This window comes from Cynocephalus volans, chromosome X, assembly GCF_027409185.1.
Source record: "Cynocephalus volans isolate mCynVol1 chromosome X, mCynVol1.pri, whole genome shotgun sequence".
NCBI classification, from domain to species: domain Eukaryota; kingdom Metazoa; phylum Chordata; class Mammalia; order Dermoptera; family Cynocephalidae; genus Cynocephalus; species Cynocephalus volans.
Window position 1 is genome coordinate 126,130,956 of NC_084478.1, and position 60,958 is coordinate 126,191,913.

Genomic DNA, 60,958 nt, shown 5'->3' on the forward strand with positions numbered 1-60,958 from the left:
ATTAATTTTATATAAGAAAAGAAAGGCTGAGTACTAATGAGCTAAGCACCTCTTTTTTAGGCTAAATTCATGATAAATGCAAAGGAGGGAAATAATAAAGCAGAAAATAATGAAATAGGAACTACGTGATAAAGCAGATGAACAAACCAAAATTTGGTTCATTGAACACATTGCTATAACAACAAGGTCAAGGGTTTGGATTCCTGGACTGGCCAGCAGGCAAAAAAAAAAAAAAAAAAAAAAAAAAATTGATAAAATGGATAAATCTTAGCAAGACTGATCAAGAAAGAGGAGGAATAGCATGAAAAATATTAAAAGTAAAAAAGTAGAAATAAGATGCAGCAGAGATTAAAATGCGAATAAAAGGGCATTATTAAATATTTTATAACAAACTTGCAAATTTGGGTGAAGTTGATAAATTCCCAGAAATATACTGGAACAGACTCAGTAAGTAACAGGAAATGTAAATAGTTCCAGAACACAAAAAGAATTTGTATCTGCACAAAAAATCTTTCAACAAAAAAAAACTCGGTTCAGATGATTCTGCTATTGAGTTCTATCAAACATTCAAGAAAAATAATGATTCTTATCATTCACAGAATTTTTCGAAGTCTAGAAATAGAGGTGAATCTCCCCACCTGACTTTATCAGGCTATCATAACCATGTTAACAAAGCCAGACTAGGAAAGAATATATATAAAGGGAAAAAAAATTATAGGGAAATTGGACTTATGACATAATTGTAAAAATAATAAACAAAACTGGTAAACCTAATGCATCAGCATTTTTTATTAGATGATAAACTATGTCGTGACAAGAGTGGGACTGTCCCAAGAATGCAAAATTGGATCAACTTTAGAGAATTAATTAATGCCAGTCACATTAATAAAAAGAAAAATTATATAATTTCAATAGATGCACACTAAGTATTTGCTAAAATTTTAAATTCATCAATTAATGGTTTCGGGGAACAGCCCTTCTATGGCACCCTGGAGACCCTGCACAGCTCCACATAGTCCTTCTAGGAAAGGTGCGACCACATTCTGACCCAAAACTTGCCCAGAACATGGCAGAATAAAGAATCTCACAAGGAGTTGTCCCAAGGCCGTTTCTGTTCCCTTCCTTATCTTGTAAAAGGCTACCATGAGCAGTTTCTCATCCAATTTTCTGGTTCTGATGAGGCATGGGATTTTCCACCTTTACCTCCCTTAGGGTACAGTGGAAGTCTAGAAAACCATTTAGTTGTAGTCTAGAGTTGGTTCCTCAGCAACATAATGACCTACCATTCCTGTTGTCTGTTATCTGGCCTCTCCGGTTCAGTGTTTGCCTGTGAAACTAGTGTTGCATGAATCTGACACCATACTGATTTTATTTCCGCAGTTGATATAAGTATTTAAAAATCTGATTAGGGCTCATTGTTTCCTTACCAGCCAAATCCATGGAAGTGAGGTAAGCCTATCTAGCAGCTGCCATCAGCTGGTGCTTAGGAACGGATTTCTTTCTTTCGTTTTTTTTTTTACAGATGACCAGTAAGGGGATCTTAACCCTTGACTTGGTGTTGTCAGCACCACGCTCTCCCAAGTGAGCTAACCAGCCATCCCTATATAGGGATCCAAACCTGTGGCCTTGACGTTATCACACCACTGATTGATTTCTTGACACATGATAATGAGACACTGGTTATCTATATGGAAGGAAATGAAATTGGATCTCTACCTTACATCACACACAATAATTAATTCCATCTGCATTAAAGGTTTACATCTGAAAGGCAAAATTATAAAAACTGTTAGAAAATACAGGAGAATATTTTACTGACATTAGAGGTAGAGAAAGATTTCTTAAACAATACACAAATTTGAAAATGTGTATATTTGTTTATATTAAACTAGATATTCTGTTCTTCAAAATAAATTATAGAAATAGAGAAAGGTCAAGGCAAAACTGAAAAGATATATTTTCAAATAAATGACAAAGGATTAGTACCCAAAATATATAAAGAGCTCCTACAAATAAATAAGAAAAAGACAAACCGATAAAAAAAATGGGCAAAAAATTCAAACAAGCCCTTCATAACAGAAAGAGAAACATGCACGGCAAATAAACCCATGAGAAAACTGCTCAACTTAGGAATCAGAGAAATCAAAGCTGAATAACATTGGAAGAAAATTTAAGTCTGACAATTTCCTGTATTAGCTGGGATCCAGAGCAACTGGAACTCATACTCTGTTGATGAGAGTGCAAATTTGTACAACTACTATGGAAATAAATTGACATTATCTAGTAAACTTGAAAATTAGCATACTTTATGGCCTTCAGTTACACTTCTAGGCATATACCCTAGAGAAATCTTGTATACGTATACTGAGAAACATGCATTGTGCCAAAGGGTATATAGTAGGAAAATAACTGGCAACAATCCAAGTTTCCATCAGCAAGATGAAAAACTTGTGATTTACTTAAACATTCAAACACCATATAGCAATGAAAAATAAATAAGCTACAGCCATATTCATTAATATGGATTAATCTTAAGACTGTTAAACAAAGTCACAAAAGAATATACACAGTATGAGTCCCTCTAATATAAAGTTCAAAACCATGCAGAACTAAGAATCGTATATCATTTAGAAATATAGGCATGGTGAAACTACAATGAAAAGCTAGTGAATGGTAAACAAAATTTAGGAAAACACTTATCTGATAGGGGAGGGAGCTTCAAATACATGGGTAGTGTTCTATTTCCTAAGCAGGGTACATAGGTTTTTGTTTTATTGTTACCCATTAAAACATATACTTTTGTTGAAAATATTCTTGTATATGTAATAAATATTTCATAAAAATTGTATTTGATTCTTGTGGGGACCAGTACTTGAGCTCTGTGGTTGAGCTAAATTGCTGCTTTACTGCTGATTCCCTAGGGAAGGCTTTTTGTGCAGCTCTGGTTTCAATTGTTGACTTTACAGGTACTTCCGGCTCTCATGAGATCCAGTGCACCTGGGTTGTGTAGAAACTCTGGTCTGGGCCTGAGTCTTTTCAGGAAACTGCTCCCCCTACCCCCCACAGTTTTATATTCCTGACCCAGTCTCCTCTGAGTGGTCATCTACTGATTGGGGGGCAGATGAGCTGTCCTTGCTGTGCCTCAGTGTTCTCCCAGGGGAAACATGCCCACTGGGAGAAAACTGGGGCACAGCAAGGACAGCTGCAAACACTCCCCATGGGACAGGCCCTGCACTGGTCCCTTGTGATGACTCATCAGCCTCTTAGTGGCTCCTTTGGTTCAGTTGCTGTGGCTCCTTGCTCCTGTGTGGGTCCATGGGAACCCTATTAGTGATCTTGCTGGCCTAGGAGCCATCAAGGCCCTCTTCTCCCCTGCTGCCTCCAAGCAACTTCATCCGAAGGGCACAGCTGCAGCTTTTGCCAGCTCCTGCTCTGAGCACTCAGCAGCTCTGGCCTGGAAGTGGCCCGGGCTCGAAATGGTCAGAGCAGTTCTTTCTTTCTCCCATTGTGGTTTCTCCCTCCGTCGTGTACTCCATAGGTCTCTCCTCTTCTTCCCCTGAGCTCTAGTGGTCCCAGCTTGGCTGTTGTTGCTTTTGAATAGTTATAAATTGGTTGATTTGTGGGAGAGACTGACGCTGGGGACCATCTATTCTGCCATCTGTGTCTTCAGCCTCGTTCTCCCCCTCTTCATCATCTCCTGAGGATAGAACATCTGGTGAGGCAGGGCCTGGCTCTCTGAACTGGCTCCCACTCCAGCTGGCTACCGGCCCGTCCAGCACTCGCAGGGTCCCTCCGGTGGCTGGCCTGCCTGTGCACCCATGCGACGGTGGGCCTGAACCAGACTGCCTTCCCTAGCATTTGCAGTGAATGATGAGAGTTCCGTTTAGAACACAGCAAATGTCCTTATGGCTGTGGCCAACTGCTTGAGGAAGATTTTGGTTTCAGTGTGTGTGTACGTCTGTATGTGCATGTATACACATATATAGTACAAAGCAGATCAGGAAGAAGATAAACCAAAATATTGCTAGTGGTTACCCCAGGGAATGGGTCTAGAAATCATTATTCCAGAGGATGGGCCTAGAGATATTTTTTTCATAATATATTTTCTTAGTCTTTAAAATATATGTATCATATTAGTAATAAGACCAAAGCAATCATTGCTTATTTAATTGAAATTGACTCTGTCCTTTATCTACCCGTATATACTTTCCTGGGAACACTGCATGGGAAGGTATACAAAAAGGGCCAACAAGATAGAAATGACAACCACTTATGGGGCAACAAATAGTATTTGTAAAATTGTTTTTTACTTAACCATTAAACACTAGGGAAAGAGGCTTGCTGTGATTCATGAGGAATGTATCAGGTTTTGTTCATTTTGTGAAATGTCCCTAAATGAAAAACTTACTTCAGTCTTCTTTCTCTTTTGTCCCTTTTTATTCTTTCTGTGGATGGGGAAGTTTTCAAAGTCACATTTTCTGTTGGGTGTTCTGTTAAAACCTGTCTAATTAATAATAAATTAGTTAATCAATTAAATAATATGGAGCACCTCCTTTGTCCCAAGCTTTAGTCTAAGGCCCGAATAAGACGAATGAGATACATTCTTGTCCTTGAGCTGTACAATAATGTATCTGGGACACAAACACCATGAAGTGTTACAATGAAAGTTTGTATAAGGTAGGGGCACAAAGTCAGACAGGATGTGCACACGTGGTGGGTGGGAGGGGAGAAGGCAAGCAAGGGTCAGCAAGGTCCTCAATGTGAAAGTTATGCTTTAGCTGGTGATCAGTTCATTACAAGATTGGCCAGAAATAAGAGGGCCCAGAGAGGTTAAAAATAATTCCTACAGGCTTCAACTTGATATCTAGATTTAATCCTTACCTGCTGTCTGGTTTCAAAGTTCTATTTCAATACTGTGCTAAGCTCATTAGATTTCCTAGAAGGGCCTCCTTGTAAAGCTTGACAGCTTAGACTTCAAATATACGGAAGAGATGCTTAAAAAGCATTGACAATTTCCCCTACCACAGCCCAATACCAGTGATGAGAAAGAGAAAACTAATTCCTGACATATGGGAACTGGCCTGGCACTCACAGCTAGGCCTTGGTGTTCTCCTTTGAGCATAAACAATCTCACAGAGCATCAACATCCGACAAGGTCCCTCTGTGATGGTGATGAAGTCAGACAAAATATGAGACCACTACATAATCATGTCTGAACACAGACAAAACGTGAACGTTGTCCAAGCCACTGAAACAAACAAACATCCCCCTCTCCTGGCTAATGTGAGTGATTGCTGCTGGTTTTTGTTTGTTTGTTTGTTTCGTGAATTATAGCTTTAGTCTTAGTACAGTCTAGTATGGTTTTATAAGTTGATTGTAAATATCTATGTCTTTAAGTACTTATGACTTGTATCTTGTCTCCTCTAACAACCATTCTTGAATTTTCCTTTCCCAAATTCAGGATGTAAATTCAGAATTATAAAACTATTAAGATGTCTTTTATTCCTTAAACTTTCTTTGGATTTCCTAAAATTGCCATTAAGTAATAGCAATGAACTGAATGGATATGTCCCCTCGTGTCCCCTCGAAATTCATGGGTTGAATTTCTAACCCTCAATGTGATGGCATTTGGAGGCCGGACCTTTGGGAGGTAATTAGGTCATGAGGCTGGAGCCCTCATGATTGAAATTAGTGCCCTTATAAAAGGGACCCCCCAGAGAACTCGCTCACCCTCTTTCTGCCATGTGAGGACATAAGAAGTCAGCAGTCTGCAACCTGGAAGAAGGTCCTCACCAGAACCAATCACGCTGTCACTCTGATCTCCAGCTTGCAGCCTCCAGACTGTGAGAAATAAATTCCTGTTCTTTATAAGCCACCTAGCCTATGGTACTTTGTTATATCAGCCCTAACTGAATAAGACAGTTGTTGAGCTAGGGCAGGGTCTGGAGCTCACAGACCCCTCAAGCCCGTTCACAGACTGGGTCACAAACCCTTCATACTCCAGGCTGGGACCCCAGACCCCTCACATGCCAGGCTGGGAACCCAGACCCCTCACACACCAGGCTGGGTCACCAGACCCCTCACACGCAGTTCTATGAGCTGGGTAACAGGCAAACAGGTCCTTGGAAGCCACAGTGTTGCACTCTCTTTGTCCTCACACAGATTTGCCACCTCTCTCCCCTGAGTGACAGAGATGCAAAGGATTACTCAAAGCACATTTCCTCTGAGCAGTGAGACACCCTGAAGGGGTTAACTTCCTGGAACCCTCAAGAGAGAGGTACTCCTCCTTAGGGAAATTAACACTGAACTGGGGTTCTGTCTCAGTATTTATTCTCCAAATGAGAAAGTTACAGAAAAGCAACATAGGTAGAGTTATGGCTAAGTACAGTTTAACAATAGAGGCTGGTAACATCAGTGAGATAAAAAAGTGATATTCCATAATGCAATTTGAAAAAGGTAAAGTCAATCCAGCAACAAAAGCTTGTTCTTAGCAAACATTTTATTTCTCTACAAGGATGTCCTTAGTATGTTTACATAACAATCAAGTAAGATTAACCTGCACCAAGGACATCTACCCTTTGAGCCAGCAATTTTGCTGTGTTACAGTTCTTATCTTCAACAGAGACTTTGGCCTGGGGAAAAGTTTCCTGTCTTTTGCAAGGTGAACATTTCTATGCGTAATTCTAAAAAGTTAGGTTAAACCTGAAACTACAGGGCATTGGAAACTAGGCCCTGTGAAATACATTTGCTTTATAAATGTTAGTGTACTCCACACCATAGGTTGGAGCACATGGCTGCACAGGGTGGACGCCTGAAGCAGTCAACACCAGCCAAAACAGTGGTGCCCCACGTGCCACTAACTCCACCCACACACAACTTATTAACAAAGAATGTGCCGCACCACCTCCTACCGGGCCTAAGGTGAGGAGGCCTAATCAAACTGTTCTATTTTCCCAACAACAGTAATATAAAGATTTGCTTCTCAATCTTATAAAAGAAAGGACAGTAAGAGTAAATTTCTCCAACTTTTAATTAAGTCAAAACTATTATGACAGCTTTTGTCTGCCAAACTCATACTAATGGTATAATGATAAAAATAAACTTGAGAAATTTTAAAGGTTTAACTTCCTAAGTTAGTCTAACATAAAGAAATATAATTAAATATCTTTTGATGATTGAATACTTATCAAGTTAAAGCAAACATACATATGTTTAAGCAGAAAGGCTCAAGCAATGACTGTCTCAAAATTTTTCCAGGATTCCAGATTCACAAACTATTTTCTTTTTTTATTCAAAATGTTTCTGAATAGGCAGTATGAGTACTGACACAGTTATATAGGAATCACCAGGACTCTGCTGTTTATTTCAGTCTTTCACTACATCCAGTAGCCAAGACTTACCCACTTTGTCTGCCTGCTGTAACAGCAGCAGTGAAATACCTAAAAACTTCAGTGACCTTAGTTCTAAGATCTTCACTAAATGTTATACTTCTCCTTGGCATATAAACTCTTCTATTGAAAAATGCTCAGCACTTTTCGGCTAGTCACCTACCTGCCTAAGATTTTTTTCCTTTCTACTTCACACATGCTATCCATTGCTGCAGCACTCCAAACCCAGCCACTCTTCTTCCTTTAGCTGAGAAAGAAAAACCCCACGGTCATTTACTTCTTTTATGAGATTATCCATGCCCTGGACAGACTTTCTAGAGACTTCCTTGAATAACTCTGACTTAACTGTTCTTGTTAATGCTTGAAAACTAAAAATTGCTAAACAAGATATGCTAACACATACTTAATTTGCCCTTAAAATACAAGCTCTTCAAATAAACTAAATCAATTCAAGAGGTGTATTGTAAATATTTTTAAGTTTTCTTAAAATATGATGATGTTTTGACACCTTAAAGAACTTTTCCTGATGGGGACAGAATATCCCTCCTGGGGCTAGCCAAGTTTTAGAAATAACAAAGGCCCAGCAAGGAGCTCCTTTGATATATAAACTAACCAATCCAGAGCCATACCTCCTCTAAATGGCCCAGGCAGCCCAGGAGGCCCGAATCTGCCTTAATGACCCTAGGGCCAGATACCAGGCAACTAGAGACCACCCCTACAGCCCAAAGTCCACATACATTATTCAAACTATTGCCTGCCTCACCTTTTCCGTGGAAACCCCAATAAAGGCAGTGGCCTAAACCTTCTCACTGTCGCCTGCCACCTGACCACACTGGTTTCCTTCCCATGCGGCCCTACATGGCGTGCCGTGCCTCCTGTCTCTAGGACCTGGGAGTATAATAAACTGTGTTTCCCTGAGCCTCTCCGGCATCTCTTCTTGTGACTGCACCTGACTGACCATCACATGGAAGAACACAAAACAGATGGTTCAATTAAGGACTCTTGCTCAGACTCACCAACTGACAAAATAGAAAAGAGGATATTTTATATTCACTGTAAATATGTGGTTTTATTTTAGCCCATGACATCCAAATGGTTTAGAAACAAAGAAATTACCTGACCTCTTCAGGAACCCCTATAAGACAAATGGTGAATTAAAAACCCTGAAGATGCTTACACATTATCGAAGAAAATAATCATAACGAAAACAGATTTTAGCAAAAATACTTCATGATTTTACCCTCAATTGCAGGGATAGATAGATTGGCCACAATACCGAACCAGCAATGGTGGGGATTTTAAGAGATATTGCCAAGGATTTTCCTACCCACAATTGCACAATTCTGTAAGACTAAGTAAGACAATGGACAGGATATGGACGGGATCCAAAGCGTCAAGGTCGTTTTTAAACCTCTCCAAATGGGCTATGAATGTGTTCCGGTTATCACTGTGTGTTTTTAGTGTAGTTGAGGCCTCTCCTTGCTAAAGAGGTGAGTGTATTGTCTTTTTTTTATTTGTTTTTAAAGCTTTTGGCCCCAGGTAGAATTTTTATTTTTATATTTTTTACTTTTTAAATTTTTTTTGGCAGCTGGCCAGTAAGGGGACCCAACCAAGAGACCTTGGTGTTATACCACTGGGCTCTAAACAACTGAGCTATCTGGCCAGCCCAAGTATATAAAACTTTTGACTTGAAAGATATACGTCACTTCCTCCTACATTAAGGGACATCCATTTCATCAAAAAACCTTAAACTGAGGATTCCTAGGCATTTTCTAGAAGCCGCTGACTGCAGAAACGAACAGCTTCTGCACAAGATAAAACAAGCTGGGACTTCAGAAGTTTCACCCAAGATGATGGAACAAAATTGATTTTCTGATTCTTTAACACGTTTTTGTCCTTTGCCCGTTTACTAATACTACCTATTATTACACTACGACACCCTCTAGAACACTAATATGATCTCTCTTACCTTATCCTATTATTTTGAACCTCTATGGTCGTCTTCTGCTGATTAAGGGAAAATGAAGTTTTTCTTTACGTTTTTCACAGGCCATGGCTACTGATCTGAATTTAACTGATTGCTGGATCTAACATCTACCACCAGACCCTGCTGATCATAATTTCATGGCAATCCCTTTAAACACTTCAGAAGGCCAGTTCCCTTTTATAGTCCCCTTCTGGCACTTAAACTTCCCTCATATCATTAATGCCCATCTTCAGCCTTGCAAAAATGAACTTCAACCTTACATTATCAAATACTTATTATAATACTATCATCAAGACCTTAGCCAATCAGAAACAGGCAATAATATTGAAACCTTCCTGAACATAATAGTCAGTTTATTCTCTTCAGAAACATGTCATCCTGCTTTGTTGAACTATGTAATTTACTCAAAAATTCGTCTACCTGGAGGGACACAAAACTGGCCTACACCTATTCCGGTAAATGATACGTATACTCCCAATACAGTCTACCTCCTACTAGGGTACTAAATTTCATATGGATATTAGGCTTCCGCTGGTCTGCCACACACAAACTTATTTTGTGTATTCAGAATAATTGTAAGACACTTTCAGATATTTAAAAATACTATCCCTTCAGTGGATCGTGTTTCCCTGAAAAAAAATACTATTCAGAAACCTCCAAAATGCAGTACACACAAGGTTATTTAAAAACAAATGAACTCCCAGAAAGTATAACTGACTCCCTTTTCATGGATACTATGTAAGTTGCAATTCCCTCATTAGGGATAATACCAGTGGCAAACATGGTCCAAAACTTGCCTCAGACCCTAACGAAACACAACTTCAACTCCGAAAGACAAACTAGTCTACGCTCACTAGCCAAGATTGTTACGGACAACCACATAGTCTTTGATTACATCTTAACTAGCCGAGGGGGAATTTATGCTGTAGCAAACACTCCTTGCTGCACCTATTTATACCAGTCACTCTGTGTTCGTGGGGTGGGGGATTTGCTCCAGGACCCCCCTCAGATAACAAAATCTGAGGATGCTCAAATCCCTTATATAAAATGGCATAGTATTTGCATATAACCGGCACATGTCCTCCCATATACTTTAAATCACCTACAGATTACTTACAATACCAAATACAATGCAAACACATCATTTCATTCACGTGGGTTCAATGTGGTACTCAGTGCGCAGCAAATTCAAGTTTTGCTTTTTGGAACTCTGTGAAATTTTTTTTTTCCCCAAATATTTTCTATGCCAGATTCATTGAACCCACCGATACGGGACCCACGAATACAGACGGCTGATTGTACTACAAAATAAATAGGGATCTCTTTTATAGATGTAAGTTTCTTTTACAAAAGGGTAACTTTTATTCTTGTTTTTAGAGCTTCTCCTGTGTCTGCTGTTTCCCAAAATATCAACTCAAAATAATCCTTGGGCCAAGGAGGCATATTTTTGGGGTGGCATAATCTGGTCTCCTACAGTCATATTTTTGCGGTGGTATGCCCTGAACCCCATCAGTCTTAAATGCTATCCTGCCACCATCAGAGACTTCAACAATTCATCCTGCAATAAAAGGAGCAGGAGAGACTAACGAAACTCCAAATTTAGACTATATTCTCTGCAAGTAAAATCTTGGCTATTGTGAAAATCTGCATATAATGGATGAATGTTCTGCAGGCTGACTTCATCTGCCTTCCGCCAAATGGGGAGACTGAGAAAGAGCAAGGCATCCCCTGACATCCAGGAGCTGGCCTAGTACTGTCAGCTAGATCTTGTTGTTGCCAGGAGCAGGCCCTGCACTCACAGCCGTGCCATGGGGATCTCCTGTTGAACATGAACAATCTCAAAGAACAGCAATACCAGGCAAGGCCACTCTGTAACAATAATGATCAACCAAGGCAAAAAACAAGAACACACAGTAATCGTGTCTTATCAAAGACTAAGCATGGACATTGTCTAACATACAGAAATAACCAACATCCCCCTCTGCTGGCTAATATGTGTGACTACTGCTTTTGTTGTTTGTAACCAATTACAGCTTTGGTCTCTGTATTCTCGCCTCCTCCTAGACAGACTTATTAAGATTCTCAGTCATAGAATTAACCTCACTCCCTGGTAGCATCCGATACAGAGCAAAGCACTAATTCCTTAAATCCTCTCTAAAATCACCTAATACAAACCCAAATCCTAAGATAAATCCTTTCTTAATAGCCTTTTACGGAGGCATTCCATAGTTTCTTCAACAAGCAAAAAAACCCCACTTGTTTCACTACAAGGATGTTTTGACCCTGGAAACAACGGACTCCATCTCCAGATTGTTTGTACAGCCAGCAGTGAGAAAAAGCACTCAAGTTTTCACCCCTACTCACATGCCCAGAACTGGGCTCCTCTTCTCCACTTTTCTCAGGGCCTATTTGTTCGTCTCCTCTGACTTTATCATCTTGGAAAAGGAACACCATTTTGCAGTACCCCCACTTCACCCTTCGAAGGAGTTCAAAGTACTTAGCATGCAATTAATTATTGTAAAGGTCTAACTGTGAATAATTGCTCTAAATAAAATTTGGATCGGTTCTCTGTGTTTGATGACCTGTGTTCACGAAGCTTACTGAGGATTCCTAGAGACTTCTTTTTGTTAAAAGAAATTAAATTTAACAGAGTTTAATTGAGCAAAGAATGATTTGAGAATCAGGCAGTCGCCCAAACCGAAATAGGTTCAGAGCGACTCAGCAGCTGCCACGTGGTTGGCTAAGATTTATAGACAGAAAAGGGAAAGTGATGTATGGAAAACGAGAGTGAGGCACAGAAACAGCTGGATTGGTTACAGCTGGGTGTTTGTATTATCTGAACACAGTTTGAATAGTTGACTGCCTGTAATTGGCTGAGAATTGTCTACCTGTTAAAGCAGTAGGTTACAGTCTGTTTACACATCAAGTTGGGTTACAGTTCACTATGTCTAAAGGAACCTTTAGGCCAAACTTAATCTAACAATTTGAAAAACATTTTTCCACAAAAGTGGAGTCTCTGTATTTGCCCTGCATTTCCATAAAAAGTCTCAGGTTTTCCTTCCCGACTAAAGGAGGTTGTTTTTTGTTTGTTTGTTTGTTTTTACGAATTCTTAAGTGTGGAGAAAGAGTGTAATGAGGACAAACGTATCACTATGGAAACAATCTAGATGATCAAAATTGTATTTGCTAACGTCATTATCAAAATAAGGATAAACTTGAGAAGATTCAAAAAAAAAAGTTTGTGAAAAACAGAAGTGAAAGATAATACAAATCTTTCCACAAGCTTTTTGAAGTACCCTCATACAAGAAGAGCTCCTTTCGCCAAAACTTCCTAAATTTCTTTTGCTTTCTCTGGGGCTGGCCAGCAGGACCACTTGGGGGTTTTCCCTGCCAGCTTCAGGTTATACTCATGCTGAAGAGGTCCTGCCATCTAGTGGTCGAAATGAATAGTGCCACTAGCTTATTTTATTCTTTTTTATTTTATGTATTTATTCCGTGTGTGGCTGGCTGGTACAGGGATCAAACCCTGGACCTTGGTGTTACCACAACAATGCTCTCACCAACTGAGCTAATCGGTCAGCCTTTATTTAAAATTGAACCCAATGCTGAAGGAGTCCAGCCAGTCCACCACTCTCGGGCTTGGATGAAATACTAACAAAGCCTCATCTATTTCAAAACGCAAGAAACACTTTAAACACCTGGGAAACAGTCTGACTTTGGTGGGAAAACAAGTCTTTATCTGGGAAAGATCTTGATTTAACCTTGAGGCTGAGGTTCCCTTTGACCCTGACTATAAATGATGATGTGTGTGCGTATCTATCTTGGAATCATAATGGGACATACTCAGGCAGCAGAGTTCTGGAAGCACTACAACTGAGCATGGGGATTTCAGGAACAGTCTTTGCCAGTCTGGGCTTCCCCTACATCCTGCAAGGGTGCAGCCAAACCTGAAGGGACCAGGATTTGTGTGCCAGAGGGCCAGAGATAATTGCGACATTCCAGAGGATGCAGGGCCCAGAGAGTCAAGCTTGATGCGCTGAGTTTAGATCTTGGAAAATCAAAGTCTATCTAAAGGCCAGGAGGTGGGACCATGAGGGGAACTAATCCTCAAAGCCCTGAGCAGAGGCAAAGCTGGAAAACACAGGAGCAAGTCAGAAGCCAGGGTGAGATGGTCCTGGCCTCTAGCTTAGAAAGGAATTGCAGTTTCCTGAGCTTGCCTCTATTGGCCTTGAAACTAGACAGGCACAGAGAAGGGGAGCTGGAGCAGGAGCTAGGGCAGGGAGTGTAGAAAAATCAAGTGTTGGGAGCGTTACAGGCAGAGTTGGTTTCCGTCCTAAGATGAAATTTTAAAAATCTATTTATAGCATGAAGAAAGCAGAGGATTTGCAGCGCATGTGAGAACTCCACATGTGTGACTCCATCCTGTGCCACCTGGTTCAACTTGGCAAAGCCATTTAGCCTCTGGGGACTTCAATTTCCTGGAGGAATTAGAATCTCTTTTAACTTTCCACTCTGTAAAAGGTGGGAAAGTTGTGACAGAGCATTAACCCCTCCTCCAATCACCACCAGTTGAAGGCAGCAGGGATTTGGGAGATTTCCTGTGTATACCTGCAATGCAAATAGGCAGCTGCCTGGTCAAGACAGAGCACTTAAGGGGCCTCTTTGTCCTTCTCCTCCTGCCCTGGTAATTGCAGCTTTACCCAAACAGCAAGGGACTGGGTAAGAATAAAGGGCTGTGAGTCAGGGCCTGAGACCAAGGCTTGGAGTATCAGGCCAGCAGGTGGCCTTGGGGGCCTGGGATTGTGAGGATCCGCTGGGGGGAGTGGAATGGAGGCAGGAAGTTCTGAGGAAGTAGGGGCCCTCAAAGAACAGTAGTGCTGACCTCAGGTTGATGGAAAGATTTCTTTTAAACATGTTCTTAATACATAAATAAATGATTTTATAAACATAAAAAAATTAGTATGCAAGTACACAACAATCTTTTTCTTTCTATATTGAAACATATTGATTATGCATATTTGTGGGGTACAGAGTTGAATTTCAATTTCAATATATGTATGTAATGAAATACAAAACAATCTCTAAGGGTGATTACACTGAGCAGTGGATTTGGACAGGAGTGACTAATTCTTTCTTGAAACAATTCTGTATTTGTGAACTTTTTTTTTTTTTTGGAGAATAACTATAATCAAGCAAGAATTACATTTGTCAAAGAAAATAAAAAGGGCCCACAAAAATATCTTCATATTCGATCATTTTTACTAACTAAATAGCTAGCAGGTTACCCATGGGCCTATGGAGCTCACTAGAATATTGCTTTAAAAACATCTTTATTTGTTTCTCACTCTGTCCTTAGGGACAAGGTGTCAGGAAGATACAGGCCCCAATTTCCCACTCCTCATCCCGCATTTCTGAGCACCACACTCTCCCGAGTGAGCCACCGGCCGGCCCCTCATCCCGCATTTCTGAGTGGTGGCACCACTGGCTATCTTTTCCTCTCTACCTTATATATGTCTCCTTAGGTGAACATTATTTTGCAAGAACAGTGTGTTCCTTTTTTTCAAAAGGAGAGAAAATATAAATCAAGGTGAGATAGGAGGTGCTCAGTTTCCATGGGTTTGGGTTTTGAGACACACCTCTAGGTTTCCGTCCACTCCCCAAGGTCTCAGGCCCTTCCTCTAGGCCCTCCCCAAGAGAAGAGTTACTGTTGCAGGTTGGACTTATTTTTTGGTACCAACATGGGGAAATTGAGACCTCAGGGAGCTGATGTATGCACATCCAGTGGCTGGGCATGCTCAGAAGAGAGGGGTTATATAACCCTAGTAGAGGGGACTTTGTCCTTTGAATGACCTTCCACTAGAGGCACTGGAGAGCACTAAATATACTAGGTGTTTTCCAGTGGGTATGTTGGAATTTAACCAATGAATGAGCTCTAAAAAGAGACCAACTGAGCATGTGCAAGAATATGCTACATAACTGGGAACCACCCCCTTAGTTAAATATTCATTAGATATAGTGAATATGTATTTGATAGTCAAACTATAAAGTTGAGTCCCAGGAGAAAGTGGGACTGCTGCTGCTTCACTCTACAGCCAGTCTGCACTTCACCTGAGGTCTGTATTTCATTTTGCATTAAACTTGTCTTTAGCAGGCTGCTGTTCATTCTGGGGCCAGCCTGCTCTTTGTAAACTTGTAGTTCTTACTTTTGTGTTAGACTTGCTGCGGTTGGTTGCTGGCTTTCCTGGAGCCCACCTGCAACTTTCCGGGAGAGGTGCACATACTTTATTTTCGTGGTAAGCTTATTTCTAAGGGGCTGTTGCTCACTCTCTTGAGCCAGCCTACACTTTGTACTAAACCTCCAGTGTGCATATTTTACTTTTGTTTTAAACTTGGTGCAGACTCTGCTCAGTCTCTGGAGCTGAGCCACACTAGCTCAGTGAAGCTTGTACTTCTTAACTGTTACATTGAACCTGTTTTCACTTTGTACTGTGTGTCTGTCCTTGAATTCTTTCCTGTGGCAGAGTCAAGAACCTACTAGAGGACAGGGTGGGTCGAGGCCAGCTACGAGGCCTTCACAGACTGTCTCCTCTGATATCAAAGACACCAGACAGGCAGGGGAAAACCTGCCAGTCGCTGTCACTCCTCTAGACCCAGCCCAGAACATCCCACCCATGTTGGCAGTGTGAATGCCACCTGCAGTGGCCCCTGGAAGAGGTGCTGGTCCCCTAGCAGTTCTGTGGCAAAGAGCTGGAGGAGATAGTGCTCCAGTGGTGCCTGGTCTTGGAGGGAGCAACTAAGGCCTATGATTGATACAACTTAAGATAACGTCCTTTGAAAATCCACTTATTTAAGAATCTCTGACATGTAAATAGGTTTCTGAATGTTGAATGGTACATTTTCTGTTGTATTGTTCTGTATCGGACATCGTTTGTGCTCTTGCTAGCAGGGATCCTACTCAAAGGCAGACAAATATTTCTCCCTGAGCAAGTGGCACAGAACAAGAGGTTTCTCCTCTGGCTTCCTGAAGCCCATGCCTTCCTCCCTCCTCAGGCAAAAGGGATGGTCCTTCAGGGCACACAATACATAGAATGGATTGGTATCCCAATACCGGACCACAAACATTTGGGGGCTTATCTATACCCTGGAGGCCAGGAGAAGAAGAGGGGACATGAGAGGTGGTGGCTGCCCAGAATAATGGGACACTACCAACATCATCCTAGCTCCACAGCAGGATGGACAAGCCATGAAGAGTAGAGGCTTCGGTGTCCATTCTTAGAACAAAACGTTATTTCATGGAAAGTGGCCCATTGTCCCTAGTCAGGTGCAGTGGCACAGGGGATTTTCCAAGAGAAAGATAGGCCATAAGGACTAAGAGCTCTGCTGCTAGGTCTGAAGGGATTAACTTTATTTAGAAGAGAGTGGAGAAATCTATGATCACTGGGGGTCTTGGAGGAGAACAGTACAGAAAAGGCTGGTAGCTCTAATACAGGCAAAATAGCATGTTAGCCATTTAAGAGAGAAAATCAGGTAAAGAAACAGCCAAGAAGAGCCCTCTGGATCACAGTCAACTCTGGGTTTGGGGAAGTCTGCACATAAGCATGGCTGTAACCAACCAGAAGTAAACATTAAGCAAGACATTTGGTAGATAAGCAAGCATTCTCCAAGCCACACACAGATCAACACAGGACACAAACTTCACTGGCACAAGGGGTTTAAACACAAACTCTGACAAAACATTGACTGAACAACAAAGCTGCTCTGACTCAGGGGTGACCCCTACGAAGCCAGAATTAGCAATAATATCATAGATACCAAAAGCACAAGCAAAAAAATGATAAAATAGATGTACTGGACAACATCAAAAGAAAACGGTCTATGCTTCAAAGGACACTGTCAAAAAAGTGAAAAGACAACTCACATAATGGGAGTAAATTTTTGCAAATCATATACCTAATTAGGGACTTATATCTAAAATAGATGAACAATCACAACTGATAACTCACAATTAATGAAAAGACAAATAACTCAATTTAAAACGGGCAAAAAGCGGGAGACACTTCAGGAAGTAGAATTGGTCATAGACTTTATAAATACAACCCCAACAGCACAGGCAACCAAAGGAAAAATAAACAAATGGGATTATATCAAACTAAAACGTTTCTGCACAGCAAAATAAACAGTTAACAGAGTGAAAAGACAACCAACAGAGTGGGAGAAAATATTTGCAAAATATACATCTGACAAAGGACTAATATCCAGAATACACGAGGAACTCAAATAACTTAACAGCAAAAAAACCAAGTAACCCAATTAAAAAATGGGCAAAGGAGCTGAATAGGCATTTCTCAAAGGAAGATATATGAATGTCCAACAGACACATGAAAAATGCTCAACATCACTCTGCATTCAGGAAATGCAAATCAAAACCACTTTAAGATACCATCTCACTCCAGTTAGGATGGCTAATATCCAAAAGACTGAGAATGATAAACGGGGCTGTGGAGAGTACTAACATTAATAAAACAAATGTATTTCACAGCAACTAACTTTGTAAAATTACACATAGAAATGTTAAGCTTGCAAAAGACAAGAAATTTTCCCCGACTAAAGTCTCTGTTGTAAATAAAGAATTGTAACACAGCAAAATTACTGGCTCAAAGGGCAGATGCCCTTGGTGCAGGTTAACCTACTGATCACTATGTTGAGAAAGTTACTTGATTGTTACATAAACATAATGAGGAAATTGCTGTAGGAAAAGAAAGTGTTTGCTAAGAATAAGCTTTTCTTGGTGGATTGACTTAACCTTTTGCTAATTGCGTTATAGAATGTCACTTTGTTTACTTCACTGATGTTGCTAGTTTCCATTGTTAAAACTATACTTAGCCAAAACTCTGCCCATGTCCTTGTCTTCTTTGTAATGATCAAATCAACTGAATTTTCTTGCAAAACTTCCTTGTCTTTACAATAAAAGGGAGAAGCTAACTTTGAATTGGGGCTGTAACATTCAGCTTTCTCCTCCTAATGGGGAAATTACTGAAGTGCAGTCATTCCAGGCTTCTCAATGCATTCATAGTGCCTTGAGTAATTGAGGCGATAAGGAAAATGTGCTGTATCTACACAAAGGAATACTACTCTGCTGTAAAAAAAGAATTAAATACTGCCATTCACAGCAACATAGATGGACTTGGAGAAAATTATATTAAGTGAAATAAGCCAGGCAAAGAAAGAGAAATACTGCATGTTCTCACTTATTTATGGGAGCTAATAGAAATAAACAAATAAACAAGTATACAAACAGATAAGTGGGGGTGGAGAAGAGAGGACAATCACAACAATTCCTTGAACTTGTTAAGACAAGAGAACAGATATGATGTTGATGGGGGGAGGGAGAGAAGGAGGGGGTAAAGAGGAATTGGTAAAGGGACAGGAAAATCAACTGCATTGTATATCGATAAATAAAAATAAAAGACACCATCTAATTAAAGTCTGAAAAAACATAAATAAAACAAATAAAATTTTAAAAAATAAAATGGGCAAAAAATAATGAAATTCTGCCATTTGCAACAACATGGATGAGCTTGAAGAAAATTATGTTAAGTGAAATATGCCAGACACAGAAAGAGAAATACCATGTCCTCACTCATAAATGGATGCTAAAAAAGAAAGAAAAACCATAATGATATGCTGAACTTCCAGAAGGAGCAAAAAAACCTACGGTTTCTAGAAGTGGAAACCGTGGAGGAAGAGGGGGGTTAGGGAGAAATTGGGTAAGAGGCATAAAGATTAATTACAATTTGTAATAATGAATATGCTAATAATATTGATTTGATCATTATATATTGTACACAAATAATGATAGTCAACATTGTACCCCCAAAATATGTATAATCAATTATGCTTCAACAAAATAAATAAAAAAATAAAATTAGCAAAACATTCGAATAGACATTCTACAAAGAGGATATACAATGGCTAATAAACACTTACAAATATGCTTGCCATCATTAGCCATCAGGCAATACAAATCAAAATCACAAAGAGATGCAACTTTAAACCCACTAGGATGATCATAATCAAAAATCAGATAAAAAAAGCTTTTGATGAGCATTTGGAGAAATCAGAACCCTCATATACTTCTGGTAGGAATGTAAAATGTTACAGCCACCTTGGAAATAAGTCTGGCAGATCTTCACACAGTTAAACATAGAATTACCATATGGGCCAACCCCGTGGCTCACTCGGGAGAGTGCAGCACTGGGAGCGCAGCGGTGCTGGGAAGCGCCAAGGCCGCGGGTTAGGATCCTATATAGGGATGGCCAGTGCGCTCAGTGGCTGAGCACAGTGTGGGCGACACCAAGACAAGGGTCACGATCCCCTTACCGGTCACAAAAAAAAAAAAAAAAAATAGAATTACCATATGACCCAGCAATTCCTCTTTTATATCCAAATTCCCATATCCACATGCTCTGCGGAGCCGCCGTTACACGATCCAGCAGATAGGCTTCACCTCCACCACCTGGCTCCATTCCCAGCCCAGCACAGTGCCCACAGAGTGGGGAGACTTCCGGCAGTGGAGGGGGAGGCTCCGCAGAAACCACACACACTGTGGGGCCACCACTGCGTGATCCAGCAGGTAGGCTTCACTGCAGGAACCTGGCTCCATTCCCAGCCTGGCCTAGTGCGCTAAGAGCAGGGAGACGTCCGGCAGGGGAGACGAGAACTCCACAGGGACCATACCACTGCCGTGCGATCCAGCAGACCGGCCCAATGCATAGGGAGCACAGAGACATCCAGCAGGGCAGATAGAAGCTGCATAGAGTCTACACACCCTGTGGGGGGCTGCCACTGCCGTGTGATCCAGCAGCAGCACCGCTGCCATCCAGCTCCATCCCAAGCCCGGCCTAGTGCACACAGAGCAGGGAGACATCCAGCAGTGGAAGGGGAAAGTCCCCAGAGACCACACACTCTGCAGTGCGTCCACACAACCCAGCATCCCGACCCAGAGCACACGGAACAGGGAGAAGTCCAGCACGGGAGGTGGAAGCTCGGCAGAGAACACACACCCTGCGGTACCACCCCGTGATCCAGTAGCCCAGCCAAGTCCAAGCTGAAAAGAGAAGTGGCTCCCTGGAGAGGCCCAAGACCTGATGCAACCACACACACAAGGCACTAGTGGCCAACTGAGCAGTCACTCAGGTAGCCATACTAAATTGGCAACCACAGCAACATCTTAGTCAGTCAATAGTGTCAAACCTGTAGACTGTGAAACCCCCTGCCACAATGATTAAACATCAAAGAAAAGATACCAGAAATACGAAAAATCAAGAAAGTACACCACCAAAGGATAATAACTCTCAAGCCCTAGATCCTACAGAACAAGAAGCCCTTGAAATGACTGACAAGGAATTTTGAGTGATAATTCTAAGGAAAGTGAATGAGATACAAGAAAACTCAGGTACACATCATGATGAAAGGAGGAAAGGTATACAGGACCTGAAAGAAGAAATGTACAAGGAAATCAATGCCCTGAAAAAAAATGCAGGAGAACTTGCCAAACTGAAGAAGTTATTCGGCAAAATAAAAAAAAGAACAGAGAGTTTAACCAGCAGGCTTGTGGAAATTGAAGAGAGAAACTCTGACCTTGAAGATGGGCTGTTTGAAATAACACAAGAAGACAAAAAAAAAGAGAAAAGAATCAAAGGCATTGAAGAAAATCTGAGAGAGATATCATACAACCGTAAGCGCTCAAATATCCGAGTCATGGGAATTCCAGAAGGGGATGGAAAAGGAGATTGCATTGAAAACTTATTCAACAAAATAGTGGCAGAAAACTTCCCAGGTATAGGAAAAATCACAGATCTTCAGATCCAGGAAGCTCAACGATCTCCAAACGTATTCACCCAAAAAGATCTTCTCCAAGACATATTATAGTCAAATTGGCAAAACTCAAAGACAAAGAGAGAATCTTAAAAGCTGCAAGAGAGAAGGGTCAAATCACCTATATGGGAGCCCCAATCAGGCTAACATCAGACTTTTCATCACAAACCCTAAAAGCCAGAAAGGAATGGGATGATATATTCAAAATACAAAAAGACAGAGATTGCCAGCCAAGAATACTCTACCTTGCAAGGCTGTCCTTCCGAAATGAAGGGCAAATAGTATATTTCTCAGACAAACAAAAACTGTGGGAGTTCAGCACCACATGACCACCCTTACAAAAAATTCTCAAGGGACTACGGGGTTTGGTTCCTGAAAAATAACTACCACTGCCATATAAACCGAAGAAAAATCATAACCCACTAGTATAATGAAAATGGCATTCATGAAGAGAAAACAAACAAACGAAAAGGCTATCTATAACCCAGGGAACCAACAAACACAGTAAACCAACCCTAAATCAGAAAGTAAGGAACAAAAGACACCTAAGACAACCAAAGAATAATCAATAAAATGCTAGGAATAAATCAACACTTTTCAATAACAACTCTTAATGTAAAAGGCTTAAATTCCCCCAATCAAAAGACACAGACTGGCTGACTGGATTAAAAAGGAGGACCCAACTATATGCTGCCTTCAAGAGACCCACCTCACCCATAAAGACTCACATAGACTAAGAGTGAAAGGATGGAAAAACATTTACCATGCAAACAGAAAAGAAAAACGAGCTGGAGTAGCTATTCTTATATCTGATAAAATAGACTTTAAACTAAAAACCATAAAAAGAGACAATGAGGGACACTACATAATGATAAAAGGATTGATCCATCAAGAAGACATAACAATCATAAATATATACACACCCAATGTTGGAGCAGCCAGATTTATAAAACAAACTCTATTAGACCTAAAGAAGGAAATAGATATTAATACCACAATAGCACGGGACCTGAACACCCCACGGTCAATATTGGACAGATCATCTAGGCAAAGAATCATCAGAGAAACAGAAGATCTAAACAATATTCTAGACCAATTGAACTTGGCAGATATCTACAGAACATTCCATCCAACGACCTCAGAATATTAATTCTTCTCATCAGCACATAGATAATTCTCCAGGATAGATCACATATTAGGTCACAAATCAACTCTCAACAAATTCAAAGTAATTGGAATTACACCATGCATTTTTTCAGAACACAATGGATTACAATTAGAAATCAGTGACAAATAAAATTATGGAAAGTATACAAACACATGGAAATTAAACAGAATTCTACTTAATGACATGTGGGTCCAAGAAGAAATAAAACAGGAAATTCAAAAATTTATGGAAACTAATGAAAATAATGATACATCATACCAATACCTGCGGGATACTGCAAAAGCAGTACTAAGGGGGAAATTTATTGCATTAAATGCACACCTCAGAAGAATGGAAAGATGGCAAGTGAACAACCTAACACTTCACCTTAAAGAACTAGAAAACAAAAACAATCCAAACCTAACGTTAGCAGACAGAAAGAAATCATTAAGATCAGAGCAGAACTGAATGAAATTGAAAACCAAAAATCAATACAAAAGATCAATGAATCAAAAAGATTGTTTTTTGAAAAGATAAATAAAATTGACAAACCATTAGCATGGCTAACTAAAAAAAGAACAGAGAAGATTCAAGTAACAAAAATGAGAAATGAAAAAGGTGATATTACAACTGATTCATCTGAAATACAAGGAATCATTCGAGACTACTATAAACAACTATATGCCAACAAATTTGAAAATCTGGAGGAAATGAATAAATTTTTGGACACACACAAGCTCCCAAAACTGAGCCATGAAGACGTAGAAAATCTGAACAGACCAATAACAATAAAGGAGATTGAAGCTGTTATCAGAAGGCTCCCAACAATGAAAAGCCCAGGACTAGATGGATTCACAGCAGAATTTTACCAAACTTTCAAAGAGGAATTAATACCGATTCTTTACAAACTATTCCAAAACACTGAAACAGACGCAAATCTCCCAAACTCATTCTATGAAGCAAACATCATCCTGATACCAAAACCAGGTAAAGGTACAACGAAAAAAGAAAACTACAGGCCAATATCCTTGATGAATATAGATGCAAAAATCCTCACTAAAATCCTAGCAAACAGAATAAAGCAACACATACATAAAATTATTCACCACGATCAAGTGGGATTCATCCCAGGGATGTAAGGTTGGTTCAACATATGCAAATCAATAAATGTGATACACCGTATTAATAAAATCAAACACAAGGACCATATGATCATCTTTATAGATGCTGAAAAAGCATTTGATACACTGCCAATATCATCCTGAATGGGGAAAAGTTGAAAGCTTTTCCTTTAAGAACAGGAACTAGACAAGGATGCCCACTCTCACCACTCCTATTCAACATAGTATTGGGAGTACTAGCCAGAGCAATCAGAGAAGAGAAGGAAATAAAGGGCATCCAGATTGGAAAAGATGAAGTCAAACTGTCCCTGTTTGCAGATGACATGATCTTATATATCGAACAGCCTAATGCCTCTACAAAAAACTCTTGGAGGTGATAAATGATTTCAGCAAAGTAGCAGGATACAAACTCAACACACAAAAATCAGTAGCATTTCTATTCTCCAATAGTGAACATGAAGAAAGAGAAATCAAGAAAGCTTTCCCATTTACAGTATATAGCCACCAAAAAAATAAAATACTTAGGAATTGAGTAAACTAAGTATGTGAAAAATCTCTGTAATGAGAACTACAAACCACTGCTGAGAGAAATTAGAGAGGATATAAGAAGATGGAAGATATCCCATGTTCTTGGATAGGAAGAATCAACATTGTGAAAATGTACATACAATCCAAAATGAAATAGAAATTCAATGTAATCCCCATCAAAATTCCAATGACATTTTTCTCAGAAATGGAAATATCCAGACATTTATATAGAATATCAAAAGACCACACATAGCCACAGCAATGCTGAGCAAAAAAAATAAAGCTGGAGGCATAACACTACCTGACTTTTAACTATACTACAAACCTATAAAAACCAAAACGTATGGTACTGGCATAAAAACAGACACACCGATCAATGGAATAGAATAGAGAATCCAGAAATCAACCAACACACCTACAGCCATCTGATCTTTGACAAAGGCACTAAGCTTATACACTGGGCAAGAGAATGCCTCTTCAGCAAATGGTGCTGGGTGAACTTGATATCAATATGCAGGAGAATGAAACTAGACCCATACCTTTCACCATACACTAAAATCAACTCAAAATGGATTAAAGAATTAAATATACACCCTGAAACAATAAAGCTTCTTAAAGAAAACATAGGAGAAAAGCTTCAGGAATTAGGGCTGGACACAGACTTCGTGAATACGACACCAAAAGCATGGGCAACCAAAGGAAAAATAAAGAAATGGGATTATATCAAACTAAAAAGCTTCTGCACAGCAAAAAAAAAAAAACCAATTAATATAGTTAGAAGAAAACCAACAGTGTGGGAGAAAATATGTGCAAAATAAACATGTGACAAAGGATTAATATCCAGAATATACAAGGAACTCAAACAACTTTACAAGAAAAAAACCAGCAACCCAATTAAAAAATGGGCAAAATAGCTAAGTAGGCATTTCTCTAAGGAAGATATACAAATGGCCAACCGAGATATGAAAAAATGCTCAACATCACTCAGCATTCAGGAAATGCAAATCAAAACCACACTGAGATACCATCTCACCGCAGTTAGGATGGCTAAAATCCAAACGACTGTGAATGATAAATGCTGGTGAGGTTGCAGAGAAAAAGGAACTCTCATACATTGTTGGTGGGACTGCAAAATGGTGCAGCCTCTATGGAAAATGGTATGGAGGGTCCTCAAACAATTTCAGATAGATCTACCACATGACCCAGCTATCCCACTGCTGGGCATATACCCAGAGGAATGGAAATCATCAAGTCGAAGGTATACCTGTTCCTCAATGTTCATCGCAGCACTCTTTACAATAGCCAAGAGTTGGAACCAGCCCAAATGTCCATTATCAGATGAGTGAATACGGAAAATGTGGTATATCTACACCATGGAATACTACTCAGCTATAAAAAAGAATGAAATACTGCCATTTGCAACAACATGGATGGACCTTGAGAGAATTATATTAAGTGAAACAAGTCAGGCAGACAAAGAGAAATATCACATGTTCTCACTTATTGGTGTGAGATAAAAATAAATAAATAAATTCACACACACACAAAAGAAAAAAGGGTGGACCCAAACTGATACCAGCACATCAATGTTCACAGCACCATTACTCACAATAGACAAAAAGTGAAAGCAACAGATGTGTCAAATCAACAAATGCATGGATAAACAAAATGTGATCTATACCTACAAGGCAATATTATTCAGCCATAACAGGAATGAGACTCTCAGCGCTGGCGCCTGTCGCTGTGAGATCGGGAGGCTGGCGCAAAGCACCTGACCCGCAGGCAGCACATGAACAAACTGCAGGGAGCTGGCCTGGAAGCCCGAGGGGTGGGGCCTCCTCTCTGGCCCAGGCCTGGTGCTCCGGGACCCATGGAGGACTTCCGGGAGCCTTGGAGACGCCCCGCTGTGCATCCCTATGTGTTGCGTCACAGCTGAAGCTTCCTCCTACCTGACTTCCGGCCGCCACCGCCGCCATTTTGCTCATGCTGAAGACCCACAGCCGGGTGGGCGTCCTGGAGCTGAACGGAGCTGACAGAGCTGCTGTCGCCATGCAGTCGTCACCACTGAGGGTGGCTGTGGTGTGCTCAAGCAACCAGAATCGGAGCATGGAGGCGCACAACGTCCTCAGCAAACGAGGATTCAATGTCCGGTCCTTTGGAACAGCAACTCGCGTGAAGCTTCCAGGATCAACACCCCACAAGCCGAATGTTTATGATTTCAGTACCACATATGATCAGATGTACAATGATCTTCTTAGGAAAGACAAAGAATTCTATACAAGCAAAGGCATTTTGTATATGCTGGACAGAAATAGGAGAATCAAGCCCCGGCCAGAAAGGTTCCAGAGCTGCAACGATGTGTTTGATCTGATCCTCACGTGTGAAGAGAGAGTCTATGACAAGGTGGTAGAACATCTGACTTCCAGAGAACAGGAGACCTGCCAGCCAGTGCACGTGGTCAACGTGGACATCCAGGACAACCAAGAAGAGGCCACCCTTGGAGCGTTCCTCATCTGTGAGATCTGCCAGTGTCTTCAGCTCCTGGAGGACATGGACAACAAGATGGAGGAGCTGCTGCAGGAGTTGGAGAAGAAGAGGGGCAAGACCTTTCTGCACACCGTGTGCTTCTACTGATGCTGCTGGCCACTCGTGGCTCAGCCTCCTGAAGGTATCTTCTTGAACTTCCAATTGTTAGGACTTTTCCTTCCTAGTATTTCTTTTGGCTTTTAGGTATTGCCTCGGTAGACAGCACTGTTACTTGAATAACATGTACATGTGAAATGGGAAGACACATATAAATACCAGATTAAAAACAAGTTTTTTCTATCCCCCTTTTACTTATAAATAAGACATAGAAAACGAAGTTTTTTTCTGTAACCAAAAAAAGAAGAAAAAATGGTTTATAGTACATTTCCTCCAACATATGTGCGTTTGTGGTTGTGCGTGCCTTTCTCTTTTCTTCTCCCCTAACTGGCTGGACTGTAGAAATACCTGAATAAAGCCACGAGCTGCCTCTTTTTAGGAAAGAACCTGGAATTGTCCAGTAAGTGGATGCTACTGGTCAAAAAAGGGGGGGGGGAGGAGATTCTTATATATGCTACATATTTATGGGGTACCATCTGATGTTTTGACACATATATAATGTTGTATAATAATCAGACTATGGTACTTAATGTATCAATCACCTCGTGCATTTATCATTTCTTTGTGGCAAAAACATTCAAAAGCCTCTCCAGCTATTATGCAGTATGCTATCAAGTACAGAGATTTGTGTTTGAGAATGATTTTTTAAAGTTGGGGGTATAGATAGTGTTACAGTCCAAATGTTTGTGTTCCTCTAAAATTCATGTTTAACACCAAGGTCTGGGGTTCTATCCCCGTACTGGCCAGAAAAAATAAAAAAATGTAAAGTTTATGTGTTGAAACCTGACTTACAAGGTGACGGTATTAAGAGGTGAAACATTTGGGAGGTGATGATGTCATGAGGGCTCATCCCTCATGAATGGGATTTGTACCTTTATAAAAGAGCTTGAGGGAGCCGGTTTGCTCCTCCCACCATGTTAGAATACACTGTTTGTCCCTTCTGTCACGTGAAAATACATAGAAGGTGCCATCAGGAGGAACAGCCCTTACCAGACACCAAATCTGCTGGCACCTTCATCTGGGACTTCCAGCTTCCAGAACTGTGAGCAATAAATTTCTGTTGCTATAAATGACCTGGGCTAAAGTATTTTGTTACAGCAATCCAAACAGAGTAAGATGGTGATGAGGTTTACACAATAATATGAAGGTATTTAATGTCACATAATTGCACACTTATATATGGTTAAAATGCTAAAGCTTCTATGTATATTTTACCACAGTTAAAAAAAAAAAAAACTGAGATATCAGACTCTTTCCCGTCAGACTGGGTGTGTACACACACACACACACACACACACACACACACACACACACACACACACACACACACACACAAGCAAATCTGATAATACCGAATGTGAGTAAGGTCTGTATTTATGAATAGTCCCATAATCTTCTAAGAAATGCCAAGATATTTTGGATGTAGGAGGCAAAGGAGCTGAAGAGAAAAGAAGGAAATGTCAAAGGAGGGTGAAATGGGACCCAGTGTGTAATGTTAGTAGGTCAGCACTTGAATTGTAGACGGAACCAGTGAACACTTCCCAGTGGCAGGTCTAGGAACAAACATGACTAACATTCAACTTTTAAATTAAGGTGTGTTTTTTTTTTTTTTTTTTTGCTGTTCATCTCTGAGTTATATGGAAAAACCGATTTTTTCCTTTTATTAGTGAAGAAAAACAGCATCTGTCAGCACCACACTCAGCCAGTGAGCGAACCGGCCATCCGTATATGGGATCCGAACCCGGGGCCTTGGTGTTATCAGCACCGCACTCTCCCGAGTGAGCCACGGGCCGGCCCAGAAAAACAGCATCTGTAAACAGCATTTATTTTATTTGAACAACACACAAGAAGAAAAATAACTCAGATTATAAGTCTATACAATTTTCTCATTGGCAAGAAAATTTATGTTGAGGCAAATGGTAATAAGGCCAGTGAGGTAATAAAAAATGGGTTTGTTATCACGACGTCGTTTAGCAAATGTAATTTTCAGTGACAAATTTGAAGTTCTATCATTTTTAACTTTAGAAATACAAACACATTTCTATAATAAACATTTAAAATGTAATTCATGTAGTAAATTTAAACACTAAGGTTACAGACTACAGCCTTTGTAGTTAAAAATGTCATATTACAGGCTCTCTCAACCATTGAAGACCAAACATACAATGGAAACTGTCGTTATATTTACAAGAGACAGATCATGTATTCATTCAAAGTTAAAGGAAAATCTTTATTCCCCTTGGCTTAAGGTTCTTCTTCCACTGTGTTCTCCAACACTACCAAACGTAGCCACTCCATTTAGTCTTCCTTATCCCTTTGAATAATAAATAACCGAGGACTTTAAAGAAATTGTGACCTATGCTTTAGTTTTAATTTTAAAGAAGGTGGAACAAAATTATTCTTTAGTTTATAGATATACATACATATAACTTACACAACACATCCTTTAATGCCTTTTTGAAAACATTTAAGTTTTTAATGTATTTTAGGATGTTTTTTATTTGTTTTGATAGGTATAGTTAGTCGCTTTTAATCATCATTTTTTAGATGTAAAGCGAAAATCATTTTCAGTATAATTTTGTTACCTGGAACAATTTTAGTTCTTAGCCTCTTAACATATTGCCCCAGACTAATTATACCAATACTAGGCTCATACAATATGAAGGCTTCTATATTACTATGAGTGGTTATATAAGAGTACTTCAAAAAGTTCATTGAAAAATGCAATTAAATGATAATACAAACTTTCCCATGACCTTTTTGAAGACCACTTGTATTATGAATAAGTTCTGAATTAATTTTAATGTATATGTGCCATGATTCATTAATAATGTCACATACTCCTTTTTGCTGGATAAAATAATATTGAGAATCCATATGACTTTACATTTTTTTCTTGTCATTTGGTCTGAGGAGTTGTCTGTGTTATTAGTCATCTGTAGTATACATAAGCCCTGTCTTTCCTCACTCAGAAAACTTTGTTAGCTCCCATACTTACTACAGTTAAGGTAGCTTTTACTCAAAATTTTTCAAATGACATATTATCACACCAAGTGAAAGTTACTGCATCATGGGAATATTTCTTTAGAACTATGGGGAATATTGGCACAGACACACATTTAGATATTTAAATCTCTCACATACTGATCCGCCATAAAGATGGTAGCACTGCTTTTAAGTCCTTGAACTTGTGAAACAAAAAGACATTAGCAGGAAGCAGATGAAAGCTGATCAATTTCATGAAGATTAACCTATTCACTCAGTTGTAGCGAGCCCCTTTCTCTCTGCATTGCCAAAGTCTCTTATCCTTCCCTTTGGAATGACATTTTTTAATTCTGAGATTCACTGACACAAACCAGCAACCTCTTGGGTGATTGTTATACACAGGTAAATTCATAGTGGTTATGCCCTAGAACATTGTTTTTACCTGTCATGAGAGCAATTACGAGTACATTCTTTTCTAAAAATGTTAGTTTTATTTGATATGAGGAGACTGAAAGTGAAGTTGGGGCTGAAGAAGGTTCTAGTTGGGTCCTGTGCTAACTGTTGCTCTGTCAGAAATACTCACAAATCTCTCCCTGAGGTGTTATGCTGTACAATGCACTATGATATGAGAACTCAGGATCTTACATCCAGTAAAGCACGTTCTTTATTTCAGTTTAGGTTCTAAACAGGACTAGGTATGGCCTTAGGCAGGGATATATGACACCATTTTTGATGTGGCTCTCATCTTCACACTGTAGAACATGGCACGGTTCATATAGGTCGATTGGTTAGTTTTTCATACCTGTATACGGAATGCCTCAACAAACTGTGATATCAGTCTGTCATCTTCTCCTCATAAAATCAGCTGAGTATAGTACTAGTCATTTGAAAAGGAAGAAATAATAATTTTCCCCTTTGAGTACATTATAGACTCTTGGCATTTCATAGACTTGTCTGGTTTTAATTTAATATAATAATTCTCTCTTCGATGATCATATGTGACAGTTTGGCAGTTGGTAGCTCATTTGAACTGGCTCCTGTGTCTCGTACTCCTAGACTATTTAAAAACAACAAGACATATAGGTTCAGCTTGCACACTCCCGTTTGCATCACAAAAATCAACTACTCCCCAAGGGACCCTGGTTTACTAGAGGATAGCACTAGAACAATTCAATAGATCTACACAATTTTATAATAGTTTTTGAAAGTAATTTAATATTACTTATTTAGATTTAAATGCATCCCAGTTGTGAACCTTTATTTGCTTGGACATTATAATCAACTTAAGTAACGTTACTTGAGATTTATAAAGAAAGGTAAGTGTAATAGTTGTAACAGAACAATTTTAGCTTTGATTCAGACATCTGAATTTTTGCATCAACATGTATTTGAAACTTCTATCCCAATTTTTGGATAAATGGGTTATCATCACAAAGACAAAAGAGACAATTATATTTAAAGTAAAAACACAAATTATTTTAATCTAGTTGAAACATTACTTGGGATTATATTACACATATTGTCACACTGTAATTCTAGTCTTAATAGATTTTAATGTTGAAAAGGTTCTTGAACGGAAGGCATTTCAAAATTATAAATATTTTAAATTATCTTATATTATAAAAAGCATGGGGTACACCATCCCCATTACAATCATACATGGTAAAGACAGAAAAAAAATATTAACCTCCTTTTTAAAGTATGAGGTTTCAAGACATAATAATCTTCAAAAAGTTTTTCCCATGTGTGGTTGGTATTATTCATCTTGTAACAAAAGGTCATAATATCTGCTTTTCAAGTAAATATATTTTATATGCATGTAATCTATCTGGCCAAATCTCAACATACATTCTATTTTGAAAGTTTTATGGTGTCCATTACACATATTAAAATTGTTTTTCCACTTAAAAGTTACCTTTCTGTATTAGTCCATTTCTGTTGCTTATAACAAAAATACCTGGAACGAGATAATTTGCAAAGAACCAATATGCATTGCTTATAGTTTCTGAGGCGAGGGAGTCCGAAGTCCAGGGAACACATCTGGCGAAGGCCTTCTTTGGTGGCGGCTTTACAGCAATGCAGGCTGTCACGCAGCGGGAATGGCAGAGCAGAGCTAACTCCTCACCGCTGCTTTTAAAGCCCTCAGATCCAGGGTGCCCATGACCACCATTAAACAATCAACTTATTAATCCATTTACCAGGGCATGGTCCTTACAATCTAATCATCTCTTCAAGGTCCCAACTTTCAATTACCATAATAGGATTTCTCACCCTCTTAACACTGTCACATTGGGGTTAAGTGTCTAATACATGGACCTTGGGTGACACAATTCACTCCACAGCACGTTCTAAGTAGAAAATTATTTTTAAGTAGTTTGTCCGTTGAACACTAATTTTTAAGGTTCATTCATTTGTACAAACACAGTGTTTAAATTTTTCAGTTCCATTTCTAAGCGCATATCTTTGTCTTTAAAAATATAAACATTAGTAAACATAACTTTCAAGAGAGGATGTGAAGATAAGAAAAATAGAGAAAAATTGAACCAGCTTTTCCCCTGTCTACACCACAGTTTTACAATGTGTCTCTGTGTGTGAGAGAGAGACAAAGAGAGAGGCACAATCACATTCAAACTTTTAGTCCTAGGTTCATGTATGTATTTTCTTTAACTATTTCAATTTGATCATTTAATTTTCCTAAAATCTGTGTGATTTTATGCAGAAATGTTACTTATCCAGATTACCTCTGGAATACGGTAGTTACTAATGGTAGGCCAAGCTGCTAAAACAAATAAATAAATAAACAAACCCCGGATATTCAGTGGCTTCAAAACAAGAAAGCTCCTTACCACTTTGGTTGAGGGCCAGAGTTCCAGTCAGCAGCCACCATATTCATTTTAATCATTCCCCTGAATTATTACAAGGATTGATGGATGATTACCAGAGGGATGGGGGCCTTGCCAACTTCAACAAATGGTTTTTACCACCACTCTAGTTCTCTGTGTTCCAGACACTTGGAAGGGATAAAGAGAATGGAGAATATCACATGGTAGACTTTTATATGCACCGGGTACATCCCTTCTGTTCACAGTCTACTAACTAGAAAACGATCACTTGCAACATCTTGAGTTGGCACAGATTTGACAGGAAAGGATAGTGTTATCAAAGAAAGTAACAGAATTCAACTGGCATACCTCCGATTTTGTCTCCATTTTCTGATGATTCAGCTTAAAATAAGTATGGATTTGATGCTGGATATCTTCTGTTTGCCATATATAACAAGCTCACAGCTATCATCATACTCAACAGTGAAAAATTGAAAGCTTTTTTCGTAAGGTTAGGAACAACATATGTTTCATACATAGTAAACACTAAAGACTCCAATAGAAAACTGTTAGAACGTTTTCCAACATGTATTCAACATTTTGCAGGATACAAATCATACAAAAATCAGTAGTGATTCTGTACACTAAAAATGAACTCTCCAATAAAAATTTTTCAAAAATCCCTTTTGCAACAGCCAACAAAAACATTAAATACTTAGGAATACATTTAACCAAGGAGGTGAAGAATTGATACAGTTAAAACTATGAAATATTGATAAAAGAAATTGAAGAAGACAAAAATTATTGGAAAGATGTCCTGTGTTCATGGAGTGAAAAAAATAATATTGCTAAAATGTCCATACTGCTCAAACTAATCTACAGATTCCATGAAATTCCTATCAAAATTCCAATGAAATTTTTCACAGAAATAGAAAAAAATCCTAAAATTCCTATGGAACTACAAAAAAGAAAAAAAAGACTACCAATACAATCTTTTTTTCTTTTTTTAGGGTTCTAATTTCTCCACATCATCTCAACACTTGTTATGGTTCATTTTTTTCATTATATCCATCGTAGCCATTGTGAAGTAGTATCTCACTGTGGTTTTGATTTACATTTCCCTAATGAATAATGATGTTGAGCACTTTTTTCATGGGCTTATTGGCCATTTGTATGTCTTCTTTGGAGACTGTCTATTCAGATCTTTTAACTACATTACTTTTTTTTGTAAAGTAGTAAGAAAGTAGATTTTATTTAAACCTAAAACAACAAAGAATTTCAACATTAAGCACTGGAAAAGGACATTCTGAGCAAATACTAAGCAATTTTAAATCTTAAGCAAATTAAGCAAATACTAATTTTAGATCTTTTGGAGGCAATCAGAAATTTTATCAAAAGAAAATAGAAAACCCAAATGATTGCAGAGATATACAATGTTCTTAGAAGGGAAGAATCTGTTTCACCAAGTTGTTTATATTCTCCCCAATACTCCATAATTAGATATATTTCTATGCAATCTTTACAATTTTCTTACATGGAATTCATGGAAATTGACAACTCTTAAAATCCATATGGAAATAATCAAGGCTTTTTTGAGAAAAAAGTGTGAATTCTGCCCTTGATATTTTAGAAATATGTATATTTGTATATATTACGAATTAAAATAGAGAGGCTAAACAATTTAACAGGAAAAAGAGCAGTGGAAGTGAGCTGAGAAAAATGAGTTAATAATCAATCATAGAAAAGGCAACTGAGATAGCCGGTACACATATGAAAAGGAACCTACAAACAGCAGAGAGTAATAAAAAGCATTTTAAAACAAATTTCTTTGCATACATCAGGTAAAAAGTTTAATAATTCCAAGTCTTGGTGAAGAAGATGTGGAGAGAAAGGGATTTTTTTTTTCTTGGATTCCCTGCTCAATCACTTATTTATTTATTTTATTTTATTTTGTCAATATACAATGTGGTTGATTATTGTGGCCCATTACTGAAAACTCGCTCCTGCTTCCCTCTCTCCCCTCCCTCCCAACAATGTCCTTTCTGTTTGCTTATCATATCAATTTCAAGGAATTGTGATTGTTATGTTGTCTTCCCTCCTCCCCCCCAGGTTTTTTCAGTATTTATTAATTTATTTTTAGCTCCCACAAATAAGTGAGAACATGTGATATTTCTCTTTCTGTGCCTGACTTGTTTCACTTAATATAATTCTTTCCAGGTCCATCCATGTCATTGCAAATGGCAGTATTTCATTCTTTTTTATAACTGAGTAGTATTCCATTGTGTAGATATACCACATTTTCCATATCCACTCATCTGATGAAGGACATTTGGGCTGGTTCCAACTTTCACCTATTGTAAAGAGTGCTGCGATGAATATTGAGGAACGGGTATACCTTCGACTGGATGATTTCCATTCCTCTGGGTATATGCCCAGGAGTGGGATACCTGGGTCATATGGTAGATCTCTCTGCAATTGTTTGAGAAACCTCCATAACATTTTCCATAGAGGCTGCACCATTTTGCAGTCCCACCAACAATGTATGAGAGTTCCTTTTTCTCTGCAACCTCGCCAACATTTATCATTGACAGTCTTTTGGATATTAGCCATCCTAACTGGGGTGAGATGGTATCTCAGTGTGGTTTTGATTTGCATTTCCTGAATGCTGAGTGATGTTGAGCATTTTTTCATTTGTCGGTTGGCCATTCATATATCTTCCTTAGAGAAATGCCTCTTTAGCTCCTTTGCCCATTTTTTAATTGGGTTGCTTGTATTTTTCTTGTAAAGTTGTTTGAGTTCCTTGTATATTCTGGATATTAATCCTTTGTGAGATGTATATTTTGCAAATATTTTCTCCCCCTCTGTTGGTTGTCTTTTAACTCTGTTAATTGTTTCTTTTTGCTGTGCAGAAGCTTTTTAGTTTGATATAATCCCATTTGTTTATTTTTCCTTTGGTTGCCCGTGGTTTTGGGGTCATATTCATGAAGTCTGTGTCCAGTCCTACTTCCTGAAGTGTTTCTCCTATGTTTTTTAAAGAAGTTTAATTGTTTCAGGGTGCATATTTAAAACTTTAATCCATTTTGAGTTGACTTGAGTATATGATGAGAGGTATGGGTCTAGTTTCATTCTCCTGCATATGGATATCCAGGTATCCCAGCACCATTTGCTGAAGAGGCATTCTCTTCCCCAGTGTATAGGCTTAGTGCCTTTGTCAAAGATCAGATGGCTGTAGGTGTGTGGGTTGATTTCTGGATTCTCTATTCTATTCCATTGATCAGTGTGTTTGTTTAGATGCCAGTACCATGCTGTTTTGGTTATTATAGCTTTGTAGTATAGTTTAATGTGAGGTAGTGTTATGCCTCCAGCTTTATTTATTTATTTATTTTTTGCTCAGCATCTACCAATGCAATCTTGAGGGAAAAAATATACAGGCATCATACTATCTGACTTCACAATATGAGTATACTACAAATTTATAGTAATCAAAACAGCATGGTACTCACATAAACACATAGACCACTGAAACTTTATAGAGAACCTGAGAATAAATTCACATACATACAGCCAACTGATGTATGTGCCAAGACACACACTGCAGAAAAGACAGTTTCTTCAATAAATGATGCTGGGAAAATTGGATATCCATATGCAGAAGCAAGATAATAGACCCCTACCTCAGACCATATACAAAAATCAACTCCAAATGGGTTTATGACTTCAATGAAAATTGCAAACCGATAAAACTGCTAGAAGAAAACATAGCGGAAATGCTTCACAACATTGGGCCAGGCAAGGAATTTTGAAATAAGACGTCAAAAGAACAGGAAAGAAAGCAAAAATAGACAAATTGGATTACATTCAACTAAAAAGTTTTGCAGAACAAAGGAAATATTAGAGTGAAAAGACAACTTACAGAGTCAGAGAAAATATTTGCATACTATACATAAAAGTGTTAATATCCAGACTATATAAGGAACTTAACTTAAAAGCAAAAAAAAAAAAAAAAAAAAAAATTCTGATTTATAAAATGGTCAACAAACTTTAATAGATGTTTCTGAAATGAAGACATTCAAATGGCCATCAGGTACATGAGAAATAGCTCAGATAAATATGAAATAAAAACATAATGAGATACCATCTCACTCCTGTTAGAAATGCTATTATTGAAGGACAAAAGACAAGTATTGGTGAGGATGTGGAGAATAGGAAACACATACTGTTGGTGGGATTGTAAATTAGTGCAATCACTATTAAAAAAAAATAGTATGAAGCTTCCTTAAAAAATTAAAAATAGAACATATGTCAAAGAGATATCTGCTGTCCCATGTTTATTTCAGCACTGTTCACAATAGCCAAGATATGGAATCAACACAAGTGTCCAATGATGGATGAATGGATAAAGAAAATGTGCTGTACATGCACAATAGAATACTATTAAGCCATTTTTTAAAATGTCATTTAAAAAAAAATGTCATCTGCAACAATATGGATGAACCTGAAGGACATGATATTAAGTAAAATAAGCCAGACACAGAAAGACAAATACTACATGATCCCACTCATATGTGGAATATAAAGAACAGAAGAAGAAAAAGAAAAAGAGGAGTTGATATCTTAGAAGCAGAGAGTAGAACAGTTGTTACCAGAGAATGGCGAGGGGAGGAGAGAGAGGAGGATGGAGAGAAGTTGTCCAGTGGGTACGAAGTTACAAATAGATAGGAGGAATAAGTTCTGTTTTTGTATTGCACAGTAGGGTGACCATGGTTAATAGTAAGATATTGTATATTACCAAATAGTTAGAAGAAAGGTATTTGAATGTTTTCATTTTAAAGAAATAATAAATGCATGAATTGGTGTATACATGATATACCATGCTTTGATCATTATACAACATACATATGTATCCCATAAATATGTACAATTACAATATTTCAATTTTAAAAAGCATTAAAAAATGAACACAGTAAGAGATTAACAACATTAACTCATAATAAAATGGAAATGTTAGAACAATAAAATGAAAAATGATGGTGGAGGCATTACACTACCTGATTTCAAAGTATACCACAAAGCTATAGTAATCAAAACAGCATGGAACTGGCATAAAAACAGATACATAGACCAATGGAACAGAACAGAAAGCCCAGAAATAAATCTTCACCTTTATAATCAATTGATTTTTCAACAAAGATGCGAAGAACACCTAATGGGGAAAGACAGTCTCTTCAATAACTGATGTTAGAAAAATCTGATATCCACATACAGAAGAATACAATTAGACCGTTATCTCACACCATATACAAAAATCAACTCAAAATGGATTGAAGAGTTAAACGTAATACCTGAAAAGTTAAAAACTACTAGAACAAAACATAGGGGGAAACCGCTATTGGTCTGGGCAATGACTTTTTGGATATGACCCCAAAAGCAGAAGTAATAAATGCAAAAACAGACAAATGGAATGACATCTAATCAAAAAGCTTTTGCAAGGAAAAGGAAACAATTAACAGAGTGAAGAGACAACTGACAGAAAGGACAGAACGTACAAGAGTACTTCAAAAAGTTCATAGAAAGATTCTTATTATCTTGCAGTAACTTTATCTCTTTTTGGTATCAGAGTAATACTGGCTTTATAAGATGAATTGAGAAGTGTTTCCTCCTCTTCTGTTTTCTTAAGAAAATTGGATAGAATTGGCATTAGTATTTTTTTATATGTTTGGAATAATTTACAAGTATAGCCATTTGATTCTGGACTTGCTTTATAGAAAGATTTTGATTACTAATTCAATTCCTTTACTTGTTACAGAACTATTGAATAGGACACAAAATCTTTGCTTCATACCCCCTTCCTTTATGTGGTTATTAACACAAACACTACATCTTTATGCATTGTATGCCCATCAACACAGATTTATAATTATTGAATTACAAAGTTTTCTTTTAAATCAAATAGGAGAAACAGAGGTAAACAAAAATGTATGTGTGTGTGTGTGTGTGTGTGTTTATAAAATGTTTATCTGTACAGTTACCTTTACTGATAACCTTTACTTCTTTATGTGGATTTGAGTAATACTGACTGTCCTTTCATTTCAGCCTGGAGAACTTCCTTTACTATTTCTTATAGGACAGGTCTGATAGTAATAACTCTTCTCAGTTTCTATTTTTATGGGAATGTTTTAATTTCTTCTCTATAATTTTGTGCTAAAATTTTATGGTTTATAAAATGTTTTAGTATTAACTATAACTGAATATGCCTCATTTTTATGAAGATAAACATAACATAAATGTCACCATGTAAAAGTATGCAATTTAGTGGTTTTTAGTATATGCCAAAGCTGTGAAATCATCATCAGTATGCAATTTGAGGACAGATTTATGAACATAAAAACAAACTCAGTGCCCATTAGAACCCAATCCACACTCCCTCCATCCCCAGCCACTGGTAACCATTCATTGACTTCATTTCTCTATGAATTTTTTATTCTGAACAATCGTATAAATGGGAACATACAATATGTGGCCGTTATATCCGGCTTCTTTCACTTAGCATAATGTTTTAAAAGTTAACACATGTTGTAGCATTTATCAGTACTTCATGTTTTATAGCCAAATAATATTTCATTGAATGGATACAATATCTTTTATTTATTCATTCAGTTAATGGGTATTTAGGTTGTTTGCACTTTTAGGTTTTTGGCTGTTATGAATAATGTTGCTATAAACATTCTTGTACAAATCTGTGTGTGGACATTTGTTTTCAATTCTCTTGGGAATATACAGAGGCGTCAAGTTGGTAGGCCATAAGGAAACTCTATGTTAAATTTGAGGAACTGCCAGACTCTTTCTCCAAACTGGATGCACTACTTACCTTCCTACCAGCAACATATGAGGGCTCCAATTTCTCCACTTCCTTGCCAATGCTTGTTATTGCCTGTCTTTCTTTATTATTATAGTCATACAGGTGAGTGTGAAGGGGTATCTCATTTAGGATTGGATTTGTATTTCACTGATAATTAGTGATATTAATTGTCTTTTCATGTGCCTATTGGCCATTTTTCTGGGAATAATGTCTATTTGAATATTTTACTTATTTCAGGATATTTACCTTTTAATTATTGAGTTATAGATGTTCGTATATATTCTAGATACAATTCCCTTATCAGATATAAGATTAGCAAAATTTTTCTCACAGTTTGTGGGATGTCTTCCTACTTTATAGATTATAAGCTGGGAAGCACAGAAGTATTTAATAACTGATGAAGTCGTATTTCTCTATTTTTTTGTTGCTTGTGCGGTTGCAGTTATATCTAAGAAGCCATTGCCTACTACAACATCATGAAGATTCAGAACTATGCTTTCTTCTAAGAATTTTAGAATTTTCACTTTTACATTAAGACCTCTAATCTATTTTGAGTTAATCTTTTGACTTTATAATAACAATTATATGTATTTAAGGTGTACAACGTGAAGTTTTGATATATATATATATATAATGAAATGATTACTACAGTCAAACAAATTAACATATCATTCTCTTTGCATAGTTACCGTGTGTGCATATGTGTGCGCATGTGTGTATTGAGAACACCTGAAAACTATACTCGTAGCAAATTTCCAGTACAGAATACAGTATTATTAGCTATAGTTATTATATTCTACATTAATTCTCTAGACTTACTCATCCTACATAACTATGACATTGCACACTTTGGCCAACATCTCCTCATTGCCCCCACATTCCTACCCCTGGTAACCACTATTTTATTCTCTGCTTCCACGTATATGAATTTTTTAGATTCCACACATAAGTGAGATTTCGCAGTATTTGTCTTTCTGTGTATGGCTTATGTCACTTAACCTACTGTTCGTCCATGTTGTTGCAAATGGAAAGATTATCTTCTCCTTTAAAGCTAGATAATATCCCCGTGTGTGCATGTCACACTTTCTTTACTACATATCCATCTATGGACATTTATGTTGTTTACATACCTTGGCTATTGTGAATAATACTGCAGTGAACATGGGAGTACAGATACTTCTTCAAGGCACTGAATTCATTTCCCTTGGGTAAACACCCAAAGAAGGAATTTCTGGATCATATGGTAGTTCCATTTTAAATGTTTTGAGGAACCTTCATAATGTTGCCTACAATGGCTGTACTAATTTACATTCCTAACAATAGCGTGCAAGGGTTCTCTTTACTCTACACCCTAATGCTTATCTCTTGTCATTTGGATAATAGCCATTTTAACAGGTATGAGGTGATCTCATTTTGGTTTTGATTTGAATTTCCATGATAATTAGTGATGTTGAGCATTTTATCATATACCTACTGGCCATCTGTATGCCTTCTTTAGAAATATGTCTATTCAGATGCATTGAACATTTTAAAAACAGGGTTGTTTTGTTTCTTTGTTTTGGTGTTGCTAACAAGTTATATGAGTTCTATATATATTTTGCATATTAACCCCTAATCAGATATATGATTCACAAATAATTTCTCCCAATCTTTAGGCTGCCTATTCATGTTGTTGATTGTTTCCTCTGCTGTACAGAAGATTTTAGTTTGATATAATCCTATTTGTCTATTTTTGCTTCTGTAACTTGAGCTTTTGCTGTCATAGCCAAAAAATCGTTGCTAAGGCCATTGTCATGGAGATTTTTCCCTGTGTTTTCTTCAAAAAGTTTCATGGTTTCTGGTGTTAAATTTAAGTCTTTAATCCATCATAACTTAATTTTTGTGAATGGTGGAAGACAACGGTTCAATTTCATTCTCTTCCATGTGCATATCCAATTTTCCCAGAACCATTTATTGAAGAGACTATCCTTTCCCATTGTATGTTCTTGGCACCCTTCTCAAAAATTAGTTCACCATATCATGCTTGGGTTTATTTCTGAGTTCTCTATCTAGTTCCATCAGTCTGTGTGTCTAATTTTATGCCACTGCCATACTGTTTTGATTATTATAACTTTGTAATATGATTTGAAATCATGAAATGTGATGCTCTAACTTTTTTATTCCTTCTCAAGATTAGGAAGGCTATTTGAGATCTTTTGTGATTTCATACACACTTGAGAGTTTTTTCTATTTCTGCAAAAAATGCCACTGGACTTTTGATAGAGTTTGCATTTGGATAGAGATTACCTTTAAATACTATGGATATTTGAATAATATTTATTCTCTAATCCACGAAAATTTCTTTGGTCTTCTTCAATTTCTTTCATCATTGTTTTATAGTTTTTAGTGTACAGATCTTCCGCCACTTTGGTTAAATTTATTCCTAATTATTTTATTCTTCGATGCTTTCATAAATGGGGTTGTTTTCCTTTCATATAGATCATTGTTAGTACAAAGAAATGCAACTAATTTTTGTATATTGATTCTTTATTTTTCTAAGCATATATCTTTCATTATTTACATGCACTGCGGTTCACACCAATATCTTGTTAGAATTCAAGGGTAGTTTCAGGGGCTTATTTACCTTTTTAATGAAGGAAAAAGGGTTTGGATTTAATTAAGCAAAGTTTATGGGAGTCCATTATTTGGACTCAGTAAACAAGAATGGAGATACTTGAGCTAAATGCCATGAAATCAAATTAGCAGTGGGCCAGTTCCCCAAAAAATCAGAAGATTCACAGGAACAACACCTGAGCCACCATAAGGAAGTCCTGGGTATGTTAACTGTGTAAGTAAGTTAACTTTGAAATGATTCTAGAAATGCCAATTAAATCTTTAAAGTTTTTGTTAAGTTGTTTTTTAATAGGCTTCATGTGACTAGGATGGATGGAAATACATTGGTGAAGTAATGAAAGATATGGGCTACTTTATTGACATCTGTTTATGCTTACTCACCTTGGTGTTGGCTCTCGGTCTTCAGTGAGAATAGCATCTCTTCTTTCTCTGGTATAAAGGGGGCACATTCCTTAAAGGGCAACTCATGTCTTGCCTTTAAGGCAGAAAAAGCCTAAAAGAGGATAGAAATCTTCCTGCATCTGTTGAGTCTTATATGCCTTTAGCTCAAATTGCATATGTTACAATAGCATGTTCCGATCGCCTCTGGAGCAAGCTCAGGTAGGTAATAGAAATAGTAAACCTAAAACAAACAGCCAACAATTTTACTAATACACAAATTTGAATATTGTAAATATAGTCAGTGGAAATTTATTGTCAATATCAGCAGGGACTTAAAGATTGTATGTTGATTTTATATCCTGCAACATAACTGAATTTGTTAGTTCTAACATTTTTTTCATGGACTATTTCGGGTTTTGTACATATGAAATCATGTCATCTGGAAATGGACCATTTAACTTTTTCTTGTCCAATTTGGATGCCTTTTTGTTGTTGTCAGATTGCTCGTGCTAGTACTTCTGGTACTATGTTGAATAGAAGTGGTGAGAATGGGAATCAATGCCTTGTACCAAGTCTTAGAGGAAAAGCTCACAGTTTTTCCCCATTGATTATGATATTAGCTGTGGGCTTTTCATAAATGACCTTTATGTGGAAGAAATTTCCTTCTATAACTATTTTGTTGAGCGTTGTTATCATGAATGGAAGTTAAACTTACTCAAATATATTATCTGCATTAATTGAGATAATCATGTGGTTTTTATCTTTCATTCTGTTAATGTGGTGTATCACATTGATTGAATTCGGTATGTTAAAACAGCATTGCATACCAGGGATAAATCCCATTGCATCATGTTCATTGCATCTATGTTCATCAGAGAGAGTGACCTGTAGTTTTTGTGCCTGTGGTGTCTTTCTCTGGCTTTGGTATCAGGATAATGCTAGCCATCTAAAATGAGTTTGCAAATATTCCTTCTAACTCTATTTTTTAGTAGTTTAAAAAGGATTAGTATTAATTTTTCTTTAAATGTGTCATAGAATTCAGCCATCAAGCCATCTGGCCCTGGCCTTTTCTTTGCTGGGAAGCTTTTGGCTACTGTTTCAATCTTTTTCTTTGTTATTGGTTTGTTCACGCTTTGTATTTCTTCTTGATTCAGTCTTGGTTAGTTTTATGTTCCCAGGAATTTGGTCATTTCTTCTAAGTTATCCAATTTTTTTTCCCATAATTGCTAATAATAGTCCCTTGTGAACCTTTTTATTTCTGAGACATCCATTGAAAAGTTTTCTCTTTCATTTCTGATTTTGAGGGTTCTTTTCCTTGGTTAGTCTAGCTAAGCTTTTCTTGATTTTGGCTATTTAAAAAAAACTTCTTACTTCAGTTGATTTATTTTTATATAGTTTTTCTGTTTTCTATTTGATTCATTTCTATTCTGATCTTTACGACTTTCTTCCTTTTGCTAACTTTGGGTTTAGTTTGTTCTTTCTGTAGTTCTTTGACGTATAGAGTTAGTTTATGCGAGATTTTTCTTCTGTTTTAACATAGGCTTTTATTGCTAAAAACTTCCCTCTTAGGACTGCTTTTTTGCATACTGTAAGTTTTAGTAAATTGTGTATTCATTTTCTTATGTTTCCAAGATATTTTTAAACTTCCTTTGATTTTATGTTTGACACAGTTGTTGTTCAAGAGTGTGTTTTTTAGTTTCCACATATTTATAAATGTTCCCATTTTCTTGCTGTTATGGATGTATAGTTTTTTTTGTTTTTTTTTTTGTTTTTTTTTTTTTTTTTTTTTTTAATTTTATTTTGTCGATATACATTGTAGCTGATTAAGGCTCCCCATCACCAAAACCTCCCTCCCTTCTCCCTCCCCACATCCCCCCCAACCATGTCCTTTCTGTTTGTTTGTTGTATCAACTTCAAATAATTGTGGTTGTTATATCTTCTTCCCCCCCCCCCAGTTTGTGTGTGTATGTGTGTATGTGTGTGTGTGAATTTATATATTAATTTTTAGCTCCCACCAATAAGTGAGAACATGTGGTATTTCTCTTTCTGTGCCTGACTTGTTTCACTTAATATAATTCTCTCAAGGTCCATCCATGTTGTTGCAAATGGCAGTATTTCATTCGTTTTTATAGCTGAGTAGTATTCCATTGTGTAGATGTACCACATTTTCCGTATCCACTCATCTGATGATGGGCATTTGGGCTGGTTCCAACTCTTGGCTATTGTAAAGAGTGCTGCGATGAACATTGGGGAACAGGTATACCTTCGACTTGATGATTTCCATTCCTCTGGGTATATTCCCAACAGTGGGATGGCTGGGTCGTATGGTAGATCTATTTGCAATTGTTTAAGGAACCTCCATACCATTTTCCATAGAGGCTGCACCATTTTGCAGTCCCACCAACAATGTATGAGAGTTCCTTTTTCTCCGCAGCCTCGCCAGCATTTATCGTTCATAGTCTTTTGGATTTTAGCCATCCTAACTGGGGTTAGATGGTATCTCAATGTGGTTTTGATTTGCATTTCCCGGATGCTGAGTGATGTTGAGCATTTTTTCATATGTCTGTTGGCCATTTGGATATCTTCCTTAGAGAAATGCCTACTTAGCTCTTTTGCCCATTTTTTAATTGGGTTGCTTGTTTTCTTCTTGTAAAGTTGTTTGAGTTCCTTGTATATTCTGGATATTAATCCTTTGTCAGATGTATATTTTGCAAATATTTTCTCCCACTCTGTTGGTTGTCTTTTAACTCTTTTAATTGTTTCTTTTGCTGTGCAGAAGCTTTTTAGTTTGATATAATCCCATTTGTTTATTTTTCCTTTGGTTGCCCGTGCTTTTGGGGTCGTATTCATGAAGTCTGTGCCCAGTCCTATTTCCTGAAGTGTTTCCCCTATGTTTTCTTTAAGAAGTTTTATTGTCTCAGGGTGTATATTTAAATCCTTAATCCATTTTGAGTTGATTTTAGTATACGGTGAGAGGTATGGATCTAGTTTCATTCTCCTGCATATCGATATCCAGTTATCCCAGCACCACTTGCTGAAGAGGCAGTCCCTTCCCCAGTGAATAGGCTTGGTGCCTTTGTCAAAGATCAGATGGCAATAAGTGTGAGGGTTGATTTCTGGATTCTCTATTCTATTCCATTGGTCAGTGTGTCTGTTTTTATGCCAGTACCATACTGTTTTGGTTATTATAGCTTTGTAGTATAGCTTAAAGTCAGGTAGTGTTATGCCTCCAGCTTTATTTTTTTTGCTGAGCATTGCTTTGGCTATTCGTGGTCTTTTATTGTTCCATATAAATGTCTGAATAGTTTTTTCCATTTCTGAGAAAAATGTCTTTGGAATTTTGATTTGGATTGCTTTGAATTTGTATATCACTTTGGGTAGTATGGACATTTTCACTATGTTGATTCTTCCAATCCAAGAGCATGGAATATCTTTCCATCTTCTTGTATCCTCTCTAATTTCTCTCAGCAGTGGTTTGTAGTTCTCATTATAGAGATTTTTCACCTCCTTGGTTAACTCAATTCCTAAGTATTTTATTTTTTTGGTGGCTATTGTAAATGGGCAGGCTTTCTTGATTTCTCCTTCTGCATGTTCACTATTGGAGAAAAGAAATGCTACTGATTTTTGTGTGTTGATTTTGTATCCTGCTACTGTGCTGAAATCATTTATCAATTCCAACAGTTTTTTTGTAGAGGTTTTAGGCTGTTCGATATATAGGATCATGTCATCTGCAAACAGGGACAGTTTGACTTCATCTTTTCCAATCTGGATGCCCATTATTTCCTTCTCTTCTCTGATTGCTCTGGCTAGTACTTCCAATACTATGTTGAATAGGAGTGGTGAGAGTGGGCATCCTTGTCTAGTTCCTGTTCTTAAAGGAAAAGCTTTCAGCTTTTCTCCATTCAGGATGATATTGGCAGTGGGTTTGTCATATATGGCTTTAATTATGTTGAGATACTTTCCCTCTATACCTAACTTATAGAGGGTCTTTGTCATGAATGAGTGCTGAACTTTATCAAATGCTTTTTCAGCATCTATAGAGATGATCATATGGTCCTTGTGTTTGAGTTTATTAATATGGTGTATCACATTTATTGATTTGCGTATGTTGAACCAACCTTGCATCCCTGGGATGAATCCCACTTGATCGTGATGAATAATTTTTCGTATGTGTTGCTGTATTCTGTTTGCTAGTATTTTAGTGAGGATTTTTGCATCTATATTCATCAAGGATATCGGCCTGTAGTTTTCTTTTTTGGTTATATCTTTACCTGGTTTTGGTATCAGGATGATGTTTGCTTCATAGAATGAGTTTGGGAGATTTGCGTCCGTTTCAATCTTTTGGAATAGTTTGTAAAGAATGGGTGTCAATTCCTCTTTGAATGTTTGGTAAAATTCTGCTGTGAATCCATCTGGTCCTGGGCTTTTCTTTGTTGGGAGCCTTCTGATAACAGCTTCAATCTCCTTTATTGTTATTGGTCTGTTCAAATTTTCTACGTCTTCATGGTTCAGTTTTGGGAGCTTGTGTGTGTCCAGAAATTTATCCATTTCCTCCAGATTTTCAAATTTGTTGGCGTATAGTTGTTTATAGTAGTCTCGAATGATTCCTTGTATTTCAGATGAATCAGTTGTAATATCGCCTTTTGCATTTCTAATTTTTGTTATTTGAGTCTTCTCTCTTCTTTTTTTTGTTAGCCATGCTAATGGTTTGTCAATTTTATTTATCTTTTCAAAAAACCAACTTTTTGATTCGTTGATCTTTTGAATTGTTTTTTGGTTTTCAATTTCATTCAGTTCTGCTCTGATCTTAATGATTTCTTTCCGTCTGCTAACTTTAGGATTGGATTGTTCTTGTTTTTCTAGTTCTTTAAGGTGAAGTGTTAGGTTGTTCACTTGCCATCTTTCCATTCTTCTGAAGTGAGCATTTAATGCAATAAATTTTCCCCTCAATACTGCTTTTGCAGTATCCCACAGGTTTTGGTATGATGTATCATTGTTTTCATTAGTTTCAATAAACTTTTTGATTTCCTGCTTGATTTCTTCTTGGACCCATATGTCATTAAGTAGAATGCTGTTTAATTTCCATGTGTTTGTATAGTTTCCAGAGTTTTGTTTGTTATTAATTTCTAGTTTTAATCCATTGTGGTCTGAGAAGATACATGGGATAATTCCAATTTTTTTGAATTTATTGAGACTTGATTTGTGACCTAATATGTGATCTATCTTGGAGAATGATCCATGTGCTGATGAGAAGAGTGAATATTCTGAGGTTGTTGGGTGGAATGTTCTGTAGATATCTGCCAATTCCAATTGGTCTAGAGTCTTGTTTAGATCTTGTGTTTCTCTACTGATTCTTTGCCTAGATGATCTGTCTAATATTGACAGTGGAGTGTTCAGGTCCCCTGCTATTATGGTATTAGTGTCTATTTCCTTCTTTAGGTCTAATAGAGTTTGTTTTATAAATCTGGCTGCTCCAACATTGGGTGCGTACATATTTATGATTGTTATGTCTTCTTGATGGATCAGTCCTTTTATCATTAAGTAGTGTCCCTCATTGTCTCTTTTTATGGTTTTTAGTTTAAAGTCTATTTTGTCAGATATAAGAATAGCCACTCCAGCTCGTTTTTCTTTTCTGTTTGCATGGTAAATCTTTTTCCATCCTTTCACTCTTAGTCTGTGTGAATCTTTATGGGTGAGGTGGGTCTCTTGTAGGCAGCATATAGTTGGGTCCTGCTTTTTGATCCAGTCAGCCAGTCTGTGTCTTTTAATTGGGGAATTTAAGCCTTTAACATTAAGAGTTGTTATTGAAAGGTGTTGATTTATTCTTAGCATTTTATTGGTTGTTTGGTTGTCTTAGGTGTCTTTTGTTCCTTGCTTTCTGATTTACTGTTTGGTTTCTTTGTTTGTTGGTTCCTTAGGTTGTAGATAGTGTTTTTGTTAGCTTGTTTTCTCTTCATGAATGCCATTTTTATTGTACTAGCGGGTTTAGATTTTTCTTAGGTTTTTATGGCAGTGGTAGTTATTTTTCAGGAACCAAACCCAGTACTCCCTTGAGGATTTCTTGTAAGGGTGGTCTTGTGGTAGTGAACTCCCGCAGTTTTTGTTTGTCTGAGAAATATACTATTTGCCCCTCATTTCGGAAGGATAGCCTTGCAGGGTAGAGTATTCTTGGCTGGCAATCTTTGTCTTTTAGTATTTTGAAAATATCATCCCATTCCTTTCTAGCTTTTAGGGTTTGTGATGAAAAGTCTGATGTTAACCTGATTGGGGCTCCCTTATAGGTGATTTGACGCTTCTCTCTTGCAGCTTTTAAGATTCTCTCTTTGTCTCTGAGTTTTGCCAATTTGACTATGACATGTCTTGGAGAAGGCCTTTTTGGGTTGAATACGTTTGGAGATCGTTGAGCTTCCTGGATCTGAAGATCTGTGATTTTTCCTATACCTGGGAAGTTTTCTGCCACTATTTTGTTGAATATGTTTTCAATGGAATCTCCATTTTCCTCCCCTTCTGGAATACCCATGACTCGGATATTTGAGCGCTTGAGGTTGTCTGATATCTCTCTCAGATTTTCTTCCATGTCCTTGATTCTTTTTTCTTTCTTTTTGTCTGCTTGTGTTATTTCAAACAGCCCATCTTCAAGTTCAGAGGTTCTCTCTTCAACTTCGACAAGCCTGCTGGTTAAACTCTCCGTTGTGTTTTTTATTTCGCTGAATAACTTCTTCAGTTCAGCAAGTTCTGCTACATTTTTTTTCAGGACATTGATTTCCTTGTATATTTCCTCTTTCAGATCCTGTATACTTTTCCTCATTTCATCATGATGTCTAGCTGAGTTTTCTTGTATCTCATTCAGTTTCCTTAGAATTATCACTCGAAATTCCTTGTCAGTTATTTCAAGGGCTTCTTGTTCTATAGGATCTAGAGTATGAGATTTATTAAGTTTTGGTGGTGTACTTTCTTGATTTTTTGTATTTCTGGTGTCTTTTTTTTGGTGTTTATTCATTGTGGCAGGGGGTTTCACAGTCCACCGGTTTAAGACTAATGACTAACTAGGATGTTGCTGTGGTTGCCAATTTGGTATGGCTCCCACCGTGACTGCTCAGTTGGCCTCTAGTGTCTTGTGTGTGTGGTTGCCTCGGGTCTTGGGCTTCTCCGGGGATCCACCTTTCTGGTCAGCTTGTACTTTGCTGGGCTGGTGGATCACGTACCACAGGGTGTGTGATCTCTGTTGAGCTTTCACTTTCTGTACAGGACTTCTCCCCGTTCCGTGTGCTCTGGCCCAGGCTGTTAGATCGTGCAGTGGCGACCCCACCGGGTGTGTGGTTTCTGTCGAGTCTCCGCCTCCCTGGCCGCACGTCTCCCCCCTCTGTGCACACTGTGCTGGGTTGGGGCGTGTCTTCTGCACCCCTCGCCTATCAGCTGGGCCTTCAAGACCCTGCTCAGCACCGCCTCGCCCAGGAAGTCTACCAGGTTTCTGCTAGGCACAGACGACCGGTCTCTCTGGGTGCCTTCGTAGCACTGTGTAGATCTTTCTCGGGTCTTGTTCACCTTTGTATCCCCCCGGTATAAACCGAGTCTAGTGCCCGCCTGCAGCCTGCTCTCCGGCAGGTTCAAGTGGACCTGGGAACTCTCCTACCACACTATTCCCAACCAGAAATTCGTTAGGCTTTTTTCCAAACTGGTGGTTGCAGAGATGGTATCTGCCTCCCAGTAACAGGAAGTTTACCGGGGCCGGAGTCCAGGGTGTGGTGGAGTGACAGTCGGCCTGCCCGTACTTCCTAGCCCTCCCAAAACTGGTCGGGACGCCCCACACCCCCAGCCCTGCCAGAGAACCGTGGAGGGAGTGGGAGAGGAGGTCGGCCCCGCAGGTTCCGGAAAGCCCCACGCCAGGCCAAGCAAATGGGCTCAGTGATGGCCGAGCAGGGCGGAGCTGCCCGCACCTGGGAAAATGGAGGCAGCACCGGGGTAGTGAGTGGCCTGGTGGTGCAGGCGGGGAGCCGCGTGTGCATCCACCCCCCGAACAGAGCTGTGCCAGGGATCACTCACAGTGCTGTGCCAGGTCGGGCGCTCGCTCTGTCTCTGGTTTGTTGCCTTCCGTGTTCTCGGCGCTGCCGCCTCGGGCTGTTCAGTCGCGGCGCCGCTCGGGCGCTCCCAGGAGTCTTCTTTAATGCCGGCCTGAAACCTCGAATCCTGGATAGGGCAGCTGGCCGCCTTCAGTGCGGCCCCAGCCTCCGGGATCCTGGCTGCATCCACAGCAGCCCTGGCGCCGTGTTCCCTGTTTCAAGACTCACTTTTGCAGCTAAGAATCAGTTCTTTTCCTGCTCCACACTTCAAAGCTGTTGCCTGTAAGTGAGGCAGCCTCTCCTGCCGGGGGCAAAGTGGCGGTCACCCCCCACGACCGGCCAGCGGCAGCGGTCCTCCCTTAAGAGATGGCCAGAGGAAGGTCCACAAGTTTCCCGGCTGCCTGAGGCCCAGTGGCCACCTTTTCCACCTCAGCTACTCCGCGCCAGCCGCCGCAGCCGCCGCCATCTTGAAACTGAGGAGCATTTTTTTTTAACAATTATCAGGCAGGCGTCAGCATCAGTGTGGGACCCCTGGTGAGGGCTGATAGTAGTCCTGGAGAAAGTAAAAAGGATGCAGTCTCTAGAGGGGCCTGTGGGGTAGCAACGTGGCAACCAAAGGCAAGTTCAGAGAGGAGAGGGCTCTGCATGGACTTTCAGCTCAGGAGGCTCCACACACTATGGATGTATAGTTTTATTCCATTATAGTCATAAAAGATATGTGCTATAAATTGAATTCTAAAGTTTGTTAAGGCTTGTTTTCTTGTTCTAATATGTGATATATCCTGGGGAATGTTCAAGTGTGCTTAAGAAGAATTAATTTACTATGCCGCTTTTGGGTGAAAAGTTCTATACATGTCTGTTAGGTACATTTGTTCCATAGTGTTGTTCAAGTTTGCTGTTTCTTTATTAATTTTTCTGACTGGACATTTTAACCGTGATTGTAAATATGGTATTGAAGAGTCCTACTATTATTGTATTGTTTAATTTCTCCTTTCAGATTTGTCAATTTTTTTACATACTTAGATTCTCTGATGGTGAGTGCATATGGATTTACAATTTTGATGTATTCCTGTTGAATTGACCCTTTCTATCATTACATAATAATCTTCATTTTTATCTAGAAAAAGTGTTTGACTTAAAGTCTACTCTGTCTAATACTAGTATAGCCACTCCTGCTCTCTTCTGATCGCTATTTGCATGAAATATTTTTTTCCTTCACTTCACTTTTAGCCTCTGTATGTATGTGAATCTAAAGTGAGTTCTTGAGAACAACACACAGATGAATCTTTGACTCTTGTTTTTTATTCGTTCAGCCACTCTGTATCTTTTTATTGCAGAGTTTAGTCCATTTACATTTAAAGTAATTACTGATAGGCTAGGATTTACTATTGCCATTTTGTTATCTGTTTTCTGTTTCTCTTATAGTTCTCTTGCTCCTCTGTTTCTCTCTTCCTGTCCTCCTTTGTGTGTGGGGGGGAGGAGTTGTATTTTTTTCTTTTATGTAACTTCTATAAATATTTTATTTGTGATTACCAAGTGTCTTGTGTGAAATATATTATAGTAATAACAGTCTATTTTAACCTGATAACAAAGCTGATACAAAGTAGCAGATATGTAGGATGAGAAGTCTAGAGATCTAATGTCCAACATGAGATCTATACTTAATATTCTACTGTACTTGGTAATTTTGCTAAAAGAGTAGATTTTAGGTGCTCTAGCCACACGCACACACTCACACACACACACACACACACACACATGCACAAAATGGGGATGTGAGATATGTTCATTTGCTTTACTATAGTAATCTTTTCACTATTTCTAGGCATATAAAAGCATCATTTTGTAGACCTTAAATATATATAATAAGTTATATTTAAGTCTTACAGCAAGGGTGCTGATGAGCTAGTGTGGACAGGCGACCTTGCCTTTCAGAGCCCTCTAGTGTTTTGGGGGCCTCAGGCCAGGCTCATCGACCTGCTGTGCATGTCTCAGGTTGTAACACCAATGCTGGGCTCCAGTTGTGCGGCCGAAGGTTGCATTATGTGGCTAGTGGCACTGGCCTTGATGGAAACAAGCAATGAGGCCCTCATCAAAAGTAGTCCTGAAGAATGAGAAAGGATGATCAAGCAACTGATAGAAGAATTAAGATCAGAGGAAGCAAAACTCATCTTGTTGAAAAACTTGCCACAGTGTCAAATGCAGAAGGAAGCCACTGCCCAGAAGCCAACAGGCTCCACTGGGAGCACCATGACCACCCGTCCTCTGCTTGTGCAGGGCACCCAAAACATTCCTGCTAGCAAGCCGTCACTTCTGACCTCTTCAACTTGAATGCCGGGCAGCATGATCACGCTTCTGCTGGTCCGGGAAGGGCAGCAGGCATCCTCAGTGCTGGTGCTGCAGGTGACCTAACAGGTGGTCATAGCCCCACTCGTCAGGGGATCCCAGCAAATCCACAACATCAGACAACATTCTAGCATGGGGCACTGCCCCTCCTCCTGGACCCCAGGGTGTCCGTGCCCAGAGTTCAAATTCAGGGATAGAGAGTCATCCAGCAAGGACTCATCCGTGTCGCCAACGTCCCCAACACCATGCTGTTCATCAACATCCTGCAGCCCTCCTCAGCGTCATTAAAGTGTTCACGACCAACTCTGCTCAGACCAACTCCACCTCCACCAGCGTGGCCTCCATGATCACCTCCAATGAGTCTCCAGGCAGCCAAGAGGTGGCCGCCGAGCTCCTGCTGTGCAAACAGCTAGAGAAGATGCTGCTTGAGATTCCCCCTCCCAAGCCCCTCACCCCAGAGATAAATTTCCTGCCCAGTGCTGCCAAGAAGTTCGTCTACCTAGTTGGCCTGGAGGAAGTGGTGCAGAACCTACTGGAGACGCAAGCAAGCCGGATGTTTGCCGCCCTTGTGCTGTCCCAGGAACCTTCCATGTGCGTGCACTGCAAGATGGCCTTCGCAAGCCGCAAGGGCGGGGCCATCATGTGCGAGAACAGGCGCTCAAGGTGGAGGGCACTAGCTGGCTCAAGGCCACCTTTGTGAAGGCGCTACAGCGGGAGCGTGCGATCAAGCAGCGCCTCCTGCAGCAGGACGCCGCGCCTGCCACCGCGCTGCACCCACACTGAAGCAGCTCATAAAACCCCACTGTAAGTTGGTGCTCGGCTCAGGAGAGGCTCGCGACTGGAGTAACAGAGCTGTGCTACTGGCCTCCAGCCAGCTGTCCTGGGGCTCAGGCACGATGACCCATGGTGTCCTGTACACGTTTAGCCAGCCCCCAAACTGCAAAACACGGCCTCGGGCACGGCCCTGGTCAGGAGGACTGGCAGACATTCCAAGAGAGCCTTGAGCACCGGAAGGGGCAGCACCGCCTCCACCTGGAAGAAGACGTCCCTGAACACCCAGTACCCTTGCGTTTGTCCCCAGAGTTTGGCAGTACCCAAGACGTCCTCGGCCGTGGACCGCCAGCGAGAGTACGTCCTTGATGTGATCCTGCCACGCTCCACCCTCCAGTCAGCCACGTGGGATAGTGCCAGCCAGGACAGGTGGAGGACAGGCTCCCTCCTCACTGTTACCTGGCCCCGGTCTAGAAGGACACACTGTGCCGCCCTCCACTGTGCTCACCCTACAGAGTGAGTGACGGCCGTTCTGCACAAGCGACACCTCGATTCTTGGCTGCAAAGTCTATTCGCGGCTGGGAGATGCTGCTTCACAGGCGGACGAGGATTACAACTGGGGGACCTTTCCACGGGGCTTTCTTCTTTGATCTCTTTCCCTTTACTTTGCCTAACACCAGCAGTCAAGTGGACCTCCGGGGCTGGTTCTGCCCCAGGCCGCCTCCTTTTGCCCCCAGCAGGGCGCAAGGGAGGCTCACCGTGGACACTGTGACAGGTCTGAGCAAGGCTGGTTTCCCGGGGCTCCTGACTCCAGCAAGGCGTTTCCTTTTGTTTTTGTTTTTCCCTGTCTTCAGCCCCCAATCTGTGGCTGCGTCCGTTCAGGGCAAACTCTAGGTTGAAAGATTTTTGGTTTCTTTAAGCACCTCATGATGATGAAGTTAAAAGTAAACCGAGCAGACCCGGGGTCTCTGTTGTGCACACGTAGTCCCGCCGCCCCCGTGTGCTGGAGGGTGGGCGGCCGCGGCTACATGAACCTTAGGAGTGGCAGAGGCAGGAAGCGCCAGCGCAGCCTCGCTCCTGCCAGAAAGCCTCCCTTGCTGCGCCTTCCTGAGACCCCCCAACCCCCCAGGCTCAACTGAAGAACAAACTGAAATCCAGACCCGGCCAGAGAGTAGGGATCCCAGAAGCTGCGCGCTGCCCACAACGGAGGGAGGAGAGAATCCGCAGCGACGCCCTGAAGCCTGGCCAGGAAGTCGGAGGGGAGGGTTGCTGTGTGGTTTTTTCTTGTGTGGCTACTGGTGGTGGTTTACTGTATTTTTTTTTTTTTTCCTTTTCTGTTCCTATTCATTTTGATGGACACAGTCTTAGGCCACCCTGGCCTGCGTTGCTCTCTGGTGACCTCGCACAGTTGCGTCTGGGCTGGGAGGCGCCGTCCAGGTGTGCGGTGAGCTGCTCCCCCAGACTGAGGATTTCTGTTTGGGTCTAGCTAGCTAGAGCCTTTCCTTAAAGCTGAGGTTGCTGGCAGGGCTCGCTTTCACACTTCCTCCCCCTACCCCACCCCCTTTAGTGTCTACAGAAATGTTTTGTAAAGGATCAGGTCCTCTTTTAGTTTGGGGTTTTTTTTTTTTTTTTTTCTTTCTTTCCCCTCCCACTCTCTAAAAACCAGTTCCACATCGCTTCTCGACCTTTTGGCCAAGATCATGTGTAGTATCTATTTTATCAGTTTAATATCTGATACGTCCTGTATCGGAGGACAGTATATTAAATGGATTTTGGGAGCAGGGACAGGGAACGTGAGCTTGCTCCGTCCAGTCCACGCATCGGCCTGGTATGGCAGTGTCTCCAGGCACAGGTGCACCCCCTCGGGGACATGAGCACTGGTCACGAAAGATCAGAGACGGTGGGGAGAGGGGGGTTGCAGTCCCTCCGCCTGGCGAGGGCTAGACTCGCGGGAAGCTGCTTCGCGTGTGGCCTGATCCTCTTCTGTGCACCGTGAGAGGGAGGCTGGCGGGGTCCCGCCGAGCGCTGCGTGCCCGCCTAGAACCGGGGGGCCCTTTGACCGGCTGCCATCGCCGTCGTCAGGCTCTCCACAGCCCTTTTTCCCATCTTTTCTTTCACTTCGGAGGCCCCGTCTGTCCCCGTCTGTCCCCTCTCTGCGTCTTCTACAAATGTTCTCTTAATATTCTTGCGCATACCTGGCTCACTCCCAAGGACTTGGCTTTCCCTTCCGCTTTCTCAGGGGCTGTCTCTTCTCTGCCACATGCCTCATCCTCTACTATCTGGGTGGGGAGCACGTGTACTTGCTGCTTCTTTCTGCTTCCCATAGCCTTCATAAAAAATAATAAATAAATAAATAAAAAGCAGTTCCACGATGAAAGGCAGAAGTCGTTCCGTGTCTACCGCCAACTGGTCCAGCTCAATGCATAGTGAGGGCGTCGGGTGTCCATGCACAGGTGTACGTCCATGTGAGAACTGGGTCCCTCTGTCCCCCAGTGCAGCTCCAGTCCTGTTTTTCTGTTGATGCAGTTAGGGACTTTAATTTAAAATCCTTAATTTGTAGGCCTGCCTTCTTCAAACACAACTGCTACAACATTCTAATAAAGGCTCACTTAACACACTTGAAAAAATAAATAAAAAGTAAAAAAAAAAAAAGAAAAGAAAAAAGAAAATCTTACAGCAGATTAAAACGGAAATACAACACACCAAAGCTTACGGAGTTTCGCAAAAGTAGTTCAAAGATGAAAGTTTACACCGATAAACTCCTACATTAAAAAAATTAAAAGGAGGATCTTAAATAAGGACCTAACTTTGCACCTGAAGGAACTACAAAAAGAAAAAACTAAGCCCAAAGTTAGCAGGAACAAGGAAATAATAAAGATTAGAGTAAAAATACAGAGAAAAAAAAAAAAACGATCTAAAAACTCGACAAAACTAAACCGGACTTTTGAAAATACAAACAATTGACAAATTTTAAGCTAACCAACAAAAGAGAGGACTCAACCAAAATTATAAATGAAAAAGAAGACATTACAACTGCTACAACAGAAATACAAAGTACTATGAGTTTATTATGAATAAGTGTATGCCAACACAGTGCATAATCTAGAATATAATGGATAAATTCCTAGGAACATGCAACCTACCCAGACTAGGTCATGAAGAAATTTAAAATGTTAACAGATCAATGAGAAAGAGATTAAATCATTCATCAAGAAATTTCCAACAAAGAAAAGCCCAAGACCTGATGGCTTCACTGCTGAATACTATGAAACATTTAAAGAAATAATGCCAGTTTTCCTCAAACTCTTCCAAAAAATGGAAGAGGAGAAAACACTTTCTAGCTTATTCTATGAGGCCAGCATTACTCTGACATCAAATCCAGACAAGGACACTACACGAAAAGAAAATTACTGTCCAATCGCTGTGATGAAAATAGACAGAAAAATCCTCAAATATCAGCAAGCCGAATGGAACTGCACAGTGAAATGTTCACACACCATGGTGAAGTAGGACTTATCCCTGGGATGCAGGAGTGGTTCGACATATGCAAATCAGTAAGAGGCATATACCACATCAACAGAGTGTAGGACTACAATCATATGACCATCTCCGTGGATGCAGGAAAATCATTTGAACATCATCAAAATCATTTGAAATGATGTGAATGGCCTTTCACAATAAAAACTTTCAACAAAATAAGTATAGACGAACAGTACCTCAGAATAATAAAGGCCGGATAGGAAAAGTCAAACTCATAGAATCCAAGTGCAGAATGGTAGTTGCCAGGCGCTCAGGTGTGGGGGCAATGGGGGGATGTTGGTTAAAGGCTACAACCTTTCAGTGACAAGACGCGTAAGTTTTGGGGATCTAATGAACAGTATGGTAACAATAGTTAATACAGTTTTGTATACTTGAAATTTCCTAAGAGTAGATCTTACGTGTTCTCAGCACACACACAAAAATAACTGTGTGCGGTGATGGATGTGCTAACTTCATTGTGGTAATCATTTCCTAGTGCATATGTATATCAAATCACCACGTTCCGTACCTTCAATATAGACCATTTTATTTGTCAATTACACCTCAATAAAGCTAGAAAAAATAAAATATAAGAGCTTACACACAAAAAAACAAATGACCTCTTAAAAAAAAAAGACATAAGAATGTCATGATGACGTTAGGTTAGACAAAAATTAATAAAGCAGGACAGAAAATTTTTTAATTACAGCAATGTTTCCGTTTTACTTCTGACCGAAGTCTATTCCCAATTACTAATTGCTGCCCATTTCCATTTAAATATCTCAGTCATTTATCTACAGTGGAGATCTAACCTAGAAAAAAAAAATCTAAACCTGCCTTTTAGACAGGGAATCTCTTCTCCATTTACTTCAGTTAACTACAGCACAGAAAGAACTGTATAAAATATAAATTAAGATCTTAAATTATTTTTAAACGTAACTAAATTTATAATCAGGATCCGTGCACCGCAGGGACCACGCACGACCCTGCCCCAATGTCCCAGGTGACATGGAGGAGAGGGCCAGGGCCACGCACGGCCTCCAACATGTGACCGTGTGGGGCCGGGTAGTGATGCCTGTTTGTCGGGGAAGGGCCCCCAGTTTCATGCTACTGCCGCCCCCGACACCCCATCCCCCTTCACTGTGTGCCAGGCAGTGCTGTGCGGGGCTGTCTCTAGGCCTCTGTGCCCACCATCACTGCTGGAGAATGAGTCAGCCACAGAGGATGGCACCTGCGGGCACAGACAAGGAAGTCAGCGACCTCGTGGACGTTAGCGTGGTGTTTCTGCTGCCTGTGGCCAGTGGGAAGGGCCGGCCCGCCTCCTTGAAGGTGAGCGGTTTGGAGGTTCGGGTCTCAAGGACTCACCCAGCTCGGGTTCCTGGGGCACCATCAACCAGAACAGTTCCCCCTCTGACCCTAGCCCCACCTACAGTGAAGGGCCCACTTGGGTGATTCCCACGACATTCCTGGGACCTGAACTTGGAGGCGAGGGCGGTGAGCAGAATGCCTATGCCACTTTCAGGAGATACGCGGGTGTTGGCGAATTGACTCAGGCTGGCTTCCTGCCGGGCAAGCTGGCCCTCAGCAGCCCCAGGCCACTGTCCCCTTTGGGCATCAAGGGTGACTCCCAGTACCTACCCCGGCAACCCTCAGTGGAGAGCCGCCGACAGCAGCCTGGAGTCCGCCAGGCCGGGCGGGCTTCAGGCCATGCTGGGCAAAAGCTGGTCTCCCATGCCTCTCCCGCCAGGCCCGTAGCTCAGTGAGCTGTGGCAGTGTGTTTGGTCGCTTGCACCAGCACCAGCGCGTGGGCTACCAGCTGCAGGGAGCAGAGGTGAACGGCGGGCTTCGGGTTGTGTCCACCTTCTCCTTGGCCCTCAGGGCCGCCTACAGCAGCATCTCCAACCACGGGCCATCAGCGGACCAACAGCCTCGTGGGCTCCTGCGGGACCACAGCCTGCAGCTGCACGACGCCCTTGGGAAGGCTCTGGCCTCCACCTACTCCCCGGATCATTCAAGCAATAACTTCTCCTCTAGCCCCTTGACCCCCGTGGGCTCCCCATAGGGCTGGCAGGAATATCGCAGTGGCCCCAAGCAGGAGCTCCCTGTGCCTTAAAGCCCAGCTGCGATGGGGTCCTCACAGCCTGAACAAGATGTTGGAGCACCGGGACAAAAGCATCCACGTGGTCCATGGCAGGGAGTGCAATGTGCACCGGCTGCTGTGTGGCCACAGGACGCTGGCCGCGAGCTCTGCAGGCCCCCTGCTGCAGGGCGGGCGGCACGCTGGCCTGGTGGGAGGCGCCCATTCTGAGCAGGGCCTCGCAGGTAGTGTCGGCCGCCTGCCATCGCAGCCTCCCCAGCTAGCCCAGCGCCCTCCCTGAGCGCTCCCGCCTCCCACAATGGACTGGGCGAGGGGTGCCGCGGCGGGTGCCAGCGCAATCAAGCGGGAGGAGACAGAGGACGAGGAGAACACGTCGGTGGCTGACAGCTCGGAGGAAGAGAAGGAGTCGAAGGCCCCCGGACACAGACGAGCCCAGATGAGGACGACCTTCTGCCCCCAGAGCAGAAGGCCGAGTGGGAGAAGGAACGGCCGGTTGACCAGTACCCCCATGAGCCGCTGGGGATCAGAGACACCGAAGAAGCTTTTAAGGAGCTGGGGCGCATGTGCCAGCTGCACCTCAACGGTGAGAAGCCCCAGACCAACCTGCTCCTCCTGCATCAGGCCTTGTCCTTCATCCTCAACCTAGAGCAGCAAGTGCCAGAGTGGAATTAGAACCCCAAAGTGGCCTGCTTGAAGCGGTGAGGAGAGGAGATAATGTCAGGTGTGGTGAGGCAGCAGGGCAGGAATGTTCTGGTCCTCCAAGGTTTGCTTACAAAACCAGTCAAACGTGAGGTTCTATCTGAACCCGAGCACAAGGTAGGGAGACAGGACTAGCATAGGCGGTGGAGCCAGATAGAGTTGAATGTGCAGCCTGGTCACTAAGCGGAGATGCAGACACAGGAGGGTACTGAGCCGCCTGCTGACGCATGGAAGGTACTGGGGCCTGATTATGAGGCTGGGCTGCAGCTGCAAGGGGGACCAAAGTTCAGGCAAGTCCTCATAGGTTCAATTGCCACAATCCAGGGCAGATAACTTCGAGGTTTCCGGTCTCACTCTTAATTTGGTGGGTGCCCAGGTCATCACTGGTACTTGGGATCTCCTCTTCACCCGAGGTGCAAGGACAAATCTCGTTGTCCTTTTGGACCTGCTACGGCTCTTTTTACTGCAGTTCCTCATTCAGCTGTTGATAGTGGCTGAATAGTGTTGGCCCTTTACCTTTTGGGGGTTTAATTCAGGGGGCGATAATTATTGCAGTGCCTTCTGTCCTTACACTCCCTTGAAGGGGTCTTTTAAGTTTCACGGCTGTCTTGGGCCCCTGTAAGGACAACAGGGAGATCAAAGAAGGGCAATGGTTTGGGGAAGACGGTGGAGAAGGGATGGGAACAAGGGTTTCCTGAGAATGCGTGTGGGCTGAGGGGGTTGTACCAGGCGAGGACAGGGTAGGAATCTTGGGAGAAAGGAGTCAAGGGGAAGACGAGATGGAGCTTGGGAGGTCATCTCACCTTGCCCTTTCCTCTGGACTTGGGTAGAGAGGGGTTCTTCCTCTTCTTCCCCGATTTGGTGTTTCCGGTGAGCTGTGGTTTCCTGGTCTCCTTTGCCATGTCAGCACTGCCCAGTGGTCTGTCCCAGGGCCCCTGGCCTCCATATATATGCCCTGCACAGGACAATGAGCAGGCACAGCCTATGCTTCATTTGGTCAGCAAGCCATTCCCCCAGCCTCCCTAGCCCTGTCCTGGCAGGGGTGGCTCAGACATCACAGTGGCCCATCCTGACTCCTCCAGGAGTGGGGGGAGGCCAGGTGCCCTGGTTGGAA

General features: G+C 40.3%; 1 protein-coding gene, 1 non-coding gene and 2 pseudogenes across 2 annotated transcripts; all 4 read left to right on the top strand.

Moving 5' to 3' along the window:
* Positions 1-26,097: 26,097 nt before the first annotated feature.
* Positions 26,098-26,682, top strand: LOC134367578 (RNA polymerase II subunit A C-terminal domain phosphatase SSU72-like). Its single transcript, XM_063084323.1, has one exon. It carries the CDS (start codon positions 26,098-26,100, stop codon positions 26,680-26,682), a length of 585 nt encoding a protein of 194 aa, XP_062940393.1.
* A 25,793-nt stretch (positions 26,683-52,475) lies between these two features.
* On the top strand, positions 52,476-54,048 carry LOC134368341 (transcriptional repressor p66-alpha-like; annotated as a pseudogene).
* Positions 54,049-55,200: 1,152 nt separating this feature from the next.
* LOC134368873 (U2 spliceosomal RNA) lies at positions 55,201-55,391 on the top strand. Its single transcript, XR_010022559.1, has one exon. It is a non-coding gene; the product is annotated as a U2 spliceosomal RNA (small nuclear RNA).
* A 2,862-nt stretch (positions 55,392-58,253) lies between these two features.
* Positions 58,254-60,346, top strand: LOC134368342 (transcription factor E2-alpha-like; annotated as a pseudogene).
* The last annotated feature ends 612 nt before the right edge of the window (positions 60,347-60,958 follow it).

What these genes read in the sequence shown, in the direction of transcription:
- LOC134367578 (XM_063084323.1), top strand. Translation starts at nt 26,098, where the DNA reads ATGCAGTCGTCACCACTGAGGGTGGCTGTGGTGTGCTCAAGCAACCAG.